The sequence below is a fragment of the Carassius gibelio genome, chromosome B5 (assembly GCF_023724105.1).
Source record: "Carassius gibelio isolate Cgi1373 ecotype wild population from Czech Republic chromosome B5, carGib1.2-hapl.c, whole genome shotgun sequence".
In the NCBI taxonomy this organism is placed as follows: domain Eukaryota; kingdom Metazoa; phylum Chordata; class Actinopteri; order Cypriniformes; family Cyprinidae; genus Carassius; species Carassius gibelio.
The window spans coordinates 18260541-18332629 of NC_068400.1; the positions used below are offsets into that span (position 1 = coordinate 18260541).

Sequence of the window (72089 nt, forward strand, 5' to 3'; positions counted from 1 at the left end):
GTGTTGCTAATGAAAAAAGTCAACTGAAATCACCCAAAGCTGTGTAACTAAGACTGTGCAACCACAACTAAATATAATGTAACAGGGAACTACACTAACTTTTTCCACTGGTGGCACTTGCGCTACTAACTTTTTCAGTTAATGGCGCAAAACAAGATTTGGTCGCACAAATTATTTATAGTATAGTAATTACTGGATAACAATCAACAATAATGAAACTGTATTGCATACAGATGTGCTTTTTATTTTACTTGCCATCTTTTAAACCTCATACCTTGTTCTATTTCTTACAGTACACACAGTGCATTGCTCCGTCTTGTAGCTGGGGTTAGAAGGACCCCGGTGGAAGTTGTACAGTGGGCCCTGTTTAAAAGGGTTTAATTTGTATTGTATGTTCATTCTATTTATTTATTTGTGCTATTTACACAATGTTTACATTTTTTTAAGTTTGTTTTTGTTCATTTAAAATAGCACTGCATAGTCTTCACTGTAAAACAAAATACACAATCAAACCAAAATGTATTCAGACACTTTCAACGTTTCTTACAATATCACAGTTTATTTGCTGTAGTTTAGAAATTGGTAATAAAATATGACAATAACTCAGGGTTAAACTGTGTCAGAACAACAAATTCATCTTGATAATGCCGGATGCAATGCTTAATTTGGTTCAGTCTGTGGTGTGAAAAGGTTGCATTAGCAATTAAAGAAAGAAACACTTAAGCAAAATATGGTCAGGTCCCTAATAATTTTTTTTTTAGTCACTAGTAAAACAATATAATCTATTCTATCAGATTTTTGGATTGACTTTGGATAAATTCTTGTTAAAACTACAAAGTAAATCAATCAAGAGCAGTGAGTGATTTACTTTCATTTTCATACATTAAAGACACTGACAGCAGAGCTAGTAAATTAGGCGCGGTCACTTTAAGAGACAAATGCATCCATTATAAAGATACACATCCGATTTCTTTCCAACTCTTTACTTTCACTGAAGACATAACCACAGACTTTTTCGAACACACTTTCCAAGACGGGTATTTCGACATATTTAGTATGTATTTGTTGTCGGTACAAAAGCAAGAAGACTTTTGACTTGCTCCCTGAACACCAGTATGCGACCATTTTGGTCACAGTGTAGTTCCCTGTGTAAACAACTTAACTGTTATGAAAACGTCTTCGAAACTGTGCGAATTTCTGCAAACTCATCTTTGTTCTCTTTTCTGTGTAACTGCTGCTGCGTTTGTTTAGCTGTTGCGCTTGCATTTGCCGCGGCTTTTTAAAATGGCTCGGCTGGCGGCTGCTTCTGCATAGATCAACCTACCCTCAAAGATTTGCTCTGATTGGATCTCTTCTCCATTCGTCCTTCCCATATATTTTCGTCTCATCTTTATTCGTTGACTAAGGTGTCAGTTATATTTCGTAACGTTTTACGTCATCATATCTGACTTTTTATTTAGTTTTCGTCCGTGAAAAAGGTTAGTTGACGAATATTTTTCGTCACAGTCTTCGTCAACGAAATTTCTGTCTTTGTTGTCTTTGAAACAGGACCTTTACGATGGACAGGAGTCTCAACAGGGGATTCTCCAACTCCATGTATGATGGTCACGGTTCTTTTCCCTGAATCTGATTTTGCATGTGAACCCTTGGACATAGGCTCAGTATCATAGCTGTGGCACCAAGTTTCATAACGAAGCCAGTTCGAAAGATCAGTCAGATTAGGGGTTGTGCCAGGTTGGAGGAACATATGCCGATGAAACTCAGCTCACTGCTCAGGGGGTAACTTACTTAGGAGGCATGCGAATTGGGACCCACATCTCATCTCCAGCTCACCATCACGTCCCAGAGTTCTCAATAGGCCCACTAGTGACTGCACTTGGAGAGCAAACCTCTGGAAGGCTGAGATATCACCTCTCTTTATGTCAGGACTCTCAAGGACACTATCAATCTTCCTTAAAGCTAGCTGATGTGGTTGACCAAATCATGAAGCGCTGCCATCGTATCAGTGAATGGAGTAGGTGAGTTAAGATAAGCATCTGCTATCATTCTAGCCTCCTCCAGCTTAAGGTGATCCACTAAGATCTGATATTTGAAAAGTTCAGTCCCATCTGGTGGAAGCAGGTTCTTCAGAGCTATCCGGAGCCGAGCAAACACACCAGGATCAGACCAGCTGAACTTAGGAATTGTAGGAGAAGGACCCCGGTATAAATATTCAGACCTAGCATGAGGTGCTACAGAACATAGACCGGGCTCTGCCTTTGGTGCAAAGGATGGAGGATTCAAATGAGCAGGTACTGAACTGAATCGTGAAGTAACAGGCACAGTCGTTCTGTTAGCAGGTAAAGGCATGGCAGCAGATGTGAGTAACTCTCGAAGCTCTTTAGGAGGTGGGGGGAACCCACAAGTGTCAGGAGCATAAGGCTTAGGAGCGCGTGTTTCAGTAGCTGGGAACACAAAGAAATACTTTCTATTCTCTGGCATCACCGGGTGGTAAACAGTGGCGCCTGTGTCAGAGAGTGTAAGGTCACCCACCTGGTTTATCCAGTCAACGTCAGGCTCAGGCCAGGGTGGTGGGGGAAGATCAGTGAAATTTCCCTCATCCACGAAGATGTGGATTTATACCGTCTCACAGGAAGACTGGATAGCTGCTATGCCGTGCTGCGGCTGTGCTATTGAGAGATTCTGGCTTCTGGTTAGACTAAGGTCAGCTCGAAGTGACTGAGCAACTTGAACTAATTCTCTGACTTCCGCACGGACTTCTCTCAGCTCTCTCAGATCTGCTTGGAAAGCCTGATGAGTCTGCATTAGTTGTGCATGCTCCTGACGCAGGTGCTCTAATTCACTTTTGTGTGCAGAGGAAATGAAACCAGCCGCTTGAGGGGAGAAGGATGGCTGATGGAATTCAGCATGCTGTGGAGGCTGATAATTTGAGGATATGATCTGTGAGCCATCAGAACAGACCAGGTCACCAACAGGGGGAGTGGTGTAAGGCTGGAAGGATGGGGGTAGTCCGGTGGATCATACTCCGCGACAGGTCTGACGCGGGTATACTGTACTTCATACTGCTTAAGACGAGCTGGTCGACGTGCATGGTGTTTAGGACGAGCTCCACTAACAATCTCCTCATCAAGATCCATCATGTCAGAAGGGAATACTCATCAGGATCGAAGCACCAATTTGTTGGAGAGACTTTAAGACTGTTAGGTTCTGATCAGGTAATGGATAAGTAAACCCCCCTAGGTGCCGGTCAGATAACCAATAATGAGGAGACAGGTGATTAGCTTTCAATGGTGTATTTGTAGAGAAAAGGAAGGTCCACAGATGTACAAAGGTGAAGATAGTCTGCAAAAATAAATACAATATAGAAATGAATAAACTAAAGATATATATCTATATAAACAATGGTAACATTTACGGTTACATAATGAAACCAAAGCATTCATAATTATTCACATTGGCATTTCTCTCCTGAACAGTCAAATGAAAGGAGACCAGATATTTTACAGAAAACATCAAGTCATGAATGATCGTTTGTCCCTATGAACATAAAGCTTCCATATATGGATAGAATCATGGCGCATATGAATAACATTTACATAAACATAATGCTAAACACTCATTTGGTCTTGTAGCAGAATAACAGAACAACATCACGTTGTTAAGACATCATAACACTGATTGACATCTTTATAAAGAGTAAATAATCACACATTAAATAATATTCCCGATCGGAACACTAAAGAATGATCGTTATTGGATATGTCTAGGCATGTTTATATGGAATAAATGCATATAACACTGTAGCGATCACTGCTAACACAAATTTAAATAAAATAGGCTTACTTAGTGGTCAGTGACTAACACCTTGATATTAAATCTGCAACAATCTCCACAAACAAACTGGAAGCATCATCCTTGCAGCTGATGGCTTGGACAGATCACACTAACACTTCAAACAGCGGCAGCTCAGCAAAATACACTGCCCCCTAACGTTGTACTATACTATAACAGTTCTGGTTTCATAATAAAAGTCCCTCTTACAGGAGCCTTTAATACAATAAGTCACTCAGTGACCTAGGACAGAAATACATTGCAGATATATTCACTGAATATAAACGGACCACTCAGATCATTAGGATTGAGTTAGAAATACCAAGGGTTCACACAAAACAAGGGAAGTCCGCCTTTAGTTACTATGCCACCCGCAGCTGGAATCAGCTTCCAGAAGAGATCAGATGTGCTAAAACACTAGTCACATTTAAATCCAGACTCAAAACTCATCTGTTTATCTGTGCATTTGTTGAATGAGCACTGTGCAATGTCCGAACTGATTGCACTGTATTTTACTTATTCATTGTATTTAAAGAGCCACACAGATGGAAAATCAAAAATTACCTGCATTACAGTGTATGATGTAGCTGTCCGTCAGTGTAAACAATGTGCAAAGTAATTAAACCAAAAAGTACAAGATTTATAAAGTTATTGGCTTCTAAAGTAAGGTCGACTCTGAATCGCTGAAACGAGTCGTTATAGATTTCAAATCTTTTGCCCATCTCTATGTACGTCACTAGGAACACTTTGCATAATAATCTCCGCCTACCGTCTTGGGAGAAACGGAACTCTGACCTGCCCCACCCCCCCACAAAGACGCTCTGGTTGGTGTGATAGCGTCATGTCGAGGAGACAGTGTGTTTTTAATTGTAAAGGCAAGATTGTTTTATTTTCACTGCCAAAGAATTAAGATCAGAAGAACCAATGGCTAAAATTCATTTTTACCACAATACCAGAGCAGTACAACAAATCCATTTTGTTGTGTTCACAACATTTCACTGATGACTGCTTTTCTAATCTCGGTGAGTACAAGGCGGGATTTTCAAAGCGTTTGGCCATAAAAGAGGGTTCATTATCAACTTTATTTAGACCAACGAGCATCTCCGAATCACAACGCGAAGTATGATTATGAAGTTATGTGTTTGTTTTCCCCCGAGCATCTTATCAGTATGTGTGCTGTCTGCAGCCTGTCTGCGCTGATCTTAATTTACAAACACGTCATTAAAATGAAGTGTTACTCCATGAATACTCAACGAAGAGACATGAGAGAGATATCTATAGAAAGCTTGACATGCCTACTTTAAAACTAAACAAGTGCTGCCGAAAACAGATATTCTGTGATAAAGTAATCCATTTGAAAACGACGCGATGTCTGTTTTCATGTCTCCCTTCGTTATATCTAATGTGACCACGCCCCTGCGCTGAACTCGCTATTCAGATTCAAACTGAAGCGCACGGCTAGAATACGCACACACAGAAGAAAAAGCAGCGAGACTGTTTAAGTTTTTTATTTTACTGTTTGTTTCGTGGTGAGAGGAATAAGACATAATTCACCCCAAAAAGATGCTAACGCATTGTTTACCATGAAGTTGTGTGCGGAACAACCAATCAAAACTATGTCAGTTGACCAAACAGAACACAGTATGCTACCGAAAGGTGGGGTTTAAGGAAACTGAATCTTTTGAACAGCTTTGCGCGAACCGTTTGGGGATCTCTGAGAATTGAGGTAATTTTAAAATGATATTTTGACAAAATGACAATGTTTTCTTAACCTTGGATGGATTTAAACCTAATGTACAGGACTTATAAACAGTGATAGGAAGCTTAGAATTTTCATCTTACTGGCTCTTTAATGTAAAATCCTTTTTTATTTCTAACCATTTTAAATTCATTTTAAATGTCAATAAAATCATTTTAAATCATTTCCAAAGTTTTAAAATTGCTTGTTTTATTTTTGTTCTTCATGATTATCATGACTTTCTTTTATGTAAAGCACTTTGAATTACCATTGTGTATGAAATGTGCTATATATATAAACTTGCATTGCCTCTAAGTGTCGACAAAATGTACAACTTTATCACTCACTCGGAAGAGTAACCTCAAACAGAAAAAAGCCCATATATAATAACATATTCCCTTGTATATATTCATTGCCATTATGTGAATTGCGCTATTTTTTGTAGTAAAGATACCACATTTACTGCCCCCCACCCCATTTCTGATGGCAACAAAAATACCCATAATAACTTTACTCTTTGAAAAGTAAGAGGAAATTATTTTCCCAATAACAACTTGTTGTATTCTCATTATCAAACGAAGCCAGGTGCAACAAGTGAATGGGTTACATGTTTTCATTATTTCTCACTATTTTAACACACCTCTTCTTGGGCTCATCTCTCTTCTTTTACTCCTGCCAGTATCTCCCTCTTAAACGCTACTTCCCCCTAGTGGTCTCAGTCAGAATTACAGTGAATAACAGGACACCACATCTCCCCCATTACATAAACAATTTCAGTAGTACCAAGTAACTCAAAACAGTTCTAAATTTTGATATGAACAAATAAGTGTAAGCTTTTGCCTTATTACAACTAAGTTCCTTTACAGTAGTTAAACAACTGTACTTACATCTGTTAAATTCTCAATTTCAAGTCTTCCTCATAATTCCAACAGAATTACAGAATCATAACATGACTTTATTCAATCTCCAACTGGCTTTAACTACATACAGTCAGTAATACAAACCACTTTACACTCTTATGTATTTTCATAGTCCTTCAACCCCAAAGGTGGTTTGCACTGGCGACCAGAACGTCTTTCTGTGCTTCGTTCCGTGTTCGGAACATTTCCAACTGAAACATCAACAGCAGACTGATCTGATGTCGACTTCAAGACCTCTGGAACCAAAGACAAGTGAGAAGAGTGCCAAAGTCTTCCATCTGCCAATCTGTACGTGCTTGGGCCCACTTGTTTCTTTATTTCCACTGGCCGAGTGAACTTTGAATATCCTTTAAGAACATGCGTCGGTTTGCGTATACAGACTTTATTCCCCACCTGAAATGTAGACACCCGAGCCCCCCATTTCGCATCAGAGTATTGCTTCATTTTGTGTTGACGAATTGACACTCGTTGTCTGACTTCCTGGTCCCGTATGTGACTGGAGTGAGATGTGAACACAGTAAGTTTGTTTCTCATTTTCCCACCGTACAACAGTTCAAATGGTGAAACACCAATCATTGCATGTGGAGTGGAACGATACGTTTGCAAAAAGTCCAAGACTGCTTGTTTCCATGGTTCCAAAGCTTCTTTCTCCACTGTTGCATACTTCCTCTCAGTCTGAGTTAAGGATCTGGAGGCAAAAGCGACTGTCCGCTCTGTGTTGTCTGGGTGAATCTGGGTAAACACTACACCAAGACCATAATCTGATGCATCTGTAGAGATAATGGATGGTAAATTAGGGTTGTACAATGCTAATGCTGGACTGGCAACCAACAATTTCTTCAAAGTGACAAAGCAGTTCTCCGTTTCCTCACTCCACTGAAATGGTCCCTCTTGGCGGAGACATGCACGTAAGGGTTCAACTACTGTAGCATAATTGGTTATAAAATTATTATACCATGAGAGCATACCCAGGAATGAACGTAAAGTTGACGCATCCTCAGGAGCTGGAGCTTGTACAATGGCTTGTAAGTGCTCAGTATCTGGCTGAACTCCTTGTGCTGTAACCAAGTGTCCCAAAAAACGCTTGGAATTATAAGGTTCTATCTGACATTTTTGTCAAAATTGAGTTATTCACATATTCTTATTCTGTGACAATTTATTTACATAATGTAATGTTTTATTTTAAGTTGTGTACATTCTGGGATTTTTAATTGAAAAAACAAAAAGGTTCTATCAACAGAAGTCTATGGAACACAAACATTTTAAAGCTCAATATCTCAAAACTACTCAGAATGCAGATAGAACCTTATAATTCCAAGGGGACGTACTGTGTTCAGCGCAATGTCATGTTCCGCTGCTGTGCGTCCAAAGCAAATGACGTCATCAAGGTAGTTTTGCACATTTGGTACACCTTTAAGTATGCACTCATCTTTGGAATACCGACGGTGCTGACGCCAAACCGTACGGTACCCTGCAAAATCGGAACAGTCCTTCATTTGTGATAAACGCTGTTAAATCACGACTCTCAGTATGTAAAGGCACTTGATGATATGCACTCTCAAGATCGATTGTGGAGAACATTGTAGATCCAGCTAAAGCAGTCAATATTTCCTCCATGTGAGGCAGGGGATAACAGTCTATTATTACAGGCTTATTTGGTTCCCTGAGATCTACACACATTCTTATGCCACCAGTCTTTTTCATTGTAACCACGATCGGTGACACCCACGGAGATGCATCAATTCGCTCTATAACTCCAGCAAAAAGTAGTCTGTCCAACTCAGCGGACACGGCTTTTCTCACAGAAAAGGGAAGGCGTCTTAGTTTTTTTCTAACTGGGGTGGTGTTGGCGCAGTGGATAAGACACATGGCTTTGGTGTGGGAGACCCGGGTTTGAATCTACTGTTAGACACCAATGTGTCCCTGAGCAAGACACTTAACCCCTAGTTGCTCCAGAGGCGTGCGACCTCTGACATATATAGCAATTGTAAGTCGCTTTGGATAAAAGCTTCAGCTAAATGAATAAATGTAATGTAAATGTAAAATGACTGAATCGGACACTTTGACTTTATGAATAAACCCTTCAACACAGCCAACTGAGGGTGTATCCACTTGAGTAGAAAGCTGCAACACTGGTTCCGAAGAGTGAAATGTGGAGGTTGTAGCATGATCTGGCAGGATTGTATCTCCTTTAATGCACAGGTTAAGAGCTGTTATGAGATCCATGGCCATTAATGCAGTTTCTTTATCCACCGCATAGAAGTTCACTGAGCATTTGCGGCAATCTTTTACTACAGTTGCGTGCAAGCAGCCGATCACATTAATTGGCGTACGCGAATAAGTGACTAAGCATGCTGCATGTGGTTGTAGAGGTACTTCCCCAAAGTAATCATCATACATGCTCTTTGGCAGGACTGATACAAAAGCACCAGTATCAGCAGTCAGTGTAACAGGCCTCTGAACCGCACCTGCTTCGACCTGAACAGTGCAGTGGAGTTTAGCGCTCACATCACTTTCTTGTAGTAACAGTAGTGTGTACTCAGGCATTACTACTTCATGCACTGTGTGAGTTTGCGTCGATCTACAGACACGTGCAAAATGTCCTTTTTTCTTGCAAATTTTACAGATTACCTTGGCTGCTGGACATTCTACTGCATTTGCAAGATGTTTATCTGATCCACAGCGAAAGCAGTTACATGAAGTAACCATCCGAGGCGATGTGAATGAGGCATTTGAGCGCACGCCAGCCGTTCTATTTTTAGATCCCCCAGTGCCGCATCCTTGTACTTTTGCGTTTCTTTGCACATTCACAGTCTGTACGAGAAGTTCTGTGTATTTGATATTGCTTTAGCATGCTCTCCAGCAGATTCGACTTGTTGTGTGATTGTTACAGCATCCGCTAATGTTAACTTATCATGCAGCAAAAGTCTCTCTCGGATACACGGATTAGTGACGCTTTCCACCAGCTGGTCGCGAATCATATCGTCTGCATTTGTAAACTCACACGTAGACGAAAGTTCTCTCAGTGCAGCAACATAATGGATTATAGACTCACCAGCCTGTTGAGTTCTTTTCCGGAATGTGTGTCTCTCCATAACCACGTTCAACTTGGGTGTGAAGTGAGCATGTAAAGCAGTAATAGCAGTGTCTATTGTATCGCCAGTTTCTGGTAACGTGTAGAATATTCTCTGCCCCTCCGTGCCCAGGCAATGTAACAGAAGGGCTCTTTTCCTGGTTTCCGACCATTCCTGTCTGTCAAGATCGATCACTAGCAGATAATTCTGGAACATCCGCCGCTCCCATGTCTTGAAAGGAATCGGGGGATAACCCGGAGCAGGTAAGAATAAGTTCGGAAATGGTGCAGACAATGCCATCTTTGCAGCAATAGTGGGTCGTCTCGTCGCCAATTTGTTGTATTCTCGTTATCAAACGAAGCCAGGTGCAACAAGTTAATGGGTTACATGTTTTTATTTATTTCTCACTAATTTAACAAACCACTTCCTGGGCTCATCTCTCTTCTTTTACTCCTCCCAGTATCTCCTTCTTAAATGCTACTTCCCCCTAGTGGTCTCAGTCAGAATTATAGTGAATAACAGGACACCACACAACTGAGATCAAAACAGACAATGCATACTTTCTCACAATAATTCTGATAACTTGTTCTCAGCTACTGAACATAGTCCTGGAGACAAATAGGGGGGTGTCTCTCCCGTGAAGATCGATGCAACTCTGAAACATCTGGTGTCTCTAACTTTTCAGGCGAGTATAGCTTTTTATAGCTACCACTTTTGTTGTGTCCTGGCTTGGAATGGCTAATTCTGGTAATGTCTCCATTTCAGTAAAACAGGGAATCTCAGGTGGCTTTCGTCAGAGGGCATTGTTAACTGGGTCCTGAAAGTTTTCTGTATGTTGAATTCGGATTTGATCAACATGCTGCTTCAGGATTTATCTGCTTCCAACAGCTATCTTATAGAAAACTGGACCCGAGGAATTCACAATGACAGCACGTATTCACCTGGGACCATAACTGTAATCACGCAATAACATGTCATCTCCTGTTATGAAAACTCTCAACTTCACATTTTTGTCATGTCTCATGTTTATTTTGTTGCACCTTGGTTTTAATGTCTGGCAAGAGAAGGAAAGTAGATCTCAGCTTCCTTGACTTAAGCATCTCAGCAGGTAACATACCTGTTGTAGCATGTGGGATGATCCAATAGTTAAACAAGAACAGGATAACCTAGTTTCCAAGGTGTCCCACCTTGCTCAGGCCTTCTTTAAACATTTGGACAACTCGCTCTACTAATCCATTAGAAGAAGGGTGGAATGGTGCAGATCTCACATGACAAATCCCATTGTTTTTCATGAAATTTTCAAATTATGTGCTTGTGAATCAGGAGCCATTTTCAGAACCAAGATCTGAGGTAAAATGCTGAAACTCTGATTAAGTTTCTCAATGGTCTCAATGGATGTTGATGAGTTCATAGGATAAATGTCCATCTACTTAGAATGTGCATCTACAGCCACCAAAAACATCTTTCCCATGAAAGGGTCCATGTAATATATGTGAATACAGATTACCATTCCCAGGGATGCAGTGGCACTAAAGGAGACATTTTACTGTGCTTCATACATTATTCACAAAGTTGGGACTCCTTCTCATCCACCTTATCCATCACAGGCCTCCTAAAATAGGAACAAGCCAATCCTTTCATCTTTGCCATCTCTGCGTTTGAGTGGTGTAAAAGTTTAAGAAGTATTGCCTGACCCTGACTGGGCACACTTACTCTGGCTCACCAGAGCATACATCCATCGTGCAAACTTAATTCCAGTTTTCTTTTATGTTAGTTGTTGAATTGTGAATCCACTTGATTTGGCCATTGCCTCAGCACATTGTGAACTTGAAAAAGTAGCACATCTTTGTTTTTCCAACTTTTAAGTTGTGTGGCACTGATTAGCTCAAACTCCAGGATGTCCAAAATCAAAACTTTTTCTTAACTTATCTTGTTCCACTTCTGGAAGGAGTAGACTGCTTAAGCATTTGCATGGCTGGCTTTGGACTTGTACTCCATTGTGTATTCATACAGTAGGCACTCATCAGCAGAGCCCATCTTTGCACTCGAGGGGAATACATCTGGATTTATTTTCTGTGAAAAGGTAAATCAGGGGTATATGGTCTGTACAAATAGTAAATTTGCGACCAAATAAATACTTGCAGAATTTTTTAACTCCAAAAATGATAGCTAAAGCTTCTTTATCCAACTGAGAAAATTGTCGCTTGGCAGGTGTCAATGTACAGGATGTGAAACCTAATGGTTTCTCAGTATTATCCTCCATTTGATGAGAAAGCATAGCTCCCACACCATAAGATCAGCATCACATGAAAGAATTAGGTCTTGTTCTGAATAATAGTGTACCAACACATCTGTGGACTGTAGGAGTTACTGTAGGAGGTTTGTGACTCACCCCAGGTCCATTTAGTATCTTTTCTTAACAGCATGTGGAGGAAAGCTAGGATACTGGACAAATTAGGTAAGAAAATTGTTGTAGTAATTCAACAACACTAAGTAGGCTTTCAATTCAGTGACATTAGTGGGACATGGAGCCAGAGTATGTGAGCGGAGCAGTGTGATTTTGACTGGAGCAAGGAGCAGATTTTTCAAAAGTCGGAGCGTTGTGGTTTCACTCACTCCTAGTTCGCTCCACCACATCACGAGTGCAGTTCATGCCAACGACCAGTAATATAACTGCATATATAGCAAGAATTCACGTGTTTAACATATTTAACTAGCATATTTAACTAAAGAAGGATCACTTAAATCAGAAAGAATGTGAATGTTATGATGATGGCAATGGACATGAGCGGGAAAGTTACAGTTCTCAAGGAATTAGTTTGTTCCTTCTAAGATATTTTCAGCTGAAATCATGGTTTAAACAAGTATCCTTCAACACTTATTTACACTCAGTCGCTCTCTCAATAATGCATTCAAACAAATGTAGCCAAATACATTGCTAATTCTTCTGTATCCAATTTCAAATGAGCAGAAATCTGTAAGAAAAGCATCAATTCATAGGTAAAATAACTGAAGAAAATTTAGCCTACTGTTAATTTCATCCTAAGCTAAATTTGAACAGCAAAAATGCAGCAATTATACCTTTTAATGCCGAAAACCATGTCATGAGGTAGGAAAAAAGTTAGGAGTGGGAAATGGTGAACCCGGAACAGAGTGATTTTTAAATGCTCAGAACGCAGAGGGGAGATTGTTGATGCTCCAATCCACTAATATACTCTGCACGGAGCTTCCGTCAAGGCTTGCAGCTTGTCTTTCAATGGGTGTAACCCCTTGGTATCAGCTAGATGACCTAAATAACACACTTCTTTTTTTCAAATTCACATTTTTCCCTTTTTAAGCACAACCCAGCATCTTGAAGTGGAGTGAGCACAGCGTAAAGGTTTTTTTTTTCAAATGCTCTTCTTCAGTTACTCCAGTGACCAGTATGTCATCAAGATAGAATGCAACATGGTTAATCCTTGCAGCAACCCTTCTATGGTTCTTTGAAATATCAAGCCACTTCAAAAGGAAGAAGATTGTAGGTGAACATGCCCTTGTGGGTGTTAATTGTGAGATATTCCTATCATGGGCGCCGACCCACTCCAAATGGAAGAAGATTGTACTGTAGGTTAACATGCCCTTGTGGGCGTTAATGGTGAGATATTGCTTGGGATTTTCATCCATTACGATCTTCTGGTAGGCATGACTCATATCCAGCTTTGAAAATGATGAGCCCCCAGACAAGGTTGCGAAAAGGTCTTCCACACATGGAATGGGATATTGTTCCAAAGGCAATGCCTGGTTTATAGTGAGCTTATAATCTCTGCATTGTCTAATGGAACCATCAGGTTTGAGGATGGGTACGACCAGTGCTGCCCACTCTGAGGACTTCACAGGAGTAATGATGTTTTCATTCCGCATCAACCTTAGACTGCATAGCAAAAGGTACAGATCTGGGATGATAGAATTTTGGCACCGAACCTGGGTTAATGTATCATCGCTCTCATTTCCTTGAGAGTTTGTAATTTCTAAATTCCTTTTTAAAAACTTCCTCACTATGATGCATTATTTCTTGCAATTTGACTTTGAGGGTAACCTTATATTCTTTTATTATCACATTTCGGATTTCTCCCCAACACAGTGTTATCTGTTCCAGCAAGCCTCTGCCCAACAAATTAGGTCCTTCTTGCTTAACCATGATGAGAGGAAGCTTTTTTCTCTGTTGGTGATACATGACATCCAAGTAAGCAGGTCCTTTTAACTTAATGGGCTTACCTGTATAGGTTTTCAGCGTTATCTGTACAGGTTTCAACTCAGGGTTCAGTGGATCTTTCCATGTAGCTTTGAAGCAGGCTTTGTTCATAACGGTCAGGCCAAAACCTATATCTAATTCAAAATTCACATTTTGTCCATTGACATTCAGTTTGACTGTATAGGGTTTCTATTTGTATCTCTGAACAGTTCATACTACCAAGCTGGTATGTGAGGCAACCCAAAGTATGTGAGGGAGCTTTTCACTTAGTGACACACAGCAGAGAAGGGTTTTTGCAAATCTTGAATATTTTTATTTGCTGCTTCAACAGACAGAGCCATTTGTCAGTGCATTGTCAAATGTTAGATTTGCTTCAGCCAGCAGATGTCTTTGAATTATGTTGTCATTTATGCCACACACAATCCAATTTCTCAACATCTGCTCTAGCATGGCTCCAAAATTGCAATTTTGTGGCAGTTTTCACAGCTCTGCAACATATTTGGTTATAGACTCTTCCAGCTTACAAGTGTGAAAGTCAAATTTTTACCTTTTTGAACTTTCAATTGGTCGTGGGTTAAAGTGATTCTTCGAGATAAACACAACTTGCTGATATGATTTTTCTTTCAGTTTTTCAGGATTAAAGAGATTGTGCATGAAGCTGTAAAATGGAGTACCATGCAAATCAGAATGGCTCTCTATATGTCCCCATCATCTATTCCATTTGCCTCAAAAAACTGCTTGAGAATCACACAATATTCCTCCCAGGATTGATTATTTCCATTAAAAGCTGACAAAGTTCCTATAGTTGCCATTTGCCATATGTTTTCCCCTCACCTCAAGTTTAGAAAGACATCCGTCGGAAGTTCCACTTCAAATCAATCTTCTATCAACTACAACATCTACTGAGCCTCATCACCAAAAAAAAAATTGTGTTGTGCCAATTAAACAAAAAAGATATGTATCCCCAAAAGACTGATCTTTTTAATCTCAAAGAGTGTTTGCAGAATGTTCAGTTTTTAGCACTCACTCAGAAGAGTAACCTCAACCCCCCCCCCCCCCCCCCCCAAAAAAAACAGCCCATATATAATAACAGTCTCTTGTGGCCATTATATGAATTACACTTCAACATAAACTATTGCAGTAAGGATACCACACTTAACAGTGTATTTAATTTATTATCTTAACTATGAACACACTGGCATGTAGTGCAAACTGTTTAACTGTTTATTAGGGGCCAAGCACCGAAGGTGCGTGGGCACCTATTGTATCCGTTAGATATCTTCTTCTTATTATTATTCCTCCTCTTCCGCCGAAAGTCTATGGTAGCCCATTGAAGTCGCAAGGTTTAGTTTTTTCGCTATTTTCAATTTTTTCGAATTCGTCCTAGACGGTTAGTCCGATTTTCACGAAAATTGGATCAGATAATCTTCAGACCATGCTGGCTAAAAGTTATGGAATTCTGTTCTCGGATGACACGTTAACAAATTTGACGAAAAGCACGCAAAAATGCATGTGAGGCTATATCTCGGCAACGGTTTGGCATATTGAGACCAAACTTGGTGTGTGTTATAATAACCATGACCTGAGACTACCTGCAGTGTTTCGACGTAACACCACCTAGTTGTCAGGAGATATGAAAAATGCATATTTTGGCTTATATCTTCTGAATGGTTTGGCCAAAAATCACAAAACTGGTCTCTTTAGATACAGTGAGTCATGTCGAGTCGTATGATATGCAAATTTCCCATGTCAGCCATTTTAGGCATCGGCCATTTTGAATTGTTTTTAAATGCTGTATTTTTTTGAATGCAGCATCGTATCGTTATGAAAATAATTACAATTAAAGCTGCAAGCAGCATTTTACCGGGGTTCAAGCACATTAAGGCCTCTGAGGTGGTCAGAGCCAACCTGGATGTTTGGATGACATTTAAACACATCCAAAATGGAGAACAGGCTAACAGACAGACACACACACTGACAGCAAATGATTAGACTAATATATGTATACTCTATAAGCATATGCACACACACACACACACACACACAAAGACACACATATACATGGACACACATTTTGTTGCAGATATAGGTATTTGAAATAAGTGATAGGTGACAATAAACTTATTGCAAGTCTTCTCTTTTTTAGAGTTTAGATGTCATTTTCAGGTTAAACTGTAATCATAATGTGGCAAAATTGTAAAAACTGATACATCTGTATGAACAAAATGGAAAACATTGATTCAGTAAGATTTAAAATGTTATAACAGTTAATTTATTAATGTTTTGGCAAGAATTCATGAAAACAGTGCTGTTCAACTTAGCTGAATGAGCCCATTAGTGGTCTTCCGCTGCCATCTAGTGGTTATAAATTGCATTTACTCAAACAACCCTGGTTTTAAACATAACTGTTATAGTGTTGTTATTTTTTTTGCCCAATCTCTCTTAAATTTTGCATGCTTGTTTAGAATGAAATTATGCATTATTTTACACAGTTTTGATAATTTGTGGGCTTTCTGTTTGTATTAATAGGCCTTTGTGTACACTATGCAAATAACATATTATAAAATTATTGGTTTATAGTTGCCCAAATGCAATTGTTCAACATGTTTTTGATAATTATTGACCTTCAGAGTCTAGAGAATTGTACTTCAGTGGTTTTATTGATTTTCATCTTAAACCGTATCACAAGTATGCCAAAGTAACTTTTTTAAATAATCTTGAATATTTAATTAACAGCTTTATTGACAACATTGGTCCCAAAGGCAAAGTTGTTCAGAATGAGGAGATTTATCATATGATATGAAGATCTAGTGTTTTTGAGTGAATATATGAACATTTTCAAACAATTTGAGGCCATTTACCATATAAATCTTGTGTTTTCTACTGTTATAGCGCCACCTATGGTCTGATCTCCATGAAACTTTGCATGCTTGTTAAGAGTCACCTGTTACATGATTTCACTGAGTTTTCGTTTAGGTTTAATAGGCTTTGGGGTATGTTTGGCCACACCCCTTTTTCTATATTACCCCTTTACAGCTAACCAAAGGACAAAATTCAACATTTTTTTAATAATTATTGGTCTACAGAGTCCACAGAATATCACTGCAGTGGTTTGGTTCCGATCGGACAAAAAACCTAGGACTAGTTCGCAAAAGTAGGTTTTTAACATATTTGTGAATAACAATTGAACGATTTGATTGACAGCAATGGTTCTTGAGGCAAAGTTGTGCATTATGAGGAGATATGCATATTGTGTTGATATGTGAAACACCACGTGATTACAGAGCCATAAAACTCGTTAGCGCCAACTAGTGGCCGATTTCTTTCAAAATTCTTACAGACCTTAAGGTTCATGAGTCGAACGTACCCAGCGAGTTTCGTTCCGATCAACATCCGTTAACCCTTTCAAATAGGTGCTTAAAATTGTTTGGCCAATGGCGGCCATGTTTTTTTGAGATATGCAAATGTCCTCATAGGTACTTGTGCCCCTTCAGACCAAGACATTGCATACCAATTTTCAAGTCGATCGAGCCAACGGTTGCCTAGTTATAGCCATTTATGTGTTTTTTCTATCTTATAGTGCCCCCAAGTGGCAGAGATGCGCAATTTTTTTGATTTGACCAAAGATTGAGCTCATACATATGTGTACCGAGTTTGGTGAAGATATCTCATTCCGTTCAAGAGTTATAGTTAAAATAGCATTTGGCTAACGTTAGCATAGAAGCTTTTTGGTGTACTGTTTCGCGTATGAATTGAAATTTCAACTTTTTTTTGATAATTATTGATATTGAGTGTCCAGGGAATATTTATGAAGTGGTTTGGTTCTGATTGGTTGAAAATCCTAGGACTAGTTCGCAAAAGTAGGTTTCGGATATAGCTCAATTTTGCGAGAAAACGGTGCGTCGTAGACCCCAAAAAGGCGCCATACACTTTTGTTCGGGCTAACCCAAGGATTGCAACAATGCCATGTTTTTGAGTCTACGGCTAACGGTATACGATTTACGGCCAAAAATGTCCAAAACTTTTGTTTTTTACGCTGTAGCACCCCCGTTAGGCCGATTGGGCTGAGACTTTGATAAGTTCTCCCCAAATTGAGCTCTACGATCTGTCCAAATTTCAGCTCTCTAGGCCTTACGGTTTGGGCTGCACGTTCAGTTCTAGGGCAGAAGAATAATAATAATAACTAGAATTAAAAGTTAGTGAACTAACTTTGATGTTGGCTTGGCCATCTTGGCCATGGGGCAAAAGAGCCACAGTATTTGTGTGCCCAACATTCTTGAGTTGCCCCGTAGCAAAAAATAAAAAATAATAATACCATAAAAAATACACCTGCAACAGTCTTTTTCCATGGTCCCTTGCTGTTTTCTTTTTTAATAAAAAGCCTAGGCTATGATAACAGCTACGACAGGGTTGTCTAGCTGAATGCGAAATAAGTCATGCAAAAACCATAATCTCCTAAATACCATTCAATTTAATCTTATTTTAATAGTACTGAAAACATATTTTAAGTTATCACACTACTGAAAAATTAAAGAAGGGACACTATATATAGTATACTTCGGTGAGTCAAGAGCTAAACAAAAAGTTCTGTTTCATTACAAAATACTGTAACTTTTATAAACGTCATACTATCACCACAAAATTTTTATTAATATTTAAAATAAATATTTCATAAAACTGAAACTTAAATATATTATTTCTATAGGCTATACAAAACAGAAACAAAAAAGACTAAATAATAAGGCTGAATAAGCTGATTTATAGCATGTTAAATGGTCTATGAATGGTACACCCCTCTAAGCTCACAGAAGTGGTTTGACCCAAGTTCTCAGCAGCCAATGACACTGACCTGTTCAAAGTACTTCAGGTGTATTTCACGTGTATTTAACGTGTATTTAAAACGTTACACGTTAAATACACGCTGATTTTCCACGAGTAAACAACACGTATTTAACGCTTTAAATAAGTGTTGTCTACACGTGAAATACACGTATTTAACGTCTTGTTGACACGTTAAAATTCACGTGTATTTGACGCTCTTGGCCTTCCATACACATTAGATAAAATGAAGGGAGACGTCAAAAAAGGACATCGCGTACTTTATCACAGAATATTTGTTCGACAGCACTTGTTTAGTTTAAAAGTAGACATATCAAGCTTTCTATAGATATATCTCTCATGTCTCTTCGTTGAATATTCATGGAGTTACAGTTCATTTTAATGACGTGTTTGTAAATGAAGATCAGCGCAGACAAGGTTGAAGACAGCACACCTTGTTTGTTATCTTTATTTTATAAGTGCACAAAGTTTTGTTGTTATTATGTTTGTATCCAAAAGAAAGTAGACCCTTTACAGATTCGATTGATGTATTGCTCTTATCTGTACGATTAAAACTGAAAATGTAATTTAAGTAATTGTCAGGGTTATCAGGAGAAAATGCCTCAAAACGCGTATATGCGTTAATCGACTCCAGAGTTAAAAGGCTGTCGTGACTTTTTTCCTTCCAGTATTCATAAGCTGTATCACGCTGTTAAATTATTTTTCATTCTGCACACATAAACATCTCAAAAACACCTGAATTCTGCTCTTGTTGTGTTCTAATGGGTGGATTATTATTTTTGGAAGCTCTTAAAAAATGCTGATGAAGTGCTCATTTCTCTCTCGTCTTTCTCTCTGTTCTTTGGTCAGAGACACCATTTATTAATGAGATATCTGACCCGGTAATAATAACATATGTTGATTTAGCTTGTCAGAGTGAATGAAATGTGTAGCCTATTTATTTGTCTGATCTCGCCCCGGCTGTCATGTGACTTTTTTTTCCCTTCGCGATGTCAAATATTGCATTTTGCACACATACACGGCTCAAAAACCCCTGGATTTTTCTCTTAGTGTGTTCTAATGGGTGGATTGTGTGCATTCGCAGGAATATTTATTTTAAGAAGCTCTTAAAAATATATATATAAATGACTTTACCATGTTGTGACGATGGATAGCAATTGATGTGAGGTTCAGCCTGACAGATAAAATCTCACAAGCACATATAAACACTCATTTTCATGTGTATAATATATTCTTCTAATTGTTTTGTGCCGTTTCGCTGCAGTGTTTTAATGTGACAGGCTGTAAATTCTCTTCAAGTGTTCAGAGAAATACATCGCGAGCTCGCGGGCAGTTGCGCTGCCGCGAATATATCATTTTATTACTTTAAACAGTTCAGAAACATCTGAATTTAGCTCTTGGTGTGTTCTAACGTGTGGATTGCGTGCAATCGCCGTTTTAAAAGGTCTTAAATAAGAATGAATTCGCTCGTTGTGAGCTCCGTGGAGACAGCCTGAGCTGAGCAGCAGTGATTCTTCTCTCATCTTTCTGACTGCTCTCTGCAGAGAAATCAATTATTAATGAGCCCTGACCCTTGTAATAATCAGATATGTTGGTTTAGCTTGTCAGTTTGAGGGAAATTGTATTATTTACTTGGTATTTTTAACCGGTTTAAAAGTGAAACGAAACCCGACTCCTCCCTTTAATCTCGGGTATTGCAACTAGGGGCGCAATTTTTCTCAGATAATGTAAGTCTATGGGTAATGTATTTTGACATTTAAAAATTAATAAAAAAACAACTTTAAGTCTGATCAGTCTGAAAAGATATAGCACACACCACCGCTCTATCCCGCAGGTTTCTGCCAAGTTTGGGGCTTGTGGCTTTAAAGCCCTAGGAGGAGTAGCGTTCAGAATTTCTGTCAGAAAAAATAATAATAAGAAAAAGAAGTTTAAATAGCATAACAGTATGTTGGCTTGTTGCCAAGCCAACATAAGAATAATAATAATAATAAAAATCCTAACAATTACAATAGGGTTTCAGCACTGCGTGCTTGAACCCCTAAAAATATTCGGCTCCATGCCCTGAAGGTACACAAAAAGTGTGGTGGCCGCGCCACCTTGTGGTCAAAAGTTAGAATGAAATATCACAAAAATGCTTATAACTTTTGAATAAATTAGACTATTGAAATGAAAATGGTCTCCGTATATTCTGTGGGTCATGCCGAGAGCACCGATACTAGTTATGCGACAATTGTCCATACTTCCTGTCCACCATTTTGATTAATATTAAAAACCTACTTTTTCGAACTCTTCCTAGACCGTTAGTCCGATTTGCACCAAATTTGACATGGATCATCTTCAGACCATGCTGACAAAAAGTTATGGATTTCATGTTGATATACGAAATGGTTCTCATTTAGCGCATCAACGAATATGCTGGATGGGTGCCAAAATGCATTTGAGGCTGTATCTCAGCAACGCTTTGACATATTTGCACCAAACTTTGTATGTGTCATCGGCACCTCACACTGACCAAGCCACATAAATTTGGTAACAGCGCCACCTACTGGTCAAGAGTAATGAACCATTCATTAACTATGAATAATTACACTTATACAAATGCTAATAACTTTTTAATGTCTCACACAGAACACACCAAAATGATTTGATTACTGCGCCACCTGTTGGTCAAAAGTGATCTTATTACTAGTGGTTGTCTTTATGATTTTTCAACCATTTCAATTACAATCATCCTTGCTTATCTCTTTTTGCATTTAAATCATTTTGCACTTCATCTTGCGTCACTGGTCTCTCCTCGTCACTTTCTCCTCATTTGTCTGCTTGTCTGTTTCCTTCTCTTTCCACTTCCTCTTTTCCATTTGTTAGCCCACATCTGCTCCCAAGTATTTTGATCATCTCATAATCTGATCCATCACTCATTCCATTTTCACCAGGGGTACTCTTTGCGAGTCGTTCAAATGGTCTTTCTCCTGTTGGCAAGTGAGGGTTGTTACTAGCACTCCCTTTATTCCTCTTTATTTCATGCTTTGTGGAGTTGATGGAAGTGGTTCTTATTGGTGGAGCAAACCATTCCTTGCCATTTATAGAACTGCTGTCACTTTGATTTATAAACAGAGTTCTACTATATATCACTGGATAAATTCCTAGGCCTACATTGCTCAGTAGCATAGGCCTTTTGACCTGGAAAACACTCAATCCACTTTCTTTATGTTAACAATCAGAAAGACAGTGTTTTATCCTTTTGACATAAAATCAACTCCATCATGATATGCTGAAAAGAAAGTAAGAAGTAGGGTGGACAGCAAGATTGCTTTGCTCTGCCTTCTCTACACTGCGCAAGTATGGCACTGCTTTTCTTTTTTGCGACAACAATGACCTAGGTACTGGCCAGGAAACTTAACCAAATTAATCCATGATCATTATTTCACTTGGCATAATTTGCCCTGTGGGCCACTATATTAAAAGTTGCCTACAGCTGTTTTGGCAAAATAATTAATTTGCCTCAGTGTCTCGTCAGACACTCTCTTTCACTTCATACAACATCATTATTCATACTTTTTCACACGCCCTTTTGGCCAAAAACATTTTTTTTTGTTTTGTTTTTTTGACATTTCAGATGATTGTGAGCTAAATGATTTTAGATGTGAAATGGCACAGTTTCTGAGTAAGAGAACATCAACCTTTTTTGTTAGACTGGGCAACATCAGTCACCATAAAGCTTAGTTTAACACCGCTGTATAAATCTTTTTTTCCTTTTTTATAAATTAAAAGACAAGAAAAGGAAAAAAGTGCTGGTATTAGTAGGTAAAGTGCAGGCGAAAAAGTTGAGTCTTTGGATGTTTTTTGAAAATGAGTAAAGACTCAGCTGTACGAATTGAGATTTGGAGGTCATTCCACCAGCTGGGCACAGTCCTGGAAAAGGTCCTTGAGAGTGATTTTGAACTTCTTTGGGATGGCACCACAAGGCGTCGTTCACTTGCAGAGTGCAAACTTCTGGAGGGCACATAAGATTTAACCAGTGAGTTTAGGTATGTTGGTGCCGTGACAGTGGTCGTCTTGTAGGCAAGCATCAGTACCTTGAATTTGATGCGAGCTGCTACTGGTAGCCAGTGTAACCTGATGAGGAGAGGAGTAACATGACCTTTTTTTTGGCTCATTGAAGACAACCCTCGCTGCTGCATTCTGGATCAATTGCAGAGGCTTGAAGAGCATTACAATAGTCCAGTCTGGAGAGAACAAGAGCCTGGAAAAGAAGTTGGGTGGCTTGCTCTGACTGGAAGAGTCTAATCTTCCTAATTTTCTTGGCAAAAGGAAACCTGCAGGACCGGGTCGTTGTAGCAATGTGGTCTGTGAAGCTTAACTTATGATCCATTACAACTCCTAGGTTTCTGGTTGTCCTCGAAGGAGTAATGGTTGATGAGCCCAGATGTATAGAGAAGTTGTGATGAAGCAATGGGTTAGCTGGAATCATCAGGAGTTCTGTCTTTGTAAGGTTAAGCTGAAGGTGATGGTCATTCATCCAGCTAGAAATGTCACTCAGACAGGCTGAAATGCGAGCAGCTACCGTCGGATCATCTGGCTGGAATGAGAAGTAGAGTTGGGTGTTATCAGCGTAGCAGTGATAAGAAGAGCCATGCTTCTGAATGACAGATCCTAATGATGTCATGTAGATGGAGAAGAGAAGTGGTCCAAGTACTGAGCCTTGAGAAACCCCAGTAGCAAGGTGGTGTGATTTTGAAACATCACCCCTCCAAGACACACTGAAGGATCTGTCAAGAGAGGTAGGACTTAACCCACAGGAGTGCAGTTCCAGAGATGCCCATCTTTCTGAGGGTGGACAGGAGAATCTGGTGATTAACAGTGTCCTAAGCAGCAGACAGGTCCAGTAAGATGAGTACCAAGGATTTTGAAGCTGCTCTTGCTAGTCGCAGGGCTTCAGTAACCGAGAGCAGAGCAGTCTCAGTTGAGTGGCCACTTTTGAAGCCAGACTGGTTGCTGTCCAGGAGGTTTTTCTGTACAAGGAACATAGAAAGCTGGTTGAACACAGCTCCCACAAGTGTCTTTGCAATGAATGGAAGAAGGGATACCGGTCTGTAATGCAACCATTGATTCTTGACATCTCTAAGTACAGCGTCCCTGGGAAGGCCAAACAAAGGTGATTGGAGTCTGAGATGAAAATAACAGCATTTCGACGACATGGCGACAAACACAAACGCACCTCTTCCGCTTCTCCGTTGGAGCGCAACAAGACCATGCCCCCTTTTTATATTCCTGTGGGCGGAGGTTAGTCAAAAAATGGTTCTAGTCACGTCATTACTGCAGGAAGTAGAGGGATGTAGTCCAGACTGGTCGTTTGATGAAGTGAATTATGTTAAATAAAATATCTCGCTTAGCATTGAACTTTGAGCTTTAGAATTTTCCATATATTATTTATACTCTAACAACAACATTACACACTAACTGAAGTTTGAAACATGGGATCATGAAGAACGGGACCTTTAATATTTATGTCATGTTAGTAAAGTCTAAGTATAAGAAGAGTGTCTCTTTCCCAAATGTCAGCACGATCACAAATGAATTGATTTTACACAACAGCTAAACAAACAAGATGCTAGTATTAAGTGCGTTATATTAGTCACAATGCTGTCTGTTTTGAACAAATCCAAAGTAAGACCAATTTTGCGTCTCTGAGCAGCACTGTGCCCATTGACAGTTATGAATGAGCTCATAATTTGTTACTGAATGAATCCATTTTTAAACAAATCATTTGAGTCAATGATTCAGTGGCCCATTCATAAAGACAATCGCCTTGTCCCGAATGGCACACTCCGGACTTGTGGACTTCCTCAAGAGTCCACACTTTGGTGACGTTATGAAGTGCAGACCTATAGGGCCCTTGGCGCGAGTCCATGAGGGTGCATTGAGAGGTACTTTTGGGACAGCCTTGATCATCACGCCGGAAATAACGGTCTGTTTTTTTGTTTTTGACAGGAGCTGAAGGTTCGGGGAATATGCTGCCTATTGTTGATGTTGATGTTGTTGTTGTTGTTTTTACCATTTATTTGCGAAATGGCTTGCCATGCAAAGAAATAATTTTTGCTCACTATTTATTTAATGAATCATAATGTGATCGTATTATTCAACACGCTATTATTATGTTTGAGATATCAACCACAAACCGTAATAATACCTACACTTAAATATTTTCTTCTCAGCTATGTCATCAATTGCTCTTGAGCGAAATCTCCTCCCATACGTTGTATGAATGGCATTTCGCAAGGATTCCTGGGTAGTTAAAGTGTGCGGAGCCTGCATCTATGCGGGCTTCGTGAAAAAACGCTTCAAGGGTACAAAGGGGGCACTGCTGAGCACACTTCAGAGCATTAAAATGCTGAATGGGATGGCCTACGGACTCGTAGACTCGGCGAGCACGCGCAATATAAGTCCACGAGACCGAAAGTCCACATGAAGTGCGCCATTTGGGACAGGGCCAATCATTAGCTTCGTTTCTAAACGAATCAGCCATTTTGAATGAATGAGTCAATGGATCACTCAGTAAGCTTTCAGAGTACACATTTATTTGTAATTTTTACTGTTAGGAAACGGAGCGTAAATGTGGAAGTCCTTCAAATATTTCTTATCCTGTTGCGCCCTCTATAGGACCAGCAATTAGTTGGGGTAAGGCAAGAAAATGGTTTGAACAGTTTGTGTACTTTATCAAAAAAAAATTTTTTTTAATCCTTCATAGTGTGTTCAAAATCTTAGTGTGTTCAAGATTTTCAAACAGAACTAATTTAATCAATCACAATTTTTTTGGTTTCACTCTGTAAAATTAAAAGCTTATCTCAGGAGAATTCTATATTGACCTGCTTTGCTCACGAAGATTAGTGAAAACATCCAGCTTCTCTACAAACAACATTTAGTCAAACGCTTCGCATATAAATGAATGCAAAATCATTTATTACTGGGAACAGCCCACCGTTGGAAAGGTTCATTCAGTTTTTGCAGAAACAAAACAGAGCAAATCAACATTCAGAGTACACTGTGAATAGTTTTTTTCATTTTTTTCATTTGTAACAATAGACTTGTCCTTACAATTTAGACCTGTGGCCATTTAAGGTGAACTGTAATACTCAGGTGGCTGACAAAGACATTCGCCAATGGAAAAAATAAAATGCTATTGTAAGGCCTATTAAATATTAAAAGTTTTGTTTTGATCATAATATGCCTAAAATAATAGCCTATAGCGTGCAAAAAACAAAAACAAACGATGGCAACAAAGAAAAACTATACAGTATAAAACTCACCGGGCTTCATTCTTCTATAACTCAAACTTTTCTTCTATAGCTCTACTTAAATTAAGGCACAACAATAAATCTTACGATAAAAAACTTATAAGAATTTCTGTCTGTAGTTCAATTTGTAATTTTTACTCATACTTTTTGTCCATGCACTTAAAAAAACAGTCTTGATCCTGGTATTTATTAACTGTTGCTGTAGTTTCTGGATGAACTGAGGGTGAGGCTCCACTAAATATTCAAAATAAGAGCACTGATATGGAAGACACCCAAATACACGAAAAAACACAGAGCAGTAAAATCCACACGTCTAATGAAGTCTAAAAAACACAAAGACATGCCAGCTGTATGGCTCTCTAGAGACTGCATGTAAACAAGAGAGATTGCATTTCCACTTGTTTGAGTGAAGTTAAACGAGTTCAGTGTTCTCAACATAGCAAATACTCCACCACAGTGTTGCTTTAAAGGGTCCTTGAAGACTCAAATCACACTGACTTAAAACTATGATCCTGAGGAATGTTTTTTGGGGTTGAGAGCAGCCTTTTTAGCTTCCTCAGGCAAAAGAGAGGGATCAGTCAAGATGGAGGTGCTGGTACAGAGCTGTCGTAACGTCCTGAGTACCACTGGAGGACACAGAAACAAACAAACACAGACACAGAAACAGAGAGAGATTTGGTGTTCCATTCAAATTAGTGACAATTTTTTAAATGTAAAATATTAAATAGTACTGTATTATTTGAATTATAAGTAACACATTGCATATTTTATTAGGAATTTTTCGACTTTCTCATTTCTTTAAAGGTTAACTTAGCCACGACCAGCAACATAAAAATTAACATGCTCTTAAAGACTTTTACATTTTATGTTCCATTTAAAAATGACATGAAAAATACATTAACTCAAAATTAAATAAACTCAATTCAAATAATAAAAAGTATGTCTAATAAGCATTGGCACAAGTTTACAGTATTGTATTATAGTATTTTGGAACTTAGACCATGGTCCAGCAGACAGCTGATTTCCAGGTACATCTCAATAAATTAGAACATTGTGGAAAAGTTCATTATTTCAGTAATTCAACTTTGGCTCTTTTAATTGTGATTTTGGCTCACATTTAACAAAAACCCACCAATTTACTATCTCAACAAATTATAATACTCCATGACCAATAATAATAAAAAATGTTTGAATTGTTGGCCTTAAGTATGTGAAAGTATGTTCATTTACTGTACATGTATTCAATACTTGGTAGGGGCTCCTTTTTTGCATGGACTTGATCAGTTTGTGGCACTGCTGAGGTAGTATGGAAGCCTAGGTTTCTTTGACAGTGGCCTTCAGCCCATCTGCATTTTTTGGTCTCTTGTTTCTCATCTTCCTCTTGACAATACCTCACAGATTCTCTATGGGTTCAGGTCTGGTGAGTTTGCTGGCTGGTCAAGCACACCAACACCATTGTCATTTAACCACCTTTTGGTGCTATTGGCAGTGTGGGAAGGTGCCAAATCCTGCTGGAAAATTAAATCAGCATCTTCAAAAAGCTGGTCAGCAAAAGAATCATGAGCTGCTCCAAAATTTCTTGGTAAACGGATGCAGTGACTTTGGTTTTCAAAAAACACAAAGGACCAACACCAGCAGATGACATTGCACCCCAAATCATGACAGAATGTGGAAACGTAATACTGGACTTCAAGCAACTTGAGCTATGAGCTTCTCCACACTTCCTCCAGTCTCTAGGACCTTGGTTTCCAAACGAAATAAAAAAACTTGCTCTCATCTGAAAAGATGACTTGGGCCCCTGTGGGCAACAGTCCAGTTCTTCTTCTCCTTAGCCCAGGAAAGATGCCTCTGACGTTGTTCAGGAGTGGCTTAACAAAAGGAATACGACAACTGTAGCCAAATTCCTTGACACATCTGTATGCATTGACCCCAGCCTCAGTCCATTCCTTGTGAAGTTTACTCAAATTTTTCTTTCTGTTAACATGCTTGGATACAGCCAGCTTCTTTGACAATGAATATTTGTCTTCTGGACAGCTGTCAGATCAGCAGTCTTCCCATGATTGTGTAGCCTAGTGAACCAAACTAAGAGACCATTTTGAAGGCTCAGGAAACATTTGCAGGTGTTTTGAGTTGATTAGCTGATTGGCATGTCACCCTATTCTTATTTGTTGAGATTTGTTGAATTGGTGGGTATTTGTTAAATGCGAGCCCAAATCATCACAATTAAAAGAAGCAAAGACTTAAGACTTAAACTATTTAAGTTTGTGTGCATTGAATTTATTTAATACACGAGTTTCACAATTTGAGCTGAATTAATGAGATAAATTAACTTTTCCAGGACATACTCATTTATTGAGATGCACCTGTGTGTGTGTGTGTGTGTGTGTGTATATATATACATACATACATACATACATACATACATATTATATAAGACATACACAACTAAATAACTTAAATCAATTCACAAAGCAATTTAAATATTGCTCTCCTAGTAAACACTTTTGATACACACATTTTTATCAACATCACAGCTACCCTCCCAAGATATTAGGCTGCTGTCACCAAGACCTAACGCACACTTACACACAAGTTTCCAGTTGCTGACATTTTATTAAAAAGAACTGGAACACTTACTAGGCCTGAGGACCGGGAGGGTACAGTATCGTTCCAGCCACTGCATGGTGGTTTCACATAGCTCTGTGTTGTTGTTGGTAGACACTGTCCCATTAAAGGACTCAAACAGAGGCTGAATAATGACGCTAAACTGAGAGAAAAGTATTAAAGAAAATAGGCTTGTGGAGGAGTCCAATGGCACCCAGGAGGCTGAAGAACAGCATAAAAAAAAAATCACACTGAAATTGAGTTAGTGTAAGTGTAAACACTAATTTGGGCAACTGAAAACTGCCCCTATTTGCTATGGAAAAAAACATGGGCAGCATTTTGGGTGCCACAGCAAACTCACTTATGTGTTGACTGTCCCCCTCACAAATAAAAAAAAAAATCAGCTGTAAAATGTATTTTAGTACCATTATTACACACTGATCATTTTTTAAAGATAAATTATGAAAAATAAACCAATAAAAACATAAAATTATAGTAATAATGCTATTGTATTGTTAAAAAAACAACAACAATAACTTTATTTAAAATAAATACAGGTCCTTCTCAAAAAATGTGCATATTGTGATAAAAGTTCATTATTTTCCATAATGTAGTGATAAAAATTAAACTTTCATATATGTTAGATTCATTGCACACCAACTGAAAAATTTCAGGTCTTTTATTGTTTTAATACTGATGATTTTGGCATACAGCTCAAAAAATTAGCATATCATGAAAAGGTTCTCTAAACGAGCTATTAACCTAATCATCTGAATCAACTAATTAGCTCTAAACCACTTGCAAAAGATTCCTGAGGCTTTAAAAACTCCCAGCCGGGTTCATTACTCAAAACCGCAATCATGGGTAAGACTGCCGACCTGACTGCTGTCCAGAAGGCCATCATTGACACCCTCAAGCGAGAGGGTAAGACACAGAAAGAAATTTCTGAACGAATAGGCTGTTCCCAGAGTGCTGTATCAAGGCACCTCAGTTGGAAGTCTGTGGGAAGGAAAAAGTGTGGCAAAAAACGCTGCACAATGAGAAGAGGTGACCGGACCCTGAGGAAGATTGTGGAGAAGGACCGATTCTAGACCTTGGGGGACCTGCGGAAGCAGTGGACTGAGTCTGGAGTAGAAACATCCAGAGCCACCGTGAAATGCCTGAAGTCCAGTGTCAAGTACCCACAGTCAGTGATGGTCTGGGGTGCCATGTCAGCTGCTGGTGTTGGTCCACTGTGTTTTATCAAGGGCAGAGTCAATGCAGCTAGTTATCAGGAGATTTTGGAGCACTTCATGCTTCCATCTGCTGAAAAGCTTTATGGAGATGAAGATTTAGTTTTTCAGCACGACCTGACACCTGCTCAGTGTCAAAACCACTGGTAAATGGTTTACTGACCATGGCATTACTGTGCTCAATTGGACTGCTAACTCTCCTGACCTGAACCCCATAGAGAATCTGTGGGATATTGTGAAGAGAAAGTTGAGAGATGCAAAACCCAACACTGGATGAGCTTAAGGCCGCTATCGAAGCATCCTGGGCCTCCATAACACCTCAGCAGTGCCACAGGCTGATTGCCTCCATGCCACGCCGCATTGAAGCAGTCATTTCTGCAAAAGGATTCCCGACCAAGTATTGAGTGCATTACTGAACATAATTATTTGAAGGTTGATTTTTTTCGTATTAAAAACACTTTTCTTTTATTGGTCGGATGAAATATGCTAATTTTTTGAGATAGGAATTTTGGGTTTTCATGAGCTGTATGCCAAAATCATCAGTATTAAAACAATAAAAGACCTGAAATATTTAAGTTGGTGTGCAATGAATCTAAAATATATGAAAGTTTAATTTTTATCATTACATTATGGAAAATAATGAACTTTTATCACAATATGCTATTTTTTTTAGAAGGACCTGTATACTAAATATTCATGGTTGGGTACATTTTTTATTTTATTTTTATTAACGACCCAAACTTGGCTGATTCATATGCCATGTGGCTACAGAATAAATCTAATATGGATAAAGGATACTATCCAGAATTTCCAATTCTGCAGAGTTCTGTTCTTCACATAGTCGTCATACTTCTCCCTCATGTGGTCGAAGCAATGGCGTGTGATGGGAACTCCTGTATCAGGAAGCTGTTCCTGGCACAAGCTGCAATAAATAATGGACATCTTTAACAGTTCATCTACAGAGGTTACCTGTTTAAAATCATGTATGTTTTTTGAGCTCCCCTTCACAGGTATCTGTACACTGAAATAGCCTGGCTATGAAGCAGCAGTTTATCCAAATGTAATACTTTAATATAGTAAAATAAAGTCTACTTTATTGCAATAAACATTACCTTATAGATGTATTAAGCTCATCAATCTCCTCTCGTAGTCTCTTGGTCTCTTCCTGCATCTGTTGTCTCTCTAGTTGCAGTTTGCCAATGTAGTCGACTGTTTTTTGAAGTGTTGCAGCATTACTAATCTGGAAACCCAGTAGTGGGTAACAAAATAAATTACTTTTGATTATTTACAATGCACAATTGTAAAACTTATTACAATTGTGCAGAGAAAACAAGTAGGAATCAGGTTGTGATTTCAAGAATCAAGTGAAGTAAGATGAATTCAGATTTACATTTGATTGAGACCTGAGAGTTGGTACAAGATTGCACAACGTCTTGAAGCAGGCATTTATGGTGAATCGCCTCTTCTGCTCAGCAGATATGTGATTCACTCTGCGGCTCTGTGTCAAATCATGACAAAATTACAAATAGAGACAGACTGATAAATAGGAAGATACCTATTTTTGATATTTCAACAATAATTAGATAAATGATTAGATAAATAGACATTTCAAAAGTAACTTTAGAAATAAATACTTACATTCAGCATAGAATTTATTACACAAATGTTTAAGGCTACATTATGATCTTAACATCGTTTTTCAGAAGCTGCATCTGAAGTGGCATTTATGTATATTTACACAGACTGTTTACCGGTGGCATGAATGCATTTACACAGCATTTAGAATTACATAAATAATGGTATGAGAATGGGTTTTAAAGAGGCATTAATGTTTTTTAAATGAATATTGAAATAAAAAAAATAAAAAAAACCCATCAGGAATGGGAAAAAAATGTCAGTAAATTACATTTTCAATTATTCAGTCACTCATCCAACTGATTCATTTACACATCTGACTCATTCAGAAACAAAGCAAATGACTGTCTTTATGAATCAATCACTGAATTATTGACTAACTAGATAAGCACAACAGTTCTGCTTTGGCCTTTTTTTTTTTTCAGCAAAACACTGCCTACAGAGCAACACATCAACAAATATGCTGCGTTTCCACCGAAATTACCCGGAACATTTGTACCAGGAACTTTTTTTCCCAGGAACTTTTTCCCCCTAGACCTGTTGCTTTCTTCGTTTCCACCGCGGTTTAAAGTACCGGGAAGATTTTTCTCTCTGTATATTTACAATAAAACAAAATGGGATATCAAATACCACTGCCTCCTTTCGTTTTTATTTAAACATAATAACAGTTGCAGAAATGTACTATATGAAATGTGTATATACAGTCATTACAATGAAAAGTAATATATAAATTTGCCTTTTTTAATTTTCATTTTAACAAATAGATAAATTGAATACAGACCAAAGATAACCTGTTAGATTTACCCAAAACATATTATATGTTATGTTTAACCACTAAAGAGACATCAGAGCCAGCGGCACACATCAGAAGGTCTAGGGGAGGTGAGGCTGCTCTCGGCGGATACATGATTACTGAGCTCCCGCTAATCGCGTGGAGCTAACGTCTCCGAGATCGGCGAAACACATTTTTAAATAGGTGCTGTCTTTATAAATAAACCACAGATTTTGAGTTTTAAACAACTTCATTCTCATCTGAAATACTTTTAAAATTACATTTCATGACACAAGAACAGTTATATTTTGAAAATGATCTGAATAAATGGTGGATGAACCCAGCCAATGCTGCATGAACTCAATCATTCAGGATGTTTAGCGCCTAAGTCCCGCCCCTGAATGTTCCGGAACATTGAAAAAGTACTACCTCACCAGCAGGGACTTTCTGAGGGGCATTATTTTACCTGGAACTTTATTTAGTTCCTGGTTCCTGTGGTGAAAACACACAGAGAACTAGGCCAAAGTCCCTAGTTCCTGGGTAAAGTTCCTGCAGTGGAAACGCGGCAATGGTCTACACTGGATACAGTCAGACTGTCCTTTGAGCAGTGCAAATGCAACGCAGCAAATGAACTGAGGGGGAGGGAACATGAAAACGAACAGAACTAGAGGGACCTGCTAACTACCTCACACCAAATAGTTTATTTTTTATAAATGTTTCCTTTCTCTTTGGAGTGTTACAAGCTCTTGGTGCATGAAGAATATCTTTAAAGTTGCAAAGACAAAAGTCTCAAATCCAAAGAGATATTCTTCATCAAAGTTAAGACTCTGCCATGCCTCCCTAAAACGGCTTGTTCTAACATGTTCTAAGTGTTTGCGTAATGCTGCCCACATGTTCCAAAAGTAGATGCATTTAGGAATCTTTAATATTACTTACAACAGAGCAGCAACGCATTTTATGGAGGACTGTTTTGTGAACCTAGGAGAGGAGGTAATTCTGACTTTGCTACGACAATCTGGTGCTTCTGAATCAACTACTGTAAGTATGTTTAGTTAGCAGTTTAAGTACTTGTTATTGACAGTTCAGATGTGGAGTTTTGCTCATCGTGTGTGTGTGTGTGAGAGACAGAGAGAGAGAGAGACGGTCACACACTGGAGTCAGCTGTCTTAACCATCCGTGGCTTGTGTACTGCAAACACATTTGACCTTCATCACTGTTTCTGTCACACCAGTCTGTTCTTCTTTCGGGATTGAACTGGTGGTAAAATATTTCATAAAATTCACAGTTTTACAGATTATATTATGAAATTTCAATTGAAGCTTTGGTAGACTTGTGGCTTTAGCTACACTATGTTTCTAAAATAATATCCTACATCAACATTTTTTTTAATACATTTAAAAAATATGTTTTTCATATTTTTATTTTTATGTTTGAGCTTATATAGCTCTAATTCTGATTGTTGAACAGTAAACTTCGAAGTGTCAGCTTTGTGAACATATGTTGATTATGCAACTAGTAGGGGTGTAACGATTCACTCGTTTTCTCGATTACAAACCTTGACAATTCATATGCATCGATCTTGAAACATGATTTTTGAATCACCGATCTCGGACAGTAATCGATTTAAAACACTAAGAATCGAATGAATCGCAATTTCTATAGCGATTCAATGCTTTCAAAATATAAACACATTAAATTACTACAAGCACGAATTAATGGAGGCCCTGAACAGCGTTTGTGAATCGTGCCTCTTATATCTCCTTCACACGCTTCACTATTAACGCCCGAGAGCTCCGTTCGTCTCTGACGCAGCTGATGTGTGATCTCTCCTTAGGACTCGTGGCCAGTAATATAAAGGGAAGTAGTTTTACTTTTCTGTAGTTTTTCAATGGCTCTCTGCATCTTACTGATGGCGTTACCTGAGCAGTCAAAAGCTGCGTATTTATTGCATGGACAGAGCAGAAATGTAAGTGTCTAAAACACACACACTGTTCCACTGAATGATACATGTGTTTTAACAATGCTGACGAACCGAATGTATGAAGGAAACTGTTAAAATAACCACAGCATTAACAACGATCTTGAAATAAGAGTGGGAGGTTTATCTGATAATCAGATGCATGAAAGTAGCGTTTGCTGCTTTAGCAAACAGACATCTGGCGCGTTTTCTCTCAGAAACATCATTCGCTGATGGAGAGGAAAAGTTAAAAAGCTACTACAGCATTTTATTCTGTGAATTTGAGAAATAATTTTCACACTGAAAGAGAATTGATGTCACTCTTATAGACGTGCCAGGCTTTATCTGAAGCTAAACTGAATAAAAGCAGAATGAACTGATGAAACGTAAAAAAACCCACAATGAATGAATAAAATTTATGAATGATGCAGTGCTAATTGACTGATAATTTATTACAGTACATAAACTATAAAGTATATTTTCTACCTTATTCTGTGCAGAAAATTGAAATAATTGCTAATTAAATGTAGTATATAAAACAATAAAATTGCCATTAGGAAAAAAATATAGATTACAAATGTTTGATTATGGTCCAGCAGTGTATTTTATTTCTTACAGCTAATTAAAAGTAATAAAAAAATAAGTGAACTCCTTGTAATAAATAAATAAATAAATAAAGATTATTATAATTATGATAATAAATACATACATAAAATGATTGTATTTGACATTTCTGTCACTTCTGAAATGAAGTTATGCCCCTGGTGTGACATAATTTTAGCCTATGCATAATACTCTTAAAGCTCTTTTTTTAAATCTTGGCTTACATACATTTTTACGTATGTCATGTCACGCCATATCATCATTAAACTAGCGTTTTTTTTTGTTTTGTTTTTTACCTATGGTTCTCTAACCATAAAGGTTGCTGTAATTTGCCCCCTTAATTAAGCATTTAATGAATTTAGGGGAAGCATTTAAATAATCCTGTGAATGCATTTAAAGAATGCAAAATCGAATCTTTATAATGGAATCGAATTAAATTGTGAATCGAATCGAATCATTCTAAATCGTTCTTGAATCGAATCGAAAACCTATGAATCGTGAATCAAATCGAATTGCTGCCTACCCAAAGATTCACAGCCCTAGTAACTAGTCAGAAAGAATCATGAGCAGAAACCTTTTTATTTTGGGTATGTCATTTCTGTCTCCATGCTGAAAAATGCGGGGTGACTAGTAAGGGGTTAAGACCTGAACCTGTAATGGAAATACAGATTATATTACATACATATGTAATATTTAATGTGTTTTACGTAAAAAGAAAACAAAATATCATCACTGTAATAAATTATATTTGTAATTAATATTTATTACCAAGATGAACGTTTCATATCAGAAGACAATATTCCATGCAAATTATCCCACTAAAGCACCGCATCACCAAGATTTTTGGTGGTGCAAACAATTATGAAGCAATATTTGTGCTCTATCAACTTTTACATACTTAATTCTACAAATTTTTTTTTTTTATATTCCTTTACAAATATCTAGTTTTACAAATACATAATGTTTTAATATATTAAACATAAAACATTGAATACTGATATTTGGATTTTTTTTTTAGGTGGGGGGGGGGGGGGGGGGGTCAAATGCTATTTCATGCATACTGAGTTTTTTTACACTGTTAAAGTGTTGGATTCCCATGCTGAAAACTTCGGAAAGTTTTTTTCGAGGCTTTGTGTGATGTTAGATGGAGCGGAATTTCCTTATATGGGTCCTAAGGACATTTTTGCCAAAAGAGCGCGCGCTCCCGTACAACGAGGCTGATCAGAGTGAGAGCGTCGCGAAAAGTCACAAAAGAAGTGTGTTTTTGGTTGCCAGGGCAAGACAACCCTGCACAGATTACCAAAAAAAAACAGCATTAAGGGACCAGCGGATGGAGTTTATTTTTACAGAGCATCAACGGAGTTGTGCAAGTGTTTGTGTTTGTTCCCTGCATTTCGAAGATGATTGTTTTACAAACAAGGCCCAGTTTGACGACGGATTTGCGTATCGTTTATTTCTTAAGGACGATGCAATCCCAACGAAAAAGGGTCACGATCGTGTGTTGGAACCACAGGCGGTGAGTAAAACTGCTTAAAATATCTTTGCCTCCTTGTTAGTGTGTTCGCCTCCCATGCCGGAGACCCGGGTTCGAGCCCCGCTCGGAGCGAGTCGTTGCTGCTGCTGCTCTCGTTCAGTTTCAGCCTCGGGATCTGATTCTGGATCATAAATAAACGGCTGAATCTGACTGTAAGCCATGGTTTGTTTTGGATGATGGTTTCTCCCTCACGGTAATGTCACAGTTTCCACATGCTCTCAACGCAAAAGCCTACTGGCGCTCGTGATTCTTTAGCCCCACCCACACGTCACACCTCCAGCCGGTCGTGTTTTTCCGGGAAAAATCGGTACAGACTATCTTTCTCTTATGAATATAATAAAACTAAAGACTTTTTGGAGTTATGAAGGATGCAGTACTACTCTATAGGTACTCAAGATTAACAGGATATTGAGTGAAAACGAGCATTTCAACCCCCCTTTAAATAATAAAAAATACTTTAAATGTAAAATGTAAACTGCCATTAGATGGCAGTAAGTCACTGTTAATATGTGAGTTATTGCAATTGTAAGTCCAATGTTTGATTAATTCAGGAATGAAACACCATCATGTTGCTAGCCCCTTTCACACTGCACATTGGATCCAGAAAATTGCCGGAACATTGCCGGGTCACCTTCTGTGTGAACGCAAACATGTCCCAGGATTGATTCCGGGATCGATCCCAGGTTGGGGACCTAGTAACATTGCTGGGTTCAGTCCTGGAACGAGCGCTGTGTGAACAAAAGCCAGAACCAATGCTTTAAAGGGTGTGTCGTAGTGATTACCCATGTTATTGTTAGACTCTTTTACCAGTTGTTTTGAAGGCAGATCAACGGTCAAAACGAAAATATATGTGCAAACTGTAATGAAGCAGAAATCAGTTAGCTCCTCACAATCCACGTTGAAGCTGAGATCATTCGCCAGCTTAAGTGAAAGGTAACGTGCTTAGTGTTTTCATCTCGCACACTGGATGTCATATCATGATATCATGTGTCATTACGGGACCTTTACGGGTTGTGTGTGAACGCACGCACATATTCTAGAAAATCACTGGCAGTGTGAAAGTGACCTGGGAACAATTGCCAGGACACATTACCCGTGTATTTTCCGGAATCGCAGTGAAAGGGAATTCAGAGACACAAAACAGCACCGTGGCTTTGTTTAGAATTATTTCTGTTGTTGAAATACAAAATCTAAAATTTAAGTCTCTTAATTAACTTATAGTTTATTGAAGTGTTGTAAAAAATCAGTATAACATTAAAACTGATTAACTATATGAAGGTGTTGCACCCATGTCTTGAATTTGTGATCATTCTGAATGTATTTTAATAGACTGAATCATGCAGTGAGAGAGCGCACTAGACTTCACATAATGTGTGCAAACTGTAGGTGTTTTGAATGTTTTTGTTTTTTTTGCATTGTGAGAAAATACAGAAAATTTGCTCACTTGTCATGGTATGTTACTTAACTATATCATGTTATGAATAAACTAAACATTTTAGAATTTTCACCTCAGTGGGCTTCTTCTGAGTTTCTTTATGTGTGCGGTTACGCTCATTTGCACTTACAGTAAATCTCTCACAAAGAAACAAACAGAGTGAGCCTCAACAGCGCGAACTTGATTCCAGAAATACACCATCCAGTATTAATTGATGTTTAATGTAGACTAATATAGTTTGAAGAATTCAAATTACTTGTTTTAATCAGGCTATTTGTCTGGTCAAAAAACAAACAAAAAACAAACAAACACATTTTAAAGGGGGGGTGAAATGCTCGTTTTCACTCAATATCCTGTTAATCTTGAGTACCTATAGAGTAGTACTGCATCCTTCATAACTCCAAAAAGTCTTTATTTTTATTATATTTATAAGAGAAAGATAGTCTGTACCGATTTTCCCCGGAAAAACACGAGCGCCTAGAGGCGTGACGTGTGGGCGGAGCTAAAGAATCACGAGCGCGAGTAGGATTTTGAGTTGAGAGCATGTGGAAGCTGTGACACAGATCCAGAGGCTGAAATTTAACAAGAGCAGCATCAGCAAAGGCGGTATGCTATGTGGTATGTACTGAAACTGTATATATTTGCTTAGCGGTTTTGGAAAATGACTAAGTTCCACTTTATGTCGTCTTTTTTTTTTTTTTTTTTTTTTAAGCTGTACATGTGGAAAGTGCAGTTTGATGACAACATCGCATGTTGTTTACTTGATGTGCTTACGCGCTGATAGCTAAGTTAACAACAAAGAGATATTTGAAGCAGTTTTACTCACCGCCTGCGGTTCCAACACACGATCGTGACCCTTTTTCGTTGGGACTGCATTATCCTTAAGAAATAAACGATGTGCAATCCGAAATGCAGGGAACAAACAAAAACACTTGCACAACTCCGTTGATGCTCTGTAAAAATAAATCCATCCACTGGTCCCTTAATGCTGTTTCTCTTTTGGTAATCTGTGCAGGGTTGTCTTGCCCTGGCAACCAAAAACACACTTCTTTTGTGACTTTTCGCGACGCTCTCGCTCTGATCAGGCTGTGCACAGCCTCTCTCTGCTCTGCTATACGGGAGCGCGCGCGCTCTGCCGGCAGAAGAGCGCGCACTTAGGACCCATATAAGGAAATTCCGCTCCATCTAACGTCACACAGAGCCATACTCGAAAAAAACTTTCCGAAACTTGTGACAAACCGGAAGAGGTTTTTTTGGAACAAAAATACTCCTTCAAACGTACAACTTAATTTTTGAAACTTTGTCCATGTTTAGCATGGGAATCCAACTCTTTAACAGTGTAAAAAACTCAGTATGCATGAAATAGCATTTCACCCCCCCTTTAAACTAGTTAGAAGGCTGATCAGCTGTAGCTAGACCTATATTATTATTATTGTTGAGAACATTAAGAAGGTAGTTCTACCTGTATTCTGCTACTCCAATTCTCTCTGATGATGCAGTAACTTCCCGCGGGGGAGAAAAAGAAATCTGTCTGTCATTTCTTGAACTTTAGGGGCATATAACTGCATTTTCATAGACTACTTCACGCAGTCAGTCTGCATTGATGTAAGATGACATACATGTCTGGGCCAGAGTGGAACATGTTAAATGTGTTGATAATTTTTACTTATTTTATTCCATAATTAAATCACACAGAATGAATTCATTAAATCGACCATAGCATTATATCAGCCATTCAGTACTCTCTGCGATTATCATAAGCCTTTAAAAATTCATTATCAGTGGACCATTAGTTGCAATAAATGTAATTTACATCAAATAAGTTTTTAGATTTGCACTCTGATTTGAAAGATGCAAATTAACCTTTTACATTTCTGTACACACATAAATTTGGGTACTTTAACAGAGTGTCATATCATGAACTATTACCTGACTGCCTTCATTTTTGCCCATGCCTGCACTGGGGTTGAGAGGTGACTGTGGGCTTGGTACCTGTTCTGCTCCCAATGGTGAACCTTGACCTGAGACTCGAGCATCATGTACTAAAGAAAAAGAGAAAAAAAGCTTTTTCAGAATCCTAGATTCAGTGAACCACCAGTAAAATAAAAACAATGCCATTTCAGCCTAAACTGAAGGTGACTGGGCTGAATCTAACCTGTACTTGCTGACTGCACTGATGTCTTGGTGGATATAGTGGTGGTAGTTTCTTCTTTGGGTATGATAAGTTGCGGCGACTTTTGTGTCTGAGAGAGAATATGAAAACCAGCAGAACCCTGCAAGGCAGTGCGATTTTTAAAAATGTAATTATGCATTACTTGGGGCAAACTGAATTATTAATTACCAGGGTTGAGCAGAATTCAAAATGCAGTAATTAGCTCCCTTTTAATTTATGAATCAGAAATGTAACAAATTAAACTCCATGGGATGCTCAATTGGAATTACAGGAATTTACTGAATTATTTTTTTAATAGTTCAACATTCTGCTTGTTGAACAGGCATAAAAAAGATAGTCTATTTTATAAAAATAACCAACAGTCCTTTAGTTTACATCGTAGCCATGCACCCTGATTACCTATCACTGCTAATCAGAGACAAGTTGTATTAAGGTATGAGAACATTATCACTCTAGACAGCATTTAATAAAAACAAAACCTTTGAGTGCAAGATAAGTCATCAATCATTTTTAGTATATTTTTTTTTTTTTTTTAATAAGAAATACTACATGATTTATAAGGATCAGAGGCCATTGTTAAAAGACAAGAACTAAAATTCAAAAATACTTTGGGATCATTTTGGAACTTGTAGTGAACTTCCACAATGGTTCATAAAATGAATGTATTAAGTTTGTGGTTGTAAGTTAACTTTTACTTCGTAAAGATGGACTAAATTGATAATTAAAAAGAAAAAAAAAAATAGATAAAATAATTTATAAATGTAAAAAAAAAAAAAAAAGTTAAGCATTAAATCGACGTATTAGAATGATTTCTAAAGGATCATGTCACACTGAAGGCTAGAGCAATGATGCTGAAAATTCAGCTTTGCATCACAGAATTAAAATAAAATAGAAAAAACTATTAAACTGTAATATTTCACAATATCACTCTTTACTGTATTTTGATCAAATAAATGCAGTCTTGTGGAACATAATTGACATGTATATAAAAAATGTATATAAAAAATGTAGAACATCATTTAAAAAAATCTCACAGATTTTGAACTTATGAATGGCAGTATATATGTTTATTATAATGACTTTTTTTCGTTAATTTTCACTGAAAATGTAATAAAATTACTAAAAGTCATTAAATTCCATTTCTGTTTTTGGTAACACTTTAGAATACTGTTTCTTACTACATAACTAATAAGGAATTATTGAAGAACTAACAGGTGATTATTCATTAACACTTAACTCACTACTGTTAACTACTAAGAAAGATGTGTTAACTAATCAGTATGTAATATAATTTTATGATTGTGTTAAGTAACAGTTAACTAATCAGTAATTAATATATTCTGTGAAACCTCCTGAAGAACTACTATTAAAATTAATTAATTACTAGTTAAGGTTCAAGAAAAATAACTATGAAGTTACTACTAATTAACATTTTTACGCAAATAATCACTATAATAATCAGGCTGTGGCCCACAAATCAAGTACTGGAGTAAAAGTACAGATACCCCAATTAAATATTACTCCAGTAAAAATAAAAAGTAGGCCTATTCATTTTCAAAATTACTTGAGTAAAAGGACAAGTACAAAGTACTACTACGGTAGCAACTTTGTTACAGCCCACTTATTAGCTTATAATGGAAATGAAATATGGATTTTGTTTGCTTCTAAATGTTTAACTTTTGATTATGAAATGTTTGTTAAATTAGTTAGAATGTGGGCAGTATACATGTTAAAATGGAATAAAATATGCTGTATTAAGAAATGTTCTCATCTGAAATAACCAAGATTTCAGTCAAAATGATGTAGTTTATTATTATTTACTAATAGGTTCACTTTAGAATTCTGTTTCAGGTTCTAAGTAAATCCTGCAAAATTATCTGATAATTCTTTATTAGTTACTATTGGGTTCCCTATGTTTTCACTTTAGAATACTGTTTCAGGTTCTAAGTAATTCCTGCAGAATTAGCTAATAATTCTTTATTAATTACTACTGGGTTCTCAACATTTTCACTTTAGAATAGGCCTAATGTTTCAGGTTCAAAATAAGTCCTGCAGAATTATTTGTTCATTAATTATTAATTACTAATGGGTTCCCTATGTTTTCACTTTAGAATACTGTTTCAGATTCTAAGTAATTCTTCAGGAATTATCTGATAATTCTTTATTAATTACTAATGGTAACCCAACATTTTCACTTTAGAATAGGCCTAATGTTTCAGGTTCAAAATAAGTCCTGCAGAATTATTTATTCATTAATTACTAATGGGTTGCCCATGTTTTCACTTTAGAATACTGTTTCAGATTCTAAGTAATTATTCAGGAATTATCTGATAATGATTTATTAATTACTAATGGGTTCCCAATATTTTCACTTTAGAATAGGCCTAATGTTTCAGGTTCAAAATAAGTCCTGCAGAATTATTTTATAATTCTTTATTAATTACAAATTGGATACCTGTATTATCACTTTTCCGCAGGCTTTGCCTTACATAAAGAAATTTAATGAATGATAATTTATATAAAATATAAAAACTAAGGTAAGTTACCGCAAGGTACTGGGGTCATGGTAGGGTTCCTATTGGAAGCTGATTTCTTACAAAACACTCACAAAACAATTCACTACATAGGCAAAACCTCTATAAAATGTATTACATTTATTAATATTGCATTTTTATACTACTACTACTATTGCTAATAAAATTTATATGAAAGGGTCACAATTCAATGTAATTGTTTAAAACTGTTCATTAGTAGTTACTTCATAGTTATTTTTCTTGAATCTTAACTAGTAGATAATTAATAGTAGTTCTTCAGGAGGTATGACAGAATACATTAGTTATTGATTAGCTAACTGTTACTTAACATAGTCATAATATTATATTACATACTGATTAGTTAACACATCTTTCTTAGTAGTTAACAGTAGTGAGTTAAGTGTTAATGAATAATCACCTGTTAGTTCTTCAATAATTCCTTATTAGTTATGTAGTAAGTAAGAAACAGTATTCTAAAGTGTTACCCTGTTTTTTTTACATTCAAATCTTAATGCTACCTCAATTCAAATACATGAATTGGAATTTAAATGTTTCTCTCAAATTAGCTCTGAATGGTACACAACCCTTTTATACAAACAACTATTGCAAATAGGATAGGACATGAAGTATGAAATGCTTACACAAGGAATACTGGAGGAGGCAATGACCATACCAGTGGTGGGGACAACATCCGAGTTGAGAGGGGACGGAGTGACAATGACAGCACTGGTGGGACCTGTGAATGGTTATGATGGGAGATGTAAATAATGAGAACAAACTTAAAGCAATAACAATGCTGTTTTTCATACAGATAATACAGATTTTCTGGATGACTGCCAAGCAGGTTAATACAGTTACAATTAATTTTAATTTAAAGTAAATAAATGTAAACAGACCTTTGTGCAATTTGTGTGGATTACACATACAGGTTAATACAACAGTGCCCTGTACCTGTTCACGCACACAAAAAATACAACGTATTCTGTTGCTTTCACACCACATACATAATGCATACGAACATAAAAACACACACACACACACCCTTAATGCACATCAACATACAAGCATTCTCTGTGATGGTTCACATTTGATTGCTTTTCATTGAAATAATGTAAAATAATGTAATGTACATTAGGATTTCACGTTTCAACTTATGTTGTTAAATTAAGTTTTACTGCCTTTGGTATTTACCTCAGCATGTGGAAAGTCTACTTCCGGTGAACTGTCATCGCTTTGATTTTAACTGTGTTTTTTTATGGTGACTGTCAGTATATTACAGGGAGGGATGCCACAGTGAGAAAATTTTGCCACTGATTAATATACTTGTGAATCTGCACATTTTGTTTTTGACATTTAGGGACTGTAGAGTTTACTCTGAATACTTGAAAATGGTGGATTAAACAAGCCACTAGCTAAGTATATGTTTTAATGAAAGACTCAAAAACAATAAAAGAAACAAAGAAAAATACACTTGTATTAAATGTAAAAATATTGAATCTTTGGTGCAGCTTCATTCTTTATAAGGAGACATGAAATGATTTGTGTTCACTCCCTGCTTCATAGTAACATAGTAACAAGTTCATGTCTGGACAATGATTATCAGAATGAAGACACAGCTTCAATTGCTGAGTACTGTTTTTGTGTTAAAACTGGAATCAATAAGATGTGTGAATAATAAGTGGCTGCTATGACTGCATCTAACCAACAGATGTCAATGGTAGGGTCTGTCTTTAAAGCTTTGAATCTTTTTGGTACAATCAAGAAAAAGCCTGAAAAACTTCACAAGGCTCCATCTGCCCATCTCTAGAAAAAGCAAAACAATGGGAGGTGTGATGTGAACATGTATACAGGGGTGAAACAGATCACAAAACTCACGGCTCGGATCATATTGCAGTCAGATCTTTTTTTGGAACAGCAAACAAGAAATAAATGGGCATGGGGGAGTGGGGTGAAATAAATGTAATCTTGCTTCATAAACATTTTCTAAGCTTGTTTGTCATTGTTTCTTACTGTTTTATTTTTGTTTTGCCTTTTAATAAGAACAACAACAATGAATGCATCTTTTGTTTTAGTGTTAAAAGGTGAAAGGTATAGATGTAAGCAAAACAGACAATTGTCTTTTCTTGTAAAACGTGACAAATTCAAAACCGAAAGCCCCCGAAGCCTGCGGCTTATAACATAGCAAAAGAGGAACTCCCATTGACAAAATCCAAATCACAAATACTACTACTAATAAAAAAGAACAGGTTGAATGTTAACTAACCTCTTTCATTTCCATAGAACTATAAAATAAGATAAACGCTCATCAGCATGCATTGATTAATCCCATGTTCCCACAACTGCGACCAAATCATGTGCTCATGCGACCAACTATGAAAGGTAGTTGCAAAAGAGCGACCAGTGAGAAGAACGAGTCTGGAGCCCTGTGCATGCCAAACCATGAGGCCTGGTCCGTACGGATCATGGATCAACTGTGATCCGTTACACAACATGTAATTGATGTATGTATTGAACACCAGTAACACAGACTACAGCCTAAGCCTAGTGTATTAAAAATGTGTTATATTAATATATTTCTAGTTAATGAAAAAGCACAGATTGCAACAGATTTCAACCTGTAAAACTTGCATCTTCAATTTAAATAATGTTGCTACTATACTGTACTGTAAAGTTCTAACAACCACAGCTACCTTTTTTTTTTTTTTTTTTTTGAAAAAACATTTTTCATTGTGTTTTTTTTTTTCTTAATGCAGTCTCAGCATGTTACTAAATCTGCTTTGAGGAAAGACACAAACCTGTGAGTATGAGTTGAGGAGATGGCAGCGGATTGGCCGGGACAATCGGTCTCCGTGTATGTCTGGTCTTTTTGCTAGAGACAGTGGGCAGAATGTTTTTGGGCAAGGCAAAGCTGACTGGCTGTGAGTTGAGTGAGGTGGAGGTTGAGGCTGCAGGCTGTGGAGATGGTGCAGTAGGCAGCTCAAAGCTTGTTCTGTGACTGAAGGTAGTGGCTGCATCAGTGGGGGTTACTGTGGAAGGGGCAGTGTGCGTTATTACGGATGGAGGTGGGATGCTTGGGACAGGCTGGGGGACTGTAGCAACTGCAGAAACACCTCCACACTGAAGAGATTGTGGGGCTGGTGGGAGAGGAGGAGCTGGCGGTGGCAGGAGTGATGGGACGGAGGGAGTCACTTGCTCTGGGAAAAGAGGCATGTAGGTTTGTTGATAGGATGGGCCAACAGCGTTACCATTGTCCTGGTTGGAGACTGAGAGGTGGCTGGACAATGGAGCAGAGGGGATGAGACGGTAGTCCAGTGGCACAGAGGGAAGCTCTGTGGAGAGCGGCATGGATGACAGCAAAGGAGCCTAACAAACAACAGATTTGAATATCAGCACACTCTGACAGAGACATCAGGCTCTTTCCTACCGTTCTAGTGGCCATATAGTTATCTGAGAAAAACAAATACTAAATCACACAAGTAGGAATATTTGCAATATGTTTGCTATTGTGGTAGAAGATACAATTCCATACATTAATACAGACTGACACTATAAAGCTTACTGAAAAACCAGTTTTACATAATCTACTTCCAGGAGCACCCCTATCACTGCACATTTAGCGTGTTTCTTAAACACACCTGATTCAGATCAACTGCTCATTAGTAGAGACCCACAGACTTGAAATGGGTGTGTCAGACCAAGGATACATGCAAAAAGTGCAGTGTTGGGTGTTCAAATCTGTATTTAATATCTATTTATTTCAATTACCGCCCAATGTTGTCCAACAAAACAATACATATTAAAAGCTACTAAAACAAATAAAGTTAATGTAACCTTGTAAGCCTTTATATTATGTGCAAAAAAGGGTTAAAATCACATTTCATTCTAAAATCGTACCATTATAATCTAAAAACAAAAATAAGGCTTTTAAAGCAGAAGTTAAATTCACTAAACTAAAAATGCTTTATGAGTTATGTTAGGCTATTTTGATTATTCCATTGCAGTCTCTTTACAGTCAGTGCTTTCATGAAAAAAAATACACTTACTTGTATGATTATTATTATAGCGCTCCTATTTAAAGGGATAGTTCACTCTCAAAATTAAATTTTGGTATGTTTTATCTTACCTCAAGGACATCCAAGATGTAGGTTTCTTTGTTTCCTCAGTATTTCCCATTTTGATATTTTTAGGTCCAACCGTTCTTGTCTGTGACTCACATAATGGATGTCTATGGTCACCACCTCAAAGAGCATGCACAGAGGAGTCAAAATTAAACAATTCCCCATCTCAAGTACACATTGATGACCTAAGACATGAAACGAGCGGTTTGTGTTAGAAAACGAACAGTATTTATATCGTTTTTACCTCTTGTACACAACCACGTCCAACTGATCTGAGTGCGTGAGTGCTTCCCGATGTGACGTGCGCGCCCGCTCTGGCTTAGTCTGCGCAAGCGCGGAAAGCGCCGGAAGCGATCTCTCGCGCGTGTACATCACTCATTGTTTACACTTACTGCCTATGGTTTACACAGATTTCAGAAGTATTACCTTTCACTGTGAAGATCAAAACATATTTAGACGTACAGGAAATTGCAATGGAAGACGATTTCAATATATCCATAGACAACGTTGTATTTTTTTCACAACCATATTAATTTGAACCAGAATACACAGACCAAGTACTCAGGAGCGATCCGCTGCAGCAGCCTTTAAGCCTCAGAGAGACAGAGATCTCTTCAAAATTGGTGGTGTTTTAGTAGCAAGTGTTGTGAGATGCCAACAGAAGTGGAGAGCATATGTTGTCACGAATGTAACAACTACAAGACGACGACGAGGACATTGACAGTATCGCAACACACACCTGCCTGACTGAAGATCCTGAGTTTTCTCCACAGTTGAGACCCAGCGTTTTGCACGTTGTGTTTAGTAAACCACGTATAAACCGGAGGCGACGCCAGAGGGACCCAATGGCACGCTGTCAATAGAGCGAGTAATGTGTCGCAACAATTATAGGATGCATTATAAACAAATTAATTAATTACAATTACTGCATTATATTTCATACAGTGCAGATTGGTGCCGTAGCGTGTGGTAAACAATGAGTGATGTGCATGCACGAGAGATCACATCCGCGGCTTTCCATGCTTGCACAGACTAAAGCCAGAGCGCGCGCGAACATCACATCGGGAAGCACTCGTGCACTCAGATCAGTTGGATGTGGTTGCAACGATATAAATACTGTTCGTTTTCTTACACAAACTGCTTGTTTCATGTCTTAGGTCATCAATGTGTACTTACGATTGGGAATTGTTTAATTTTGACTCCTCTGTGCATGCTCTTTGAGGTGGTGACCATAGACCTCCATTATGTGAGTCACAGACAAGAACAGTTGGACCTAAAAATATCAAAATGGGAAATACTGAGGAAACAAAGAAACCTACATCTTGGATGTCCTTGAGGTAAGCTAAAACATATCAAAATTTAATTTGAGAGTGAACTATCCCTTGAGTTCTCTCTGTTTGGCGCACATGCACGAGGCGGTGCTCGTTCACTGAAATTTAGTGGAGAATCCCAGAATAGAAGTCTCATTCACTTCAGACAGAAACATTTAAATATTTCCATGGCTTTCTAACATTTAAAGATGGAGGATATACCTGTGAATGTTTTGTATTCAGGAAGACAGCACATCTCAAACACATTAAACAGCAGAGTAGTCTGTGTCTCAGTCAGAGCTTTTCTGTCTAAGTATATGATGGGCCAAGCTGCTTAAACTACTTCGAAACGAAATGATAAACTATGTCTTACCAGTTTTAAAAGGACTTAATATGAAGCTTGTCACATGTTCAGAACAAACTGGATTATGCACTTTTACATTATAAATAATAGTTTAATAACATATAAAATTCTTATACAAACATTTGGATTTGTGTCGAATGAGATGTGAGCAATGACTTCCAAATAAATCCAGCCAAACCCACGCTCGGTCTATCCTCGTATGCGCGCATGCACTGTCACCATCTAATGAATTGTAAATGCAGGATTTTTAAAAAACAAATAGGCCTACTGGAATGCAAAAATTCAAAATCTGACATTTTCCGGAACAGGATCCAGCAGGATAAAATTAAGTACTGGTCTTAATACTCACAAAAAAAGTGTTTTGCTGCCAATGAAGCGGTTCTCTGACTGCACAGCATCACATACCAGAGTTACGTTTGGGATAATTATATGTTTTTTTTAAATGTCAATGTCAGTTCAACACACTGCAGTTGTGTTTTAAAATACAACAACAAGCACCACAAAACCATTTAAAGAGGAGCATTCAGTGGTCTCCGTGACGGGATACAAAACAGCCAACGTAGTTAAAGGGGTCATATGACAAAAACATAATGAAAAAACATTATCTGTTGTCCTAGGTGTAATAAAATGCGTTTATGCGATTAAAGGTTCAAAAAACACATTATTTCCCACATACTGTACATTATAGTTTCTCCTCTATGCCCCCGCCTTCTGAAACGCTTGATTTTTTAAGGCTCATCGGTCTGAAAAGTGAGGTGTGCTCTGATTGGCCAGCTATCCAGTGCGTTGTGATTGGCCGAATACCTCAAGCGTGTGACAGAAATGTTACGCTCCTTAACATATTGTAATGCCCTGTCCAGGCAGAGCAACGAGACCTAAACATAACACCCATTATTAACATGATATACAAACATGATTTCTAGTTGTGTCCTCTTCTGCAAGGCCAAACATAACAGCGTCACACACCGTGGCCTTGAGTGAGCGGAGGCCAGCCTGAGAACGGTGCGGCCAGCGGATTCTACGAAGGAGTGTCCGTCGGGCTTGCGGATGCCACATGTGATGACTGCTGGACTACACTTCGTCCACGGTGCAAGCTGATCCATAGTGCAAGTTGATGTATTTCATCAGCAACCAGCACAGATCAGCTCCAGGCATGACGAAGCATATATCGTCTTCTTTTGGAAGGCCAAACAAAGTAGTTTTGCTTTCACAGAGAAAAACACAGCGTCTACACGACATGGTGGCGGCGGCAACAACAATACTACAACGAGATTAAAAGGTATGCCTTCTTTCTTTGCGTGAACATCTGGGCAGTGTTATGCAAGTCTTCCCACATACTGACATAGAGATGTGTGTGTGGGGGGCGGGGGGTTGTACGAGCCTTAACTTTTATAAAGAATATCTCTTTGGATTTTAGACTTTAGTCTTTTTAACGAGCTTGTAACACTCCAAAGAGAAAGAAAAACATTTTATTTGCATCATGTGACCCCTTTAAATGATCTCAAACTTATGGTGCGCTCTTCATTTTATCAAATGATAATCACGTCTATTTATTTAATAGTCCTGCTACTAGCATTTTATTCAGACTAAAACACTTTTTGGTTAGAGGGTGATAATGTTTATTTCTTTTTTTTTGAGTAGCTTTTGCACATCCTGACATGCCGTGTGCTGCTGCAATAGCTGCATTTTGCAGCATCAAAGCTAATGATTAGGGGGGGGGGGGGGGGGGGGTTGTGGAATGCTCGTTTTCACTCAATATCCTGTTAATCTTGAGTACCTATAGAGTAGTACTGCATCCTTCATAACTCCAAAAAGTCTTTAGTTTTATTATATTTATAAGAGAAAGATAGTCTGTACTGATTTTTCCCGGGAAAAACACGAGCGCCTGGAGGCGTGACGTGTGGGCGGAGCTAAAGAATCACGAGCACGAGTAGGCTTTTGCGTTTGGAAGCAGTGACATTACCATGAGGAAAAAAACATCATCCAAAACAAACCATGGCTAACAGTCAGATTCAGTCGTATATTTATGATCCAGAATCAGATCCAGAGGCTGAAATTTAACAAGAGCAGCATCAGCAACAACATCTCTATGTAGTATGTATTGAAACTGTATATATTTGCTTAGGGGTTTTGGAAAATGACTAAGTTCCACTTTATGTCGTCTTTTTTTTTTTTTTTTAAGCTGTACATGTGGATGAAAGGTTTGATGAAAACATCGCATGTTGTTTACTTGATAGCCGATAGCTTTAACAACACAGAGATATTTGAAGCAGTTTTACTCACCGCCTGCAGTTCCAACACACAACCGTGACCCTTTTTCGTAGGGATTGCATCATCCTTAAGAAATAAACGATATGCAAATCCGGCGTCAAACTGGGCCTTGTTTGTAAAACAAGCATCTTCGAAATGCAGGGAACAAACAAAAACACTTGCACAACTCCGTCGATGCTCCGTAAAAATAAACTCTGTCCACTGGTCCCTTAATGTTTTTTTTTTTTTTTTTTTAATCTGTGCAGGGTTGTATTGCCCTCGCAACCAAAAACACACTTCTTTTGTGACATTTCGCGACGCTCTCGCTCTGATCAGTGAATGTCTCTGCTCCGCTCTGCTCTACGGGAGCGCGCGCTCTTCCGGCAGAAGTGCCCTTAGGACCCATATAAGGAAATTCCGCTCCATTCACAGTCACACAGACCCATACTCGAAAAAAACTTTCCGAAACATGTGACAAACCGGAAGAGGTTTTTTGGAACAAAAATACTCCTTCAAATGTACAACTTAATTTTTGAAACTTTGTCCATGTTTAGCATGGGAATCCAACTCTTTAAAAGAATAAAAAACTCAGTATGCATGAAATAGCATTTCACCCCCCCTTTAATCTATTAATTGATCATTAATTTAAATGACGAACGATCATGGAAATGATCGAAAATTTACATCCCTAGTTCAAATAATAAAGAAGATGCTGGAAAAACAAAGAAAGTGCAGGACATGGAGGATTTTTCTGAAGGACACTGTGCGGTTGTATTTTGTGTTAATTCAGTTTAGTTTAATCGTAGTAAAAAATCAGTTCTTTACATGAGTGTAATACATAACAATGGTTCTTCCAACTGGGGAAAAAACATTGTCACTTTAAAATAATTTTTTTTTTGTTTTGCCATATACAACCCACCCATACTTTCCAGTTCTCCAAACAAGCATACTAAACTTGTCCTTCAAACAGACCTTTGTTTATTTTGCTTAAAAATGGTGCTTATTTGAGACCTTTGTGCAACTCACGGTGTCTGATTATACTATGCACAAATGTTCAGTAATAATATGCAATCATTCTAATGGGTTATACTCACAATGTTGAGTTTTATAATCATCACAAAGCAAATGCACATTTGTGTAGGAGGACAGAAAGTTCTTACAGAACAGGGCCAATTACATCCCTACAAATTTGTGAATCCAAAGACAGGATTGTTACCTGTGTTTGGGAGCTGCTGCTGGTTAAGGGAGTGACTGATGGGGTAGTGGGGGAAATGGAGGGGAGGGCTGGCTGACGCAGGGTGTGAAACAAATCTAGTTACAAAAAAAAAAAAAGAGAGAAAGTAAAACAAAATATTTGATTCAGTCTGTTAATTCTTGAACTACTCCAACAGATTCAGTGAATTTGTTCTACATTAATTGAATTTCAGACCAATTTATATTAATTATCATGTTCCAAAAAATGGTTTGATTGATATAAAATCAACAGCAAAAAGAGTGAATTAGTCAAAAATCAGACACCATTTTTTTTTCAAAACAGTCATATTGTGAAACAATACCAAAATGTAATTATATATATATATATATATATATATATATATATATATATATATATATATATATTTTTTTTTTTTTTTTTTTTTTAATTTTTTTTTTTTTTTAAATGTAATTTATTCCTGTGATGTGAAGCTTCATTGTCACATGATCTTTCAGAAATCATTTTAATATACTGATTTGGCTGTGTCAAAACTTTATATTTTTAAATATTTTTTTAAAAGAAAAGCTATTTTAAACTATAATAATATTTCACAAAATTACTGTTTTTACTGTATTTCTCTTGTTAAAGGGTTAGTTCGCCCAATTTACAAAATTATGTCATTAATAACTCACCCTCATGTAGTTCCAAACCAGTAAGACCTCCATTTATCTTCGGAACACAGTTTAAGATATTTTAGATTTAGTCCGAAAGCTCTCAGTCCCTCCATTGAAACTGTGTGTATGGTATGCTGTCCATGTCCAGAAAGGTAAGAAAAACATCATCAAAGTAGTCCATGTGATATCAGAGGGTTGGTTAGAATTTTTTGAAGCATCGAAAATACATTTTGGTCCAAAAATAGCAAAAACTACGACTTTATTCAGCATTGTCTTCTCTTCCGTGTCTGTTGTAAGACAGTTCAAAACAAAGCAGTTTGTCATATCCGGTTCGCGAACGAATCATTCGATGTAACCGGATCTTTTTGAAACAGTTCACCAAATCGAACTGAATCGTTTAATCCACAAATGACTAAAGCTGTTAACTTGTTTAATGTGGCTGAAACTCCCTCTGAGTTAAAACAAATCCAATATCCTGGAGTAATTCACGTACTCAAACAGTACACTGAGTGAACTGCTGTGAAGAGAGAGATGAACACCGAGCCGAACCAGATAATGACTCGTTCACAAGTCAAGAACCGTTTGCATCGGTTTTCGGATCACCAGTAGTTCTTTCTGAAAGTTCGATTCAATAAACTGGTTGAAGAAAACTGTTCACCGGTTCTTTTGCACTCGACGTAATGGTGTCATTGGTGATGACTGCAAGCCTTCGTTTTACTTGGGCTCATAACATTAGCAAAGAATCAGTTCAGAATCAATCACCAAAAGAATCAGTTAGGTTCAGACGCTCTTGTGTGTCGGTTTGCTTCACACTGAATCACACATGCGCAGTATCATCAGCTCTTCGGTTCTCGAATCGGACATGTCTGACAGAAGCGGTTCTTGACTCGTGAACGAGTCATTATCTGGCTCGGCTCAGTGTTCATCTTCAGTTCTCTCTTCACAGCAGTTCAGTCAGTGTACTGTTTGAGTAAATGAATTACTCCGGGATATTGGTTTGTTTGAACTCAGAGGTGTCAGCCACATAAAAAAAGTTAACAGTTCAAGTCATTTGCGGATTAATGCGTTTTGGAGATGAAAACCGTTTAAAATGATTCAGTTCGATTTGGTGAACTGTTTCAAAAAGATCTGGTTTCATCGAATGATTCGTTCACAAACCGGATATGACAAACTGCTTTGTTTTGTCTTACAACAGACACGGAAGAGAAGACAATGCTTAATAAAGTCGTAGTTTTTGCTATTTTTGGACCAAAATTTATTTTTGATGCTTCAAAAAATTCTAACTGACCCTCTGATGTTACATGGACTACTTTGATGATGTTTTTCTTACCTTTCTGGACATGGACAGTATACTGTACACACAGCTTCAATGGAGGGACTAAGAGCTCTCTGACTAAATCTAAAATATCTTAAACTGTGTTCCAAAAATAAACTGAGGTCTTACGGGTTTGGAACAACATGAGGGTAAGTTATTAATGACATAATTTTGCAAATTGGGCGAACTAACCCTTTAACAAAGATTTATCCCTCAATAAACTCCTAGTTTGCTGCTTATTAATTACACAAGCACTCATTTTGTCAACAAATCAATCCATATTTTGCCAATTAACAAGAGTTAAGGTGTTTGTACCTTGCAGAGGCTCAAAAGTGTCCATGAAGTCCAGATTGGGTTGCAGTGGGATGAGGCCTGGCTGGATCATGTCTGCATTACCTGCATGGGCTAAGAAGACAGTGAGGCTTAGGGAACGTTTGCCATATTCTTGAATAAACATGTTAACATGGGAGACTATGATTGTCATTTCTCACCAATTTCCCTCGGATCGGGCCATGCTACAGGTTGATGAGAAGCCAGTGTGGAAAAGAGTGTGTCTGAGAATTCAGACATGAGCACATCCATGTCGAAGAGCGAGTCCATCTCCATTGGAACAGGTGAATCATGACTCTTTCGGGATCTATGACGGCCTCCCACACTGAAATCCTCATCCTGGCACAAGAGGACACGGCAGGTGTCTGGACACACTTCCCCAAAGAGTGAAAACTGTTCCTCTGCCCCCTTTGGAGGTCAAAATGCAACAAGCAGGCCAGGTCAACAGAGACACTCAAGGTTCATGCAAAGATAAATGCAAGCATCAAGCGTGTGTACTAACATATGCACTAGCAGTCGAAAGTTATTTGAACTGGTTCTTTTTAGTGAACTAAATGAACCAGTTCACCAAATAGGACCAAACCATCTGAAACCTTCTGCGGCTTGAGCAGCAAAGATCTACAAAATTACAAAAGATCTCAATGAAAACAATTTTTCTCTGATGTATCACAGTCAATCCGACTCAAAATAAGCATATCAGCATATATGATCCTCTGATGAATGAACTCTTTTAGTGCTCCAGCTCCTCCAATAGTCACTGAACTGAGGAAAGAGTTCCAAAAGAGAAAAGGCTTCCAAAGAGCCGCTGATGTGAGTATACACTTGAATGAAAGCGCGAAATTCAAGTTTTTGCAGTTTCTCATGGTTTATGTAAAAAGTAAGGCTGATTAAGACATGTAAAACCTTATGTGTTCTTTGATATGCTTTTTTTTTTATTTCTCAGAAACTAAAAAACTACATCTGGCTAATATTCAGTATGATTATCAAAGCATAAATCCAGTAAATCACTTCCATCAATACCTCCAAAGCTTGCACAGATATATAACAAATCCTGGTTCAACATTTTAGTCTGTAACATTATGCAGTTTTCATTTATATGTGGTCTATTGCTAATGTTTGCATTATTTTTTAAGATTCATCTGTTTACATAAGAGATAGCTTGTTTCTCCATTCTTTTCATGTGTGTTTTTGTTCGGGATGTTTTGTACTTGTTCAGAAGAGTGTATCTCAGTGAAAACACGAAAAACTCGTCAATAGATGCTAGCGTTGGTTTCTAAATGATGGGAACTCGTCAATGGTGGGCAAAGAGTTAAAAATCTGTTTGATCTAAGGGCTAAACCAGGAGTTTCCAAACTTTTTTGTCAGCCGAACAACTTGGAGTTTTCACATTAATATTAAGAGAATTAAGGACATATTTTTGGTTCTCTGATGTTGATTATTAGTAACATGAAACACATTTATTTAAAAATGATACAGGGCTGTGCGACTTGGCCAAAATATTTTATTGTGAATATTTTGCCAAGCGTTGCAATTTAAACGAACTTGACAATTTTATTTCATATGAAAATGTTTCATATTTCTAGGGCTGAGACATCCAGACACAAAGAACAACAGACTCCTATACTCCTAAAGGGAAGTTACTTTTTTAAGGGTGTTACCACTTGGATGTAGTTTTCACAAGAACCAGCGACTACAAGGTACAATACAATATTTATGTTTTACATCCTCCGATCAAACCCCTTGCACATTTTCAGTAGAACATGTGCCAAATGCTGTAATCTTCTATGCACAAAATTATGCTAATGTGAATGTAAAGAAAGTGAACATTGCATGCATTGCATTTCCTAATGCACATTAAACTCACAGTGCTTGCAGAGATGGAATTTGTGAGAAGCAGCATTTATACCCTGGGTTAAACCACAGGCAGAGTATACTCAAATCAAGTGAAAGCTGATTTATTTTCAAAATAAAAATGTGTCCCAAAACCTGAGCTTTAACTATCTTTGTGGGTAGATGTCTAATATCCTCTGTCAGCTCATGACAAACATCTTCAATGCATTCTTGTCTTTCACTGCAGGCTTAAACAGATTTTGGAACAGCCATTTGGCTGTAAATAAAACTGACTTCATTCCACATCACTAGCCAGCCAATCGTGATCATCCATGATCTGGCTCTGGCTCTCTCTATATATAATTACTAAGTACGGTAAACGTATCTATAAATAAACTAAGTTAATGCAAACTGCTGTCTTTCAAAAGTTTATAATAAAAAAGACAGTACAGAGAGTTTATACCTTTCCTTCACAGTCTTGTTTTCATTTGTGTAAAATTAAACAGTCTACCCTGACTAAACTCTCTTGTTTAGTGCTGATCTCTTTAAAGGAATAAATGGCAAACTGAAATTGAACAGCAAAGTTAGTTTAACAAATAAAAGAAAACAACCTCAGTAAGAGCATGCACGTACACTTTCATGCTAAATTACTAACTATAGTTTAACTTTATAGTGAAGAAATAAAATCCTTTTAAAATTACCTTGAGAAGGCTGGACAGGTCTTCATCTTTGTGCTTCTGTAACTATGAAATAGAATTTGAACAGTACTTTATAAATAACAACTTGGTTACACAGTACTGTACATTTAATGTAGAGAGCAAATACACTTACTCTTTTTTTGAAATATGTTCTCCATTTATGATATTCTCTTATGACAATTTCAATTCTCCTTTTCCAGTACTTTCCTTCTGTTGCTATTGCCTAGGTAAACAAAGGAAAAAATAAAGTACCCCAAAAAATGACCTTTGTGCAAGAAAAAAACAGTTTTTAGACATTCAAATCTAAAGATAAAAAAAATAATTACAGACTCACCTCTGTCGGTCGATGTACTCCTGAGTCCATATTGCCATCTAAAGGAGTGACAAAATGGCAAACAGGGTTCTGTCTCTTCTCTACATCTTCAGGAAAGAGAGGCATTGCAGATGGAAATTAATAATCTCATGTTTTACAATTTCTGAGTGGTATGTGTGCTAATAACTGGACTTACATTGTATATACCAGGCTCTCCAAATGGCGTTGTTGAGGCGAATCTTGTCTCTCCACAGAAGCTTGAGACCTTTGAAATTCTTCCATTTTGGTGACACCAACCTTCCACTTATGCAAACAAAACAGATATATTATTTATTTATTTTTTATTTTTTAATAGCAAGACACAGGTGCACCCATGGTATAAATTTTAGGGCTATCGGATCATGACATTTTGGGTGTTATTAATTGTCACACAAACAGCTGCAATTAACTATTTAACTGCATGTTTGGTTCATGTCACCTAGCTTACACATACATTGTACAGAAATACCAAAATATTGGACAGGCACTGAATGACAAATAAAATTAATTTTTTTCTCTCTTGTAATATTTATTGTTGGACTTTTTTTTTTTTTTGAGTCTACTGCATTGTTTCATTCCTTCTTATTGTCTTTAAATACCACTAAAATGTTACCAAAATGTTAAAAGAAACAATTTATTATGGTCATATTTGTATCTTAGGGAGAAGTCACTTAAAATTATTCAAGAGATATGTTGTAAATTACTCCTTATTCAAGCTGCAGATTTCTTTGGAATATTGCTGTACAGGCTAAATGTGGCACTCTGCAATGTCAATAAACAAAATGAGTTCTGTTTTGGCAAAAAAAAATTTGAATGATTTAAAAATATCTTCTAGAATTAAACTTTACTCTAAAACGAAAGCTGCACCACTGCTTAACAAATAAAATCACAAATACAATTACGGGCTGTCACAAACAAATCATCATTAAGAGTGTTTTGTTCTGATATTCTCAAGCATAATTCATTCATAAGTAAAATAATAATATTATTTTCTATGCTGCTGATGTGAAGTTGTCTAGTAAATTTCTCCCTTACTTTGTAAAACGTATTAATCCTTGCATAATTTTATAGGAGTGTGTCTACACTGTCACACAAAAAGTGACAATTCTGTCATCATTTACGCACTCTATAACTTATTATCAAAAATAATGTAAACAACAGGCTTGTTCACACAAGATATTTTAAAATTGGCTCACATGACTTAGCTATACATTTTTTTATATATATATATAAATATATATAGATATATATATAGTAGTCAACATTGGAAGTGGATCAAAAAGTTCTGAGTTGTTCTAAGAAAAGAAAGCATTTTGGCTTTTGGACAACTTTGATGAAAGGTTTTGATCCACTTCAAATGTTGACTACTGTTTATAGATCAAAGTATCAAGTGTGTGTGTGTGTGTATATATATATATATATATATATATATATATATAAACTGCTTGCTAAAACCAATTCGAAACGTTGTTATTTTGTATCACCACCAATACCATCACAAACGAATGTTTACACCTCATGACTAGAGAATTAAATGCGTACTGATTTGTCTAGAAACGTTGTGCCCAGCAAGCAGCGCGTTAATAGCTTTATATGAATGCTTTATTAATGGCGGAATAATATTTCCTGTGGTCGGTACAACTGGAGATCAAACAGATTGTGAATCGATCTTTTGTTTACTACCCAACCCACCTGTAGGCAAGCGTCATGCACTCAAAGAGCTTCGTCAGGGAAGCATCAATAGAGAGATGCGACGTGCTAGTCTTTCCGAAGTGATACGTCTGGCATGTTTGTTTATTTACAGTGTCGAAATCGTAACCTTTCTTTGGCGGGTGATCAGTATGAGGAGAAGAAACCATAAAATGACCGCTGTGGATGATCTGCGACTCGCGTCCTTCTGATTTCTTAAACGAAATAGTCGACTCCTCCGCGTCAGAATCGTCGTCCTGCTCTTGCTTGATTATCATCGTGGCCCGTCGGTATTGTCTGGTCTCTCGAGTAACGTTAGCCATATTTAAAAGTAACATACGCGCTGGACTTGTAGCGGTGCTGATCATTCACATTACACGACACATATTTCGTCCATTAGTACTGGATTTAGTGATATTATTTTAGAAGTTGTTTAAATCTCCCAACTTTCCCGCACGCCCCCAACATTAGCCGCCATGCTATCAATCGTAACTTGAAGTGATTTGGTGAACTCAATACGGTCGTTGCGTTGCGATGACAGAAGCGCGCGATTGGTTGTCTCGAGAGCACACCCACTAATACTAATAATAATTCAGCTCTTGAAACACTATGCGGACAACAACTGTGCAAGCCTGTCAAAACACTGCTCTTTGGTGAATTACTTGTTTAGCGGTAATGTTTATTTCTTTCCTTGACGTTTAATGGCGGTTGGTAAACCAGCTTTGGTGCATATTCCGCCACCCACTGGGATGGAGTGTGAGGCATTGATATCATAAGAGAGAGAGACATTTATTTATTTTATTTATTAACACCTACCCTACCTTTCTATATTTTCTTATATAACTTTGCTTTCAAAAAGAAAACAAGAGCTTCATATCCTTTGAAAGAACTGTTAAGTTCTGCAAAGTAAAAAAAATGCATGCCAACACAAATTAAATACATTTTCAATTGAATTATTTCCCTTTCATATGCCATACAACTGATTATTACATGCTTTACAGTTTCTGGAAGTCCACATTTATTGCACTGACCTGAACCTTGTTTCCCTATCATTTGAAGTGATTTGATGAGAGCAGAATGACCAATTCTCAGATAAGAAATTACTGTATCTTCCTTTCTGTTGCTATATCTAATTCTTACCAATCCAACGTGTTTTTGTATAATATACAGATGACAACCTTTATTTCCTTTATCCAACCTCTCCTGCCAAATATTTTTAATATCAGTTTTAATTAAGTCTTTCAATTCAGATTTACCCACAGGTATTTCTAAATAAATAACATTGTTTAAGGGCCTATTTGGCTATCTTGTCCACATCCTCGTTACCCTCCACACCAACATTACAACATTACACCAACTCGTTACCCTTAAGTCTATAAAAATACTGCTAAGTCTCAATTATAAGTCTTAAGTCTATATAGATTTGGTAAAATTTCTATATATTTCTTTATAATTTCTATATTTTAATATATCTTGTCTTGAATCAAATTTTCAACTTAAACTAGTAAGAACTGAAAACGAATCGGAGCAAATTACTACAGCAGATGATTTAACTTCTACCCACTGTAATGCTATCAAACTTTCCACCAACTCGCATCATATACAGATATATCATTAGTGATTCTTTTTACAGCTTTAGAAAGAGGGATATACATACAAACCAGATTCCAAAAAAGTTGGGACACTGTACTAATTGTGAATAAAAACATAATGCAATGTGGAAGTTTCAAATTTCAATATTTTATTCAGAATACAACATAGATGACATATCAAATGTTATAACATGAGAAAATGTAGCATTTTAAGGGAAACATAAGTTAATTTTAAATTTCATAGCATCAACTCATCTCAAAAAAGTTTGGACAAGGTCATGTTTACCACTGTGTGGCATCCCCTCTTCTTTTTATAACAGTCTGCAAACGTCTGGGGACTGAGGAGACAAGTTGCTCAAGTTTAGAAATAGGAACGTTGTCCCATTCTTGTCTAATACAGGCTTCTACAACCCCTGGCAAAAAGTATGGAATCACCCCTCTCAGAAGATGTTCATTCAAATGTTTAATTGTGTAGAGAAAAAACCAAGCACATATATGCCACAAAACAATTTTCACTCAACAAAACAATATTCTGGCTGTATAAAACACTTAAAAAACAACAAAGAAAGATAACTATAGTCAATTACAAGTGTTTTTACAGATCAAACAGGAAAAAAAAAATATGGAATCACACATCTGAGGAAAATTATATGGAATCACCAAATAAAAACACTACTAGTACTTTGTTGCACCACCTCTGGCTTTTATAACAGCTTGAATTCTCTGAGGCATGGATTTAACTAATGACAAACAGTATACTTCATCTATCTGTCTCCAGCTTTGTCTTATTGCAGTTGCCAGATCAGCTTTGCAGGTTGGAGCCTTGTCGTGGACCATTTTCTTTAATTTCCACCACAGATTTTCAATTGGATTGAGGTCCGGACTATTTGCAGGCCATGCCATTGACATTATATGTCTTTCCTGTAGAAATGTTTTCACAGATTTTGCCCTATGGCATGATGCATTATCATCCTGAAAAATTATGCTACCATCACCAAACATCCTTTCAATTGATGGAATAAGAAAAGTGTCCAAAAATCTCAACATAAACTTGTGCATTTATAGAAGATGTAATGACTGTCATCTCTCCCATACCTTTACCTGACATACAACCCCATATCATTTATTGTGGAAATTTGCATGTTTTCTTCAGGCAGTTGTCTTCATAAATTTCATTGGAACGGCACCAAACAAAAGTTCCAGCATCATCACCCTGCCCAATGCAGATTCGTGATTCATCACGGAATATAACTCATCCAGTCATCCACGGTCCAAGATTGTCTTTCTTTAGCCCACTGAAACCTTGTTTTTTTCTGTTTAGATGTTAATGATGGTTTTCGTTTGGCTTCTGTATGTAAATCCCATTTCTTTTAGGCAATTTCTTACAGTCCGGTCACAGACATGAACTCCACTTTCTGCCCATTTGTTCCTCATTTGTTTTGTTGTGCATTTTCTGTTTTCAAGGCATATTGCTTTAAGTTTTCTGTCTTGGCACTTTGATGTCTTTCTTGGTCTACCAGTACGCTTCCCTTTTACAACCTTTCCATTTGATTTTTACTTGGTCCAGATTTTAGACACAGCTGACTGGGAACAACCAACATCTTTTGCAACATTCCGTGAAGATTTACCTTCTTTGAGAAGTTTGATAATCCTCTCCTTTGTTTCAACTGACATCTCTCGTGTTGGAGCCATGAGTTATGTCAATCATCTTGGTTCAACACATCACTAATGTGTGCAACCACTCTTTTTTAACTGCAGACTAATTAGCAGTTGTAATCAGATACAGGTGTTTGTTTTAGAAATGCAAAGTGCATGGTGATTCCATATAATTTTCCTCAGATTTGTGTGATTCCATATTTTTATCCTCTGTTTGATCTGTAAAAACACTTGTAATTGACTATAGTTATCTTTCTTTGTTGTTTTTTAAGTGTTTTATACAGCCAGAATATTGTTTTGAGTGAAAATTGTTTTGTGGCATATATGTGCTTGGTTTTTTCTCTACACAATTAAATATTTGAATGAACATCTTCTGAGAGGGGTGATTCCATACTTTTTGCCAGGGGTTGTAGTTGCTCAACTGTCTTGGGTCTTCTTTGTCACATCATCCTCTTTATGATGCACCAAATGTTTTCTATGGGTGAAAGATCTGGACTGCAGGCTGGCCATTTCAGTATGGAGCCAGAAGAGTCTCAATATAGATAAATGCACACACTACATTCACATATGCACACACAGGATTCATAGATGCACACACATGATTCATAAATACACACACAAGATGCACAAATGCACACAAAATTCACAAATGCACACACAAAATTTAAAAAGCACAGAAGATTCACAAATGCATACAAAATTCAGAAATGCACACAAAAATCAGAAATACACACACAATTCAGAAATGCAAACAACATTTACAAATGCACTCAAGATTCACAAATGCACAGGACAAGATTCAGAAATGTATTTCTGATGCACACACACATATATCTTGATTCACAAACTGCTTGCGGTCTGTGAACTTCACTGCATTTGTGTGTGAATTTTGAGACTCCCCTGACTTGGCTTGACACACAAATGCTTTTTTTTAAACAGGGAATGATCAGCAACCAATCAGATATCTCCCTTGTTTGAGCCAATCACAAGAATGCACCCCATGTGGGGGGATTGTTTACTTATAAGCCAATCACATGAACCTGTTCACACAGCAATTGTATTAAATTGTATGAAAATACAGATGTTTAGATTACAATTTTTACTAAATATAAATTTAAAAATGTCTCAATACATATAGCCCAGTGACTGCAGAAAAAAAGTTAACCATGTATTCATAAATTTGCAATAGGCAATTATTTCATTTTATTGAAATATTTTAATGAAAGTAAAAAAAATAAAAAAAATTTTTTAAACCTTTTTGAATATTTAAATATATCTAAATATTCTTTTGGATGCAATATAGAAGTCACTTTAATTATAATATTCAGTCCCTACATGAAGAGAGAGTCAGTGGTCCGCTGCGAGAGGAAAGTGGCTCTCTGGCTGCGAAAAGTGGGTCTCCGGCTGTCGTTCGCTTAGGAAAGTGAGTTGATCGCTGCGTGAGGAAAGTGAATCGTTCGCTCAACTTCGCTGCTTGAGGAAAGTGAATCGTTCGCTGAGGGAAGTGAGTCGTTCGCTGCGTGACTCGTGAGGAAAGTGAATCGTTCGCTGAGGAAAGTGAGTCGCTCGCTGGGTGAGGAAAGTGAATCGTTCGCTGAGGAAAGTGAGTCGTTCGCTGCGTGACTCGTGAGGAAAGTGAATCGTTCGCTGAGGAAAGTGAGTCGCTCGCTGGGTGAGGAAAGTGAGTCGTTCGCTGCGTGACTCGTGAGGAAAGTGAGTCGTTCGCTGCGCAAAGTGAGTCGCCGGCTGTGTGAGGTAAGTGAGTCGTTCGCTGAGGAAAGGGAGTCGTTCGCTGCGTGAGGAAAGTGAGTCGTTCGCTGATTGGATTATAAGTAAACAATCCCCCACGTGGGGTGCATTCTTGTGATTGGCTAAAACAAGGGAGATATCTGATTGGTTGCAGATCATTCCCTGTTTAAAAAAAGGCATTTGTGTGTCGAGCCGAGTCAAGGGAGTCTCAAAATTCGAGATAGGTCTGACTGCAGAACCGCAGAACCATTACGTCACAACAGTCTGAGGACGACAGCGCCAGCCCGACTGTCTGAGGGCGGAAGTGGGCGGGGCAAGGAATTACGCTACTTCCGTGTTTTGGAACTTTTAAAGTTTAAAACAATGTTGTTATTATTAAGACTTTGTTTTAAACGATTTATTTGAAAATGTATATTTAAGACTGATTAACAATATTATACATTAGACAAAGCATAAAATTAAAAATAAATAATCCAATGAAAACAGAGCTTGAGAGTTTGAACATTTTATTCAGTTGAAAATAACTTTAAATACTCAAACAACATAGACCACCATACACAATAATATAATGGACTGAAAACAAAAAAAAAAAACATTAATTTAAATAAAATGAGTTTTAAATAAAATCACACACTAGCTGTTTTCTAATTAAATAAAATTACAAAATCAAACTAGATAAATAAATTATATAAAACAAATTAAACCAAAGAAAATAAATCTTATAAAAGTTATACAGGCACAAATTTTACATCAATAATTCTCAAGAGAAAAATAAATAACAAATTAAAACTCCATAAACATGGAGTTTATTCTGAGGTGCCTTTCGTCGTGACATTCGAAAAGAAAAACTTCCATGTCCTGTTGAAACTGGAACTGAAACATGAAAGGCTTTTTGGCCAGTTCCAGATCATCTTTTCTTTCCGCCCGATCAAGTTTAAGAAGGGCCTCTTCCTGGTCTTCCTTCTTTAGGTCCAGATATGACGGCTCTTGCACAGAACCTCTGAAGGAGTGGCAGTTGTCCCGCAGCCATCCAACTGCGGTCCTGAGGTCTTTGACCATCTGTGGTTCCTTCATGAGAGAAGAGTTCAAAAAAATAATGAAATAATTAATTCATTTAAAAGAATTATTCTCACAAGAGAAGAGATGCACCACATTTGGCTGCTAGCTCATTTCCATCTGTTGTCCCTGGGGAGATTGGAAGTGTCCTCAACAATACATTGTGGTTTAATCAGGATGCATGTAAAGTAATGTTTTGAAATTATGCTCTTTCATGTGCCCGTTTGAGACAATAAAAACATACCATGTCGCCGGTTTCGGTGTCTTCTTGTGCTTTAGGTGGCTCCTGCACATCAACGGCAGCATGTTTCCTGTAACAAATACATTTTTAAGTAAATTTATAGACAGAGAAAAACTTGAGAAAGCAGGAGAGTTACCTTTCAATGGCAAAATTCTCCATGAGAATAAGGCACCACCATTTTCGAATAAGAGGAAAATCCGACTTGCATAAGGGGAGAAAGTGTTAACAGGTCAACTTAATGGATTATATAATCTAGTTAAAATATATATTTTTAACAAAGACTTATAGCTGTAAAATCAAAGGGTGCCTCAAAGACCATGTGCAGAGCATACTGAAATTCCCCCCCAAAAAGGAATTCAGTCAAGTTCAGGCAACCATATAACGGTTTCATTCTTATGATTTATCTAACTTTTTTTTTTTTACTTTCCCTTTTTTCCCTCACCATCAGCATGAAGATCCCACAGTCCACAGAGCCAGTCAGCTGTTGTGGAACATTCTAAAACAATGCAATTATCATTAAGTTATCCCTGTAAAGGATGTGACAAACATATAAAAACACAATCTATATAAGTAGCTTATGTTTTTTGAAAGCCTAATAAAACTAACCTTGTTCTTGATCAGCTTCCATGGTCCTGGAGCGATTCTGTTTGTCAATTTACTGCAACAAAATCAAACAGAAATATTTTAATATATTATAACCAGAAAAATTGGACAAAAAAAGCAAAGTATATTTACTCAAAAGCAAAAAAAAAAAAAAAAAAAATTACCCCTGACTGAATTGCAAAAACAACATTTAAAATTTAGAATACAAAAACATGCAGCATGCAGATCATCATGCAAATGAACATCATGCACAGAATAATCAGCAGTGAACATCAATGAAGAGCAAACTTTCGAACAACGAACTTTGAACAGCAAACCTTGAACTGCGAACTCTGAACATAATATTTATATATGTAATGCAACCTGAAGACAGTCACATATTTTACATCACCAATCCCGTAGGGGTGAGTTGAATCAAAAAAATACATAGCCTTGTTTTTAGGCTTCAGAACCTGTGAAATACAGTTGTTAGTATATTGAATCCTAATATCACCATATAATCTTAAAGAGTTAGTTCACCCAAAAATGAAGGGAACAACATACACATAGCATTCAGTGTCCTGGCATCCAAGCAGGGAGCAGAATGTAATCCTTGGATCCTATGTTATCCTTGGGTGAACATAAGATCCATTCATTTGTTGTAACTGAATTTATAACTGTTCCAGTTTTAGATAAAATACAAATTGATGGACTTACTGGAAATGATAAAAATGGGTCCAATTCAAGTGGTGGTAGCCAGGTAACTACAAGGAATTTGCTGCAAACACATCTGTTGCCTAAGCATAACATTCATTTGCACATCCATTACAAAACACAATTACGTCTCCAGGTGATCATGAGTTATACAGTTGTAGGCAAAAATACCTTTTCCTTAGCCACCATGACGATCACATCAAGACAGCTGTTTGCAATCTGTTTTTAAATATATTATATATTAGTTATATAATAACATTAGTTAATTACTAACAAAAAATATATTAGCTGTATGGTAAATTTTTCTATTTTAAAAATCATTATTTGTCCACTTACTGTTGCCTCAAGCGCTGCATTGAGGCCCAAGGTCAAGAAATCTTTCTGCTGCAGTTTAATGCTTCCAACTTGAGCAATTGTCTCATCTCTGTCATTTTTACTCAAAATCTGGTTAAGCTTTTACCACAGATTAAGATAAAGAGACCAGAATTACATTCAGTAAACATAAAATGTGTTAATAAAAGTGTGATAAAAACAAACAATTTTACCAATGACGACTGCCAATCACTTGGCTGGAAATCCCAACAACTTCTACTGGCAGACAACTGTTTAATGTCACAAACCATTCCTGCTGCAGTGAAGACATAAATTATACACAGAATAAAATACACCACACAGTTTCTAAAGTATGTTACCACCATTTAACCCATGAATGAAAACACTCACCACCTGTTGTAACCATTGAAGCAGCCGGGGTACTGTCCTCCATCACAACATCAGTTCCACCTGCTTCCTCATGGTAGAAACAAGGCGCTGACCCTCTCTGAATCGATATGTGCTTCTATAGGTGAAATAAAATACAATTAATGCAATTCTCATGGTCAGAAAATTTAACAAATGCTGTAAAATACAACGCCAACAACAAATTAAATCACAAACCATGAATATGTAACCCAACAAAGTGATACTGTGATATTGCTAAATATTAGCCTAACTTACAAAATTATTCCTTTAAAAAAATATGTATATATCAGTACAGAGCTGTCTTGTATAAGCGTAACGTTATAATGTTAAGTATGTTGCATCTATCAAATATATAACTTCTTTTTACTTCTTTCTCTTCTTCTTTTCCTTGTTCTACTGTGTGCTCCGCCATAGTTAAACCTTTTATTGTCTATCTTTTACTGTCTAAAAACCTTTTAATGTTTATCTTTTACTGTCTAAAAACCTTTTACTGTCTAGTCTAAACAAACACGTCTAAACATGAACTTCCGGCATCGGGCTGCTACCCCGCCCACTTCCGCTCTCAAACAGTCGGTCTGGCGCTGTCGTCCTCAGACTGTTATGACGTAATGGTTCTGCGGTTCTGCAGTTGGTTATTATTGCAAAATTCACACACAAATGCAGTGAAGTTCACAGACCGCCAGCAGTTTGTAAATCAAGATATATGTGTGTGCATCAGAAATACATTTCTGAATCTTGTCCTGTGCATTTGTGAATCTTGAGTGCATTTGTAAATGTTGTTTGCATTTCTAAATTGTGTGTGTATTTCTGAATTTTGTATGCATTTGTGAATCTTCTGTGCTTTTTAAATTTTGTGTGTGCATTTGTGAATTTTGTGTGCATTTGTGTATCCTGTGTGTGTATTTATGAATTATGTGTGTGCATGTATGAATCCTATGTGTGCATATGTGACTGTAGTGTGTGCATTTATCTTTATTGAGACTCTTCTGGCTCCATATTTCAGTACCTGCATCCTTCTTCTGCTCAGCCTTCTTCTACTTGTAATTGATGCAGTATGTGGTCTGGCATTGTTATGCTGGAAAATGCAAGGTCTTCCCTGAAAGAGACGATGTCTGGATGGGAGCATATTTTGTTCTAGAACTTGGATATACCTTTTAGCATTGATGGTGCCTTTCCAGATGTTTAAGATGCCCATGCCACACACACTCATGCAACCCCATACCATCAGAGATGCAGCCTTTCTGAACTGAGTGCTGATAACAATTTGGGTTTTTTCATTGTCCTCTTTAGTCCAGATGACATGGCGTCCCAGTTTTCCAAAAATAACTTGACATTTTCATTGACCACAAGACAGTTTTCCACTTTGCCACAAAGATTGGGAGCATCCAGTATGGTTTTCTGGCCTTGAGATTGTTCCAGATTCTCTGAATCTTTGGATGATATTATGCACTGTAGATGATGATAACTTCCAACTCTTTGCAATTTTTCTCTGAAAAACTCCTTTCTGATCTATTTTTTGCTACAGCATTAGGGGAATTGGTGATCCTCTGCCCATCTTGACTTCTGAGAGGCAGTGCCACTCTGAGAGGCTTTTTTTAAATACCCAATCATGTAGCCAATTGATCTAATAAGTTGCAAATTGGTTCTCCAGCTGTTCCTTATATGTACATTTAACTTTTCCGGCCTCTTACTGCTACCTGTCCCAACTTTTTTGGAATGTGTAGCTCTCATGAAATCCAAAATGAGCCAATATTTGGCATATTTCAAAAGGTCTCATTTTCAACATTTGATGCCATCTATATTCTATTGTGAATAAATTATAAGTTTACGAGACTTATTCCATTACTTTTTTTACTCACAATTTGTACAGTGTCCCAACTTTGTTGGAATCGGGTTTGTAGCTGCAGCTTTTCTTCCAGTTACTGGATCTTTGGAACCATTTGTAAACATTTGTAAAAAGTGGAAATATTAACTCTGAAGATGCTGTTGCACTACTATCGCTTTAGGAACTTGATTTTGTCAATCCTTTATAGTTTTAATTACCGGTACTGGAGATCCACAGAAGGCATTAAGAAAAACCAAGGTGGAGATACTGGCAAATACTAATAATAACATTATTAATACCTGTTTGCTGAGTTTGCTTTTCTATTATCCATCCAAAGCTTTTAACCTAAGATTTTCCTGAGATTTCCCATCCTAGTTAAAATTATAACATCAACGCAAAGTGCACATAACATTGTGTAGAAAAATAGTTTATTGTGTTAACAAGCATTACAAACATTCACTTTTAGTGTTGTACTTTTAAAACAACAACAATAACATCTAAAAGGAAAATATGGAAAAATGGACAGAACTTTAGTCAAATAAACCAAACACTTCTCTTGAAAAAGAATATATATGTATTCAGAACGAAGGTATGGGTCATTTTTGCAGGAAATGAATATAAACAAAGGTAACTTTTAAACAGGGCAAGACAACATTCCACCTACAATCGCAAATGGAAGCCATCACAAAGCTTTCCAGTCAATGGGCTTCTTTCCTGATTTCTTCAGCAGTTCATTGGTCTTTGAGAAATGTTTACATCCAAAGAAGCCACGGTGAGCAGACAGTGGCGAAGGGTGGACTGTTTGCAGAACATTGTGTCGTTTCTATAAGACAACAATCAAAAAAAAAAAATATATATATATAAAAATATTTATTGGATATATTGAAATATGTTCGTATATTTAAGCTGGAAATGATTTCAGTTATAAACACAGAATCACACAACATACCTTGTCAATGGCAGCCCCCTTCTTTTGCGCATAAGAGCCCCAGAGAATAAAAATAAGACCCTGCATGTTAGTGCTGAGCCAGTGTATCACAGCGTCAGTGAAAGTCTCCCACCCCTTGTCTTTGTGAGAGTTGGCCTGGTGTGCACGCACAGTCAGCACAGCGTTCAGCAACAGAACTCCTACAAAAGACATTCATGAAGAAATGTCACATTTACATGCTCAAGAAAATTTGCTTCTATACCTATGAGCAAAATAAATAAAATAAACAAAAAAAATAATAATAAAAAGGACACAGGACATGTCTTCAGAATAAGCATACATTAATTTAAATGCAAGTTCTGGATTTGAATGGGACTGGCCAACATTTTCACATGATTTGCTAAAGTTTCAGCACCTGATAACATTTCATTTAGGGAGAGATGCCATTTTGTGTCCTCACTTTAAAAATGATGGCTGGATCAGACATCTGTCTATCCACTGACTTACAAAAAAAAAAAAAAAAAAAAAAAAAAAAAAACAACACTGCCAGAGACAAACTGCTGGATAATGGATAAATTGAAGTCCACTGTCAACTAGATGAATTGCAAAAAGAACAACTGGTCATGCAAATGAATTGGGGCTGATCTAAATACCACTTTTTGAGCTTCGAAGCTTCGATAGTAATCAACACCGAATATTGGAAGCTTCGGAGGGAGGGGCTGAACATATTTCTCTCTCTAATAAAAAGGCAGGAATCTACAGAAAACCCTACAGAACAGCTTGACTTTTAATATAGACAAATTATCATTAGGCTGGGCTACTGTATATTTTTTTATTTTATTTTTTTTATGGCTGCCGTATTGCAAGTATTTTCCAATTAAATTAGGTGCAGTTTTTTTTTTTTTCATGTGTAAATTACTGTAACAAAGAGGACATATATTTAAATATTTTTTAAAGGCACATTTACAGTATTTTCCGCACTATAAGGCACACTTAAAAGCCTTTAATTTTCTCAAACAACGTCAGTGCACCTTATAATCCGGAGCGCCTTATATATGGATCAAGGCGCGCTGTCAAAATGTTGACATTCCCTTTAGCACAGCTCCATCTAGTGGATGCATAACGAAAACCCAGTCAACCGTTTGACTGCATTATCTTCTATTCTATGCGCCTTATAATCCAGTGCGCCTTATAGTGCGGAAAATATGGTATTTTATAGTAAACTTAAAAATAAAATGCTAATATTTACTACTACTTTCTTTGTTTGCTTCTTTAAGAAGTATCGCTTTATGTATTCCCCAATTTTAAGTCGATTTGGATAAAAGTGTCTAAAAATAAATAAAAGCATTTTCATCATATTCAAACTTAAAATCAGCAGGCTTTAATTTTGGCAGGTTGCCGGCAATTAAGTATCCGCGCTTCCGGATTTACCACTGCTGCTGATTAAAGAGTGTCAGTGGATGAATGTCACAGTTTTGCATTGTGCTTTGAAAACGGCATGACAGCCTAGATTTATGCTTTCAGGTTGAAAATAAAACTTATATAGTACAGTTTGTGATTAACAGCTGCCAACCATGTCGGTACGCAAATGCGCTGTCAGAACATATTTATATAAATTTTTTATTTTGGTCGTGCATGCGGACCACTTATGTGCACCCCTGACTATAGGCGTACAAGTTACAGAACATAGGTGATTTTTCTCTCAATGTGATGTTGTATTGCCTTTGTCTTGTCCTCATGCAATTTAGGGTGCTTTGACACTTGGTTTGCTTGCCTGGTCCGAACCAGAGTTTGATTGATCCCCTCCTCCCCCTGCAGGACTGTGTTCATAGCTGTTCGCTTGCGTCATCAAGCCAGCAGCTGTTTACCCTGTTGTTTAGTAATGGTGGCGCAGGAGAAGGCGGCAAATTCATATCATTACTCTCTGCACTTTTATGTATTTACATTTTTTAACTGTTTGTTTTGTTTACAAAGCTTTGGTACATAACGGAAATGAGACATACAGCTCTCTGCTTGCAGCATGTCAGTCACGGAAAGTGAGTGAAACAAACACACATTTTAATCAAATAAAACGTCATTAATAGCGGTTCACATCAGCAGCAAACCCTACCAGAGTTCACATGAACTGTAAACCAGACTACCGTTTTTAAGCGGACTCGGGTATGGTTCGTGGGTGCGCACCGGAGTTCGGATGACAGTGTTCAAATCATCCAATCTAATGTCAATCGAACCCGGGTGGGCAACAAAAGTGCTAGTGTGAAACCACCTTTAAAGTGTTCCCACATCTGGGGTCTTTGGCATTTTTGCCTTCTCTTCTAGATGAACTGAATCATGACGTCCACCCATGGGCAATTTATAAGCTGCTTTTCCACTATCGGGCCGAACGTGTTCCATTCCGTGCAAATCCAGGTCAGTCAGCACTGATAGACTTTCATTTTCTACTATGGTGCTGATAATGGGGCTTTTTAGAATG

General features: G+C 37.4%; 3 protein-coding genes across 19 annotated transcripts in view; all 3 read right to left on the reverse strand.

The window, feature by feature from the left end:
• Window positions 1-25572: 25572 nt before the first annotated feature.
• Window positions 25573-59237, reverse strand: LOC127957304 (MLX-interacting protein). Its single transcript, XM_052555771.1, has 17 exons — window positions 58536-59237; window positions 57001-57107; window positions 56826-56911; window positions 56625-56714; window positions 56495-56536; window positions 54125-54371; window positions 53949-54038; window positions 51666-51760; window positions 45203-45770; window positions 43049-43143; window positions 39856-39973; window positions 39630-39742; window positions 31155-31262; window positions 30877-31004; window positions 30563-30686; window positions 28566-28695; window positions 25573-26554 (listed from the first exon to the last, which is right to left on the reverse strand). The coding sequence occupies exons 1-17, from the start codon at window positions 58898-58900 to the stop codon at window positions 26433-26435; spliced, it is 2628 nt and encodes an 875-aa protein (XP_052411731.1). The 5' UTR covers window positions 58901-59237; the 3' UTR covers window positions 25573-26432.
• Window positions 59238-64097: 4860 nt separating this feature from the next.
• LOC127957089 (structural maintenance of chromosomes protein 5-like) lies at window positions 64098-67480 on the reverse strand. Of its 15 annotated transcripts, none has more exons than XR_008153703.1 (12): window positions 67231-67470; window positions 66846-66960; window positions 66668-66750; window positions 66459-66575; window positions 66294-66341; window positions 66126-66205; window positions 65949-66038; window positions 65433-65484; window positions 65269-65353; window positions 64963-65027; window positions 64830-64896; window positions 64102-64597 (listed from the first exon to the last, which is right to left on the reverse strand). XR_008153703.1 is itself a non-coding variant. In XM_052555464.1 (10 exons), exons 6-10 carry the CDS (start codon window positions 65452-65454, stop codon window positions 64313-64315), a joined length of 489 nt encoding a protein of 162 aa, XP_052411424.1. In that variant the 5' UTR covers window positions 65455-65484; window positions 66294-66341; window positions 66459-66575; window positions 66668-66750; window positions 66846-66960; window positions 67231-67421; the 3' UTR covers window positions 64110-64312. The 15 variants fall into 15 exon arrangements, 3 of the variants coding, with proteins under 3 accessions (XP_052411424.1, XP_052411422.1, XP_052411423.1); XR_008153699.1 differs by having other exon boundaries at window positions 64103-64597; window positions 65269-65322; window positions 67231-67465; XR_008153700.1 differs by having other exon boundaries at window positions 64103-64597; window positions 65269-65322; window positions 65973-66038; window positions 67231-67464.
• Window positions 67481-69099: 1619 nt separating this feature from the next.
• The window catches only part of LOC127957093 (uracil-DNA glycosylase), a 10999-nt gene continuing 8009 nt past the window's right edge, over window positions 69100-72089 (reverse strand). For all 3 annotated transcript variants that reach the window (XM_052555471.1, XM_052555473.1, XM_052555472.1), the window contains 2 exons: window positions 69638-69816; window positions 69100-69511 (listed from right to left, as the gene is read on the reverse strand). In XM_052555471.1, the coding sequence (XP_052411431.1) occupies window positions 69371-69511; window positions 69638-69816 (320 nt within the window). In that variant the 3' untranslated portion in view covers window positions 69100-69370. The remainder of the gene's footprint in view (window positions 69512-69637; window positions 69817-72089) is intronic.

Excerpts from the sequence above, each read along its gene's own strand:
- LOC127957304 (XM_052555771.1), bottom strand. The coding sequence starts at position 58,900 with ATGATCAGCACCGCTACAAGTCCAGCGCGTATGTTACTTTTAAATATG. Across the intron at positions 43,144-45,202 it reads TCCTCAACTCATACTCACAG|GTCCCACCAGTGCTGTCATT; the intron begins GTTTGTGTCTTT and ends AACCATTCACAG. Across the intron at positions 26,555-28,565 it reads CCTCCCGGTCCTCAGGCCTA|TGGTACTCAGGACGTTACGA; the intron begins GTAAGTGTTCCA and ends TGTGTCCTCCAG.
- LOC127957089 (XM_052555464.1), bottom strand. The coding sequence starts at position 65,454 with ATGGAAGCTGATCAAGAACAAG. Across the intron at positions 64,897-64,962 it reads GAGAATTTTGCCATTGAAAG|GAAACATGCTGCCGTTGATG; the intron begins GTAACTCTCCTG and ends TATTTGTTACAG. Across the intron at positions 64,598-64,829 it reads ACACCGAAACCGGCGACATG|GAACCACAGATGGTCAAAGA; the intron begins GTATGTTTTTAT and ends TCTCTCATGAAG.